General features: G+C 40.3%; 2 protein-coding genes across 3 annotated transcripts; one reads left to right on the top strand and one right to left on the bottom strand.

Moving 5' to 3' along the window:
- The first annotated feature begins 27,999 nt into the window (after positions 1-27,999).
- Positions 28,000-52,911, top strand: CFAP100 (cilia and flagella associated protein 100). Of its 2 annotated transcripts, XM_087954673.1 has the most exons (18): positions 28,000-28,420; positions 30,049-30,154; positions 30,684-30,751; positions 31,322-31,474; positions 32,697-32,780; positions 34,077-34,183; positions 35,075-35,267; positions 36,351-36,418; positions 37,169-37,332; positions 39,259-39,339; positions 40,630-40,799; positions 43,741-43,942; positions 45,218-45,284; positions 46,058-46,209; positions 48,525-48,660; positions 49,282-49,484; positions 50,287-50,380; positions 50,969-52,911. In XM_087954673.1, exons 4-18 carry the CDS (start codon positions 31,408-31,410, stop codon positions 51,080-51,082), a joined length of 1,902 nt encoding a protein of 633 aa, XP_087810799.1. In that variant the 5' UTR covers positions 28,000-28,420; positions 30,049-30,154; positions 30,684-30,751; positions 31,322-31,407; the 3' UTR covers positions 51,083-52,911. The 2 variants fall into 2 exon arrangements, with proteins under 2 accessions (XP_087810799.1, XP_087810800.1); XM_087954674.1 differs by lacking the exons at positions 28,000-28,420; positions 30,049-30,154; positions 30,684-30,751; positions 34,077-34,183 and having other exon boundaries at positions 31,349-31,474.
- On the bottom strand, positions 51,466-71,061 carry ZXDC (ZXD family zinc finger C). The gene is made up of 10 exons (XM_026678232.2): positions 68,882-71,061; positions 66,596-66,748; positions 66,259-66,337; positions 65,824-65,954; positions 64,874-65,044; positions 60,438-61,123; positions 59,227-59,311; positions 56,113-56,267; positions 54,280-54,381; positions 51,466-53,954 (listed from the first exon to the last, which is right to left on the bottom strand). The coding sequence occupies exons 1-10, from the start codon at positions 70,056-70,058 to the stop codon at positions 53,868-53,870; spliced, it is 2,826 nt and encodes a 941-aa protein (XP_026534017.1). The 5' UTR covers positions 70,059-71,061; the 3' UTR covers positions 51,466-53,867.
- Positions 71,062-72,089: the final 1,028 nt, after the last annotated feature.

Genomic DNA, 72,089 nt, shown 5'->3' with positions numbered 1-72,089 from the left:
CACATGGAGTTTGAGAAGATTGAGGGAGCAAATGGTAGCACTTCTCAAATATCTGAAAAGTTGTTACACGAGAGGTCAAGACTTACTTTCTTGTCTTTGGAATGCACAACATGGAGTAAAGGATTTAAATAGGAGAAATTCCAACTAAACGATAGGGGGAAAAAACTTTTGAGAGTGGAACCCAGAGAGATGATAACTTCTCTGTAGGTATTCAGCAGAGATTAGGCTGCCCTCTGTTGGGGATGCTTTAATCTCAAAAGCCAGCATCACATCTAGACATAGTTTAAAACTAGACAAGTGTTCAAAATATTAACACTTAAAAGAGTCTGAGAATTGGATTGGGAAATGTGGAGACTGTTCCATCAGTCTCTTCCTGAATGCTAGGGTTGTAAGCTACAAACGCAACACTCAGGCTATCCTCAACAACTGGATATTTGCAGGGGTGGGATGATATGGAAGCCCAGGCATTGTCTTTGAATGTTACCGAAACTTGCCTAATTGTGATAAGATCAAATATAGACTGATTATTTGTAATATTTGGGAGAGGAGGAAGGCAACTTTATTTTATTATCCTCACTACAGATTTTATCATGTCTTTATGAACCTGGCCAGCAGATGTTCATAAATACGAAAACATAGGTGGGCATACTGAGGTAATATGCATTATGTGGATAAATTTCAACCACAGACAATTGTGTCATTCCAGATTTTTCTATTTTTTTTTATAAAGAAAGAGATACTTTTATTATTAGAATAATGAAATGCAAAGGAAAAGCAAAGCCTACATTGACTAATAACTGACTAGCACACAAAAAACCCTACTGTACTACTGAGCATGAAGAAAACATACATAAAAACATTATGGAAATATCGAGCATAAAAAAAATGAAAACATTATAGAAATATTTTTAGCAATATGTTCTCCCTTTCCTTTCCATTTCTTCCCCAACTGCTGACTGCAAACTATCTCCCTCCCTCCCTCTCCCTCTCTCTGTATTAAAGAACATATAGAAATTAACAGAAACTAATGCAAAATAAAAAGAACAAAGACAGAAAAAGTGCCAAAAGAAAGAAGCATCTCTTTCCTTTGTAGCAAATACAAGTATGATTACAGTTATATCCTTCTCTTATGCTTATTAAAAACCCACACTTTATCACCACACATCATAAGTGCATTTCCCCCCATTTAATACAAAATATCTGCAAGGGATTCCCAGTCAGCCATAAACGTACATATTGTCTTTTCTCTAATGAAATCAGTTAATTTAGCCATCTATGCAAGTTCCATCATCTTCAACACCATTCCTCCATTGTGGGTAGTATCCAATCTTTTGAGCATACAATAATGTTGTGTAGCTGACGGATACAAGACAAAGCTCCACAACTTTTTTCAAGCCATTTTAGCAACTGGTTTCACTTGTATTTTAAACTTTAAAATCTTCTGAATTAACGCATTTGTATCAAATTTTAAAATCCTTTTTACAGGTCCATTAAGCATCACCTCTTACTTTTCAATCTCACAAAATTTTAAACCGTACTCTCTCGTTTTTTTTTTTTCACTATTCCGTATGAACCTTTTTGCTGTTCTTTGTCAGTCATACAAGGTTTTGCCTTAGATTACAATCAGTGCCACTTCAAATAAAACACTCAACTTGGGTAGGGTTTTAATTTTTACTATCATGATTAAGTGCTAGTCATGAATACTTTTAAGTTTTTTCACTTATTTTTTTTTAATCTTCAGATGTCCCTTTTCTAAAGTCCTAGCTGGGGTCAGTCTCCCAGCGTGCCATTTCCTCTCAGCAAAGGTAAAGCTGTGCCTGTGTGCTGCCTTGATAGACAGCAATGTCTTGAACTCCTCTTTCTTCCTGGTATAAACCACCAATCAGAAGCATGTTTAATATTAAGGACTACTTACCAGTGGCTAATCTGTACTTCCAACATACCAGTATACTGATATACAAGAGTTTAGGCAATTAACCTCGCAGAAGTGGGAGAGTCTCTCTGTAAAAGGAAGCATGTTGGCTCACCCTACGATGCTTAAAATATACTGCTTTTCTGAGGAATCTTCTGCCTTCTTGAGACTTCCTCAAGAAAGATTAGCCAATCCAGATAAAATATAGTAACTTGCATACGCTGCAGACCCAACACAGGAAATTAGGTCCAATGATTCACTTGTGAATCTCTCATGTCATAAAAAGGGTAAAACCTTAAAGTCACAAGCTGTACCATGATGTTGATATCATGGTAATATTTTGGTGCTCTCTAATTTAGTATTAATTTGATTCTGACTTTGGTTTGCTGATTAAGGAAGTGCATTCCTAAAAGATTTTTTTATTCTTTTTTTTTTTTTTTAAGGAAAAGCAGCTTCAAAGGCAATTGATTCATTGATCTATTTATTCATTTATTTTCTAAGTCATCCAATAATTGAAATCCATGGGGAGATGAGAACATACTTCAAATATTAAAATGTTCTAAAAATAACATAAAAAGCAGATAATGCCAAATATATAAATCCATGTTTGATTGTGTGCTGTATGCTCCCATATTGAGTGCACCAGAAAGAAAACATCAAGGCAAGATAGATGTACTGGCTATAAACTTAAACAAATCCTGCCTTCTATATGTTGTGGCTTGGTCTCTCACATCCTGTGCCAAGCACATCAGGGCTAGAAGCATATCCATTGTTCTAGGTCCACAGCTACAGTCTCTGCATCTTTCCATTTAGGTTGATGTTTTTTCAGATCTTCCTGAAATGTTTGGTGCCAGATTTTCTATGGCCTTCCTCTTTTTTTCTGACCATCTAGTGGTATCCAATTGATTGTAGTCTGTGCTAGAGGTTGCTCACTCATGTGGAACACCTGTCTAGCAAAGCACATTTATTTTATTTATTTATTTATTTATTTATTTGATTTGCCAATTGTTTACAAGATAATAAGTATAAGTGTATACATAGTTGTGAATACATGAAATGGGTACATATAAGAAAAATAAAAGAAGAATAAGAGAAACAATAGGACAGGGACGGTAGGCACGTTGGTGCGCTTATGCACGCTCCCTACAGACCTCTTAGGAAAGGGGTGAGGTCAATAGTAGACAGTCTAAGGTTAAAGTTTTTGGGGTTTGGGGAAGAGACTACAGAGTCGGGTAGAGTATTCCAGACATTGACCACTCTGTTGCTGAAGTTGTATTTTCTGCAATCAAGTTTGGTGCGGTTTACTTTGAGTTTGTATCTATTGTGTGCTCTTGTGTTGTTATGGTTGAAGCTGAAGTATTCATTGACAGGTAGGACATTGCAATGTATGATTTTATATACCATACTTAAATCAGACCGAAGACGGCGTAATTCAACATTCAAACATTCTTTGTTCTGCCACTCTGAGACAGTTCTTGAATGACTCCTCTGTAGAATTTCCTCATTTGTGACATGGTCCCGACATGAGATATTAAAATATGTGGGTTGGTGCTGCTGAAAATTTTACTGTTAAAGTTAAACGTATCTTTGAATTGAAGCCTGATTTAGATTTAGAGTAAAAATTAGGAATCTTAGCCCTCCTTGCCCCATGAAGGCACAGTTTTATTCAAATAAATATCTTTCTGGGTGACCATCAGAGATCCTGACCTATGAGTGTTTTTTGGATCAAAAGTGCTAAAACGGCAGATGAGAATTACATCCTAATACTCTAGAGCAGTGTTTCTTAACTATGACATTTTAAAGAAGTGTGGACTTGACTTCTAGAATTGATGCTGGCTGGGGAATTCTGGGAGTTGAAGTTCAGATATCTTAAAATTGCCACAGTTCAGCAACACTGCTTGGGAAGGGAGTAAAGGAAGAAGAGTACTTTCCTTACTCCCATGTTTATCTCTACCACTCTTAAGGTAATGGAATTGTTTTTTCACTTTTTTTTGGTCCAATGATCCAATGAATTGGACTGTGCTGGAAAACTGGAAAAACTGAACACAACTTGAATGAACAGTATCAGTCTGTTTAATAATTCTAACACTGAAATGTAATTTGGATATGAACCATCCAGTGACACGGGCAATTCTCTCATACACACCCTCCTGAGAATGGGTCCTGCACTTGCTCTTTCAGTATACTGTATTTAATGAGCATTATAAGAGCCAGAATAAATTCCCTCCAGGAAAGAAGGAAGGTACATTGTTACTAATGTGTTTCCCTGAAAATAAGACTCGGTCTTATATTAATTTTTGCTCCAAAAGATTCATTAGGGCTTATTTTCCAGTTAGGTCTTATTTATGGGGAAACATGGTAATAATTACTATACAGAACCAAATATTCAAGCATCTTATGCCTGAATATTATTTCAAGGATAGCAAGGTTCCTCTCTGCTTTTAAGCAGGAAAAATCTAATTGCTCTAATTAAAGGTCATTTATTTATTTAATGAATTTATAGGTCATTTATCCAATGAAAATCCAGGTAGCAAAGCAAACAGAATAAAAACAAATGCATTCCACAAAATCCAACAAAAGAAAAACAAACACTACCTAATATGCTAGAGCTCCCATAACCAACATCCCAGCCCCAGTACCTGGGATAAAACCAAAAAAAAGCCTCCAAAAAAACAGTAGGGCTATCTTTGGGGAGGGGGAGGATGTTTTATAGGGCAGGTGCAATGGTGGTGGTGTAGCTCATTAGCAACATAAGTACTGAAATCCATTCTAAGGGAAGAACACTGTTCAGCTTCAGTTTGAAAGTGCCACTTAGTTTTAGAACATTATAAACAAATAGATGACAACCACGAGAAGAGAACTAACTTCTCTAGAAATATTCCCAATCGAGCAATTCAGTTAATGTTCCTGGTTTCTCTTTTGGGGTAGTGGGGGCAGGAAAGAGGATTACATTCCCAGGTTGATTTTGAATGTCAAGATTCTTTTGGTAATGTTGTTGGTTTCAATGTCTTGCTTTGAAGCAGGGGGGTGAATTACCAATCTCATTTTGTGGCTATGACTTGTTACAAGAGGCTAGGTGAAAAAGGGATTGGGAAGTCAGAACTCACATGAGTTTCAATGACTCTTGTAATGATCCCATGACAGTCAGAGCCATATGTTGGCAAGGGGTAGATAAAGGTCAACATTGGCTCATGTGAGATGCTTTAAAAAAGAAAAATCAGCCTTGCAACAGTGTTCAAACTCTAGATCTTGCCTCTTTAATGCTACACAGTACCTCACCCTCAGTTACCTCACCATATGGGCTATGATGAGGTAAAATGATGAAGTAAGAGCTACCAGCAAAATCCTTTTCAGCTAAAAGCATGTATGCTTTTTATATTATTTTCCTTTTATTTAGCAAGAATGCACAGTGCTTCAAAGCCATAAGCTTGGGCTATTAATGAAAGTGTTTGGATCCCATTTCTACATAGGCCGCTGGGCTGTTTTGTTAATTTGCAGTCCTTGAACATTACCAGATAAGAACTCCAAGTCCTCTTAATACTACAGGAGTATTGGCACAAAGAACATGTTTATCCTCTACTGCTATATTGCAATAGAAGGTAGAAGCAGTGATAGCAAACCAAGAGTTCGTCATTAATTGCTGAGAATATTTTTCAAAGGCATTCAGCCAACATGGCTGTGATGTTCTCAATTTTCATCAGTTTTGTAATTACAGATTACTGGCTCATGGTAAAATGTACTGAGTAAAAGTCTAAAATTCTATGTTAAAGATAACAGATATATTATCATTTCTTAAAAGTAACTGAAAAAGTGGGTTTTTGGTGCTTTTCTAAAGAGAGACAAGAATGGAGCCAGTCAACTTTTCTGGAGGGATGGGTATTCCAGAAGATGGGAGCCGTGAAAGAGAAGGCCCAGCTCTGGATGTCTGTTTAATTGGTGAATTCTAGATCATGCCTACCCTCCCTAATCTTACATGATGGCAGAAATAATTAGACAAAGGTTATCCTATAATTAACAGACTTATGATACCATACTACATGTTAATTTATGACTTAACCCAGCAGCTTCATCTAGATCGGAGGTGTCAAACTTACATCGTCATGGCGGTGTCACGTGTCGCATTGGGACTCCCTCCCCCCTTTGCTAAACTGGTTGTGCGCATGGCCAGCACGTGATGCATTTGGCCCATGGACCAGGAGTTTGACAGCCCTGATCTAGATGTTAAATAAGAGTGGGGTGTCAAGCTCAAAATAACACAGACAAATCCAATTAAGTCCAATCCTTTATTGTTTACACTTAATGGACAAAATCTTGCCAAACTAAGGCTATAATTGTCTAACTAGATCTATCCTGAGAAATGCTGGGATGTAGCTACCCTGAACATCTTTCTTCTCTTCTCCCATCCAGCCTGGGACTGTGAGGTATCTTAATCTAGGCTTCTCTTTGATGAGATTTCCTGCCTCCTCCATAGAAAAACACTTTGATATCAAAATTCCTCTCAACTGATTCTCTATCACCAGGGAAAGAGTAGATCTCTGAGTCATTCCTCACTACAAAGCAGGGCTCCATACCCACCCCAGCCCCAACTAATTGAAATCAGCTCCAGAAAAATGGGAACCATTGTAGTGTGTGCCTCCCACTCCCAATCTCCTACATCAACCCTCATCTCAAGCCTGCCAAACTGTCCAGAATGATCAATACTTTTCTTGGTACTATGACCAGGTCTGAGTTCTGAATGGAAGGGGTCCAAATAATCTACTTCTGGAGCTATAGGCAAATCATCTTCTCAATACTCTTTCTAAAAAGAATTGGCTGGAATCAGGATCCTCGTCAACTGACTTCTCCTGAACCCAGGATTGATTGCTAGCTGAGTCAGTACTTACCAAATTCTAAGGTTGATAATCTGCTGAATCAGTTTCATGTGATCCTTGATACTATCTCTTCAACTTTATGTCTAAGTGAGAGGGAGAAGAAATCGAAAGATAGACTTTTTTTATGGAAAGTAAATCAGCCACTGTAATGGTTCACAATGGAAATTCACTCATAATAATTCATATAGAAATAAAATTTGACACAACCCCAATCTCAATCAAAACCAAATGACACTCCTATTTCCAATCTGGCATCAAAACAGGCTAGCTGCAGCAGTGATTGGTTGGCTACTGAGATAGTCAGGAAGTTTTTCCTTCTTTGCAGTGGTTTTCCAAATAAATCAACTAAACATGCAAAACCCACAGCTTCAAAACAAGAACAGAAGGCAACTTGAAGCATGAAGAGCAGAATACTATCAAAAATATTTGTATCACTTCTAGGGAAATAGGAAGGTCATATGTGATCTTATTTCTAAATAAATGTATATGCATGTTATTGCATATACATTTTTAACTGACTGTAGTTCAAAAAAGCAGCTACTGTGTGTTCTGGTCCCTCTATTGGTTGAGCCTAAGGCATTGTAACAAATGAAGATAATTATTTCTTATGTTTGGTTGCAATTTCCTTGTACTTATTCATTGCTCTCCATCACAAACCCTTTGGGTTCCCATTCGTCACAGCCCTAAGGTGCAGAGTTTATTCAAAAAGAAGAAAACAATCCAGTTGCACCAATCATGAGTCTTCCCCAACTTGACTTCCTTGTCATTGGTAGATTCATAAATGTCCTTCTCAGCTAGCAGAGCCAAAAGGTGGGAAAGCTTGGGGCTGATATCCTCTCTTTTCTAAATATGATAGTTCTATTGGTTCTGTTCCTGCCCAGCTAATCACTCTTTCAACGGGCACTCTCTTCCCCTGCTTTCCATGTCTCCACTGATATTAGGATAAGAGTCACTGATATGATAGTAGTCATGGTGGCACATTGGTTAGAGTGCAGTATTGTGTACTAACTCTGCCCACAGTCTGGAGTTTGATCCTGGTGGGGCTCAAGGTTGACTAAACCTTCAACCCTTCTGAGGTCGGTAAACTGAGGACCCAGATGGTTAGGGGGAATGTGCAAATAATGCCTACATTGTAAACTTCCCAGAGAGTGCTGTAAAGCACTACGGGGTGGTATATAAGTCTAAGTCAGTGGTGGGGTTCAAAAATTTTTTACTATTGGTTCTGTGGGCATGGCTTGATGGACGTGGTGTGGCTTGATGGACGTGGTGTGGCTTGATGGACGTGGTGTGGCTTGATGGACGTGGTGTGGCTTGGTGGGCGTGGTGTGGCTTGGTGGACATGGCAGGGGAAGGATACTGTAAAAGCTCCATTCCCACCCCACTCCTGGGGGAAGGGTACTGCAAAACCCCATTCCCTCCCCACCCCACCAACCTGCTTTCCAGCTCCATTCTCCTGTGCAGGGCAACCAAAGGAGACCCAGCCGATCAGCTGGGACTCGGGAGGCAGAGAATAGATGGGGGTGGGGCCAGTCAGAGGTGGTATTTGCCGGTTCTCCGAACTATTCAAAATTTCTGCTACCAGTTCTCCAGAACTGGTCAGAACCTGCTGAATACCACCTCTCATCTAAGTGCTATTACTTTCACCCACACGCATCAAACTCTTGACTGCCAGATTTATTTACTTGCAGTTCTAACCCCTTCTATCCTCATTTCCCAAGCATGTAATGGCCTAGCTTTTCTATACTTTTGACACATCTCTTCCTGTCACTTTTACTGATTTTGATCCATATGTTCTGTTAATTACATAGTGGGAAATTAAAATGGAAGTGTCAAGGTGTCCAGCTCTGAGCATACTAGCACTCCAAAACCAATGGAAGACAGTGCAGTATCAGCAGGTACTGGACCAAGAACAGAACAGGTTCAGGTAAAACAATTCTTCCAGGAGATCTTCATTTGTTCGAGGATGGTAAATAAGGATTTTATATACTAAGCTCTGAAATAAACAGGTAGCCAATGCAGGTTGTTTCAAGGCTGGTTAATAGGGGTTTCAAAAACTCAAGAATTGCCTTCTTTCTCTACAAAATATTGAGGCTATGTACAGTATATGCTACTCTTTGCAACTGGTCCAAAATGGTAACTCTGTAGGAAACCCAAGCAGCTGAAAGAAGGTGATACATAGAGTAAACTTTTTATTATTATTTTAAGACACTACTATTTATTGCAGTTGGCTGAGAGAGCCAAGAGGCTGGGCTGGAAGAATCTTACCCTTCAACAATAACAATGCATTGTAGTATTGCATTCCTGGAAATTATATACACCCAGTATGAAATTGTCCTGGATCCTGGACAAGACGGATAATGCCTATGAGTCAGTATTTTCCAGACTTGTGCCAGAACATAGGGGAATGCTGCAAAAGACTTGATAGTCTGCAACAAACCATAATGAACACATAATTAGAAGAGCAAGCTCACCACCCCATCAAAAGCACTGCAAGCTATGCTGCAAGGCAATTCTATTTGTTCTTGCTCCAGCTTGCCTGAAAGGATGGTTCATTCTGCCACTCTTTTCATCTAGAAGGCTGAGCCTTCCAGCCTTCCTTTTTCTCCTTGATAATGAAAACTGGCAGTAGAACATTTATGAATACTACTTTGTACAAGAGTTGGATTCAAGCTTTACCCTTAGCAAAGGCAAACCGATCAGTTACCAAGGAGGTGCTAAACAGATGCAGGTAAAGGCTGGGCAACTAGGGGTGGGATTCTACCACTTTGGACTGGTTCTATAGAACCAATTGTTACGATTCTGTGCAGTTCAGAGAACTGGCCAATCGTGCCCCTGGCTGGTCCTGCCCCTCTCTGCCCACCCCTCCTCTCCCCTCAGTCAGTCCTTATCGCACATGCCTGACATCGTGTGCATGCCCGACATCACTGACTGCATTCTCCCCTGCCCAGTCACTCCTTAAGATATTTCTTTTTTTTTTTTTCCTCCCAACGATCAGCTGTGCCGGTATCCCCCTCACTTCTTACTGCTTCGCCCAGGAGGCTTCCCTGAGGCCCAGGAGGCAAAAGGGGCACATGGGGGTGTGTGCTGTTCCCCCCCCAGTCCATTGTTTGCCTTCCTGGGCCTCAAGGATGCCTCCTGGGAGCAAAAAATGCCCCCAGGAGGCTTCCCTGAGACCCAGGAGGCAAAATAAATGGAGCATGGGGGGTGCTACTAAAAGAAGCCACACCCACCCAGTCACATGGCCATGTCCACCTAGCCACTCTCACCTAGCCATGCCCACAGAATGCTAAAAAATTTGAATCCCACCCCGGCTGGGCAACTATATGAGAGATGCATTGGGTTTCTGTATTCGGCAAAGGATTGAAGGTTGAACTAGTCTCAAGTTCCCTAGAGGGAATCTATGGAATCTCTACCCAGCCAATATATCCTAAAATTTTGTCACTCCAAGTAATCCTCCTTCTCCACTATCACCTTATTTAGTGATAATAATATTAAGGAGAGCTTCTTGCTGTGTTACTTAGATATTTGATTAAGCTCTGGTATTATGAGCCCTAAACTCAACGATACACAACTATATCTTTTTCCTACATCTTGTTTTCCTTCTATCTTCCTCCCTGAAACAAAGAACAGAATTAAAAATATTATCATTAAAGCATATTGTATTTCTAATAGTTTTCTACCATCCCGAAAATGTTACATACTATTTGTTAAAGTTTCTAGGCGCTTAATTTAAATTTGCTTTTGATGCCCACCTATTTTAATTTACTATTATGAATCATGTATATATCATGTAGAATGACTGAGTCATTCATTTTAAGCATCCATCTCAAGCACCATCAAAACCTATATTTTATTTTTCAGGATAATGTTGTATTATTCAGGAGAATCAAAAAGGACACTCTTAAATAGTTGGAGTGTGCACCGGTTTCTATTTTTTTTAGAGACACTATGCAATTTTCTATTCACTAGAGAAATTTCTGACTTCTATTGCCAAAGGAGAGGAGGCAGCAATACAAGCTTTGGTAAATCTCTCTCACTCGTACATGTTTCCTTTTGGTAACCCATTAACCAGGATGTGTGGAGATCAAACTCTCCTAATGTGATTTGGGTCATTCGGTGACAGTAGCTGCAATCTCACCTGGAAATTACCATTGCTGGTGTTGAAATGATATACAGGGAGGAGATTGCAGGCTTTGACATCATTCAAACAGCATGAAACTCAGCTGTTTGCCCAAAATGGGATTGCAAGTAGATTGCTTGAAAAACAGAATGGTTGCACAACAACAGAAGACTAGATCAGGCATAAAATGATTTTAGAACTTAGAAGAACTTTATTGTCATTGTACAAGTACAACGAATACAGCTATGGCAACTTCAATAAAGGAGATGTAACATGATGAATGACATATTGCATTGCTGGCCAAAGATATTCAGAAATATTACCAATTCTCAGAATGAAACATTTTGTACCTTGGAAAAAGTCAGGTTCGTTTTAGGTTTAGTTTTTTTCCTGGTGGATCTGAGTGAGACTTATCTTTAAGTGGATATGTATAGGATTGTACAACTTATAGGAAAATGTAATGGTTGGTATTCAAAAGCTGAGTTTGCAAGTGGCCTAAATGTTCAGGGCTTAATTCCTAATGCAGCTGCTAATTGGGCCAAGAGGGGGGAAAAGAGGACCCAACATACTAATAATTATAAGCTAATCTGCAGAAATAAGTAGCCAAAGATTTTTAAGGGGCCATGCAAGTGTTGTCATCAATAAGTTATTGGATATTGCAATCATAGGCACAATCAGGAGAGCTAAAGCCAAGTAGGAATTTTGTTTCAAGGTGTGTTTGAATCTAAGTGTCAGTAAAGGAGGGCAGAATGAAAGATAACTAGGGATAACAAGCACAAATATAAAAACCAGCCCATGGATGTATAGATCCAAAATATAACCTGCCTGAAGAAACCATCTCCCTATCATATGCTATGGCCCTCCAGATGTCATTGGAATGGAGCCCCCATTACCTTTCCCTTTTTACTATGCTAGCTAGATATGCTAGGAAATGACATTTAGCAATATACTGAGAACCCAACATTGCATCTAACTCTGATTCAAAGTCTGATCACTGCCACTATTTCGTTAAGATATCAGCTCAGTGAGGTGGCAGAGTTTGGGTGTCCAATAAGCTATGGTCAAAGAGATTCCCCAGAGCAACAAAACACAGCAGGGATCATTCCTTCCACCAAGAAGTCCCATGTTGGGACCTTGTTGAAGAATGCTAAATTAAACAGGTGAAACTAGAGGGACCATTCCTTTAGGCTAGGAATCTTTAAGAATCTGCCTCCCTTCAGCAAAGCCATCAGCTCCACAGTAGCTTATTTCCATCAGTACAGCTGCAAGACAAGAACAGCTGCAGCAGCCCTTCTATTTATAGCCTGATCAGGTGTCAGCTAAAATGTTTGTGTTCTCTATGGATTGTAAAATACAACAAGGGGTGGAGCAAATTAGTGCAGCTTAATGAAGCAGTATCCTCCTAACTGAATACACCTGGGAAAGAACACCTTCTGGCTCTGTGCCCAGAGGTTTCTGCCTAGTTCTCAGGAAGCCAAGCAGATTGTTGAGCAAATGCCATTAGAGATCAAGGAACATTTCAGATAGTTGATTATTGCCATTTAAAAATAGGGCTACTATATTAGGCAACGTACCCAGGGGACAGTGAAACAGATCTTCCTTTACGTCTGTATTTTGTTTAACCATTTCTGTTGTGGCCATGTGCCGTTCTTGCTGCATCTGGTTTAACCAAACAGAGAAACTGACCATTAAGTAATAATTGCATCTTACTTTCCTGCTATTCATGCAGTTTGTATCTCTGGACTCCCCAAAACTTCATCTGAGCCGCTTCTTTTCTAAAGAAAGAATGAATTGACTAGACTGGAGAATGGGGTCTTGTATATACTTTTAATGTTTTGACAGCAGCATTGGCTCCAGTTCAAAAATGCCCTGGACTCAGCCAAATTATGGATCCCATATCTGAGTAGAGCAATAAGGAACACATTTTCATTTCCCATAGGCAGATAGATCAGAATCAGAAGAGAGCTGGAAGGGACCTTTGAGGTCTTCTAGTCCACCCCCTTGCTCAAGCAGGTGATCCTATACCATTTCAGACAAGTGACTGCCCAGTCTCTTAAAAACTTCCAGTGATGAAGCACTTCTCAAGGCAAGCTGTCCCACTGGTTAATTGTCCTCACTGTTAGGAAGTTTCATCCTTAGTTCCAGTTTGCTTCTTTCCTTGATTAGAGTCTGTCCATTGTTTCTTGTCCTGCCTACAGGTGCTTTGGAAAATAAGTTGATCCCGGTCCTCTTTGTGGCAGCCCATCAAATAGTGGAATACTGCTATCATGTCCCCCAAGTCCTCCTTTTCTCTAGACTAGCCAAACCCAAATCCTGCAACTGGAGGAGACTAAAATATGTTTTAGTCTGCAGGCCTTTAATCATCTTAGTTGCTCTTCTTTGCAACTAAGCACTTTTTCATTCTGGGCCTCCACAAATCTCCAGTCTTGATATCTTCATCTGGAGCTTTAGTTTACTGCAAAAAAAAAAAAAAAGCAGCCTATAGTAGCTTTAGGAATTGCAGGAGAAATCATCATTTTACGTGACAGAGAAAGGTAAAAGGAGAAGACCTGCCTTTAAACAGTCAGGTCAGTATTAGTGCTTTCATGGGAGAGATAAAGCAGAGAGGTGAGAACCTCCTAACTTTATAATTTGGTCCATGAGTTTTTGTTTTATTTTTCCCCTATACATGCCCAGGTTGGTTATGTGATTACCTACCCTCAAATATGCTTTAGTTGATTTGTGGTTTATTTCATATCAAAACCATGAAATTTCCCTCTGATATGTCTTTTTTGATCAAAGCAACTGTTTCCCCACCCATTCATTCAGGAAGAAGTATCTTCTTCCTTTTTTACAAATAGGATTTCCCTGCTCAAACCTTTCTTTAAGCAAGCAACCTAAAATGTGTCACAGGCCTTCCCCATGATAGAAACTATTATTGCTGGTCTTTTTTTTTTTTTTTCAGGAGGGTACAACTCTTTTTTTTTTTAAGTAAAGGACTGTACTGTCGCTCAAAACCTCTGCACCAGTTTTAATGAAATTTAACATAACCCATCCCCACCCATTATAGAAATCCGGCATGCAATTTCATCTCTAAAAAAACATTATAGCTGTTTCGTGTTTGCAACATATGGGAGAAAACTGATCTCTTTTTACAAACCTCATGCTTGGTCTGGACACAGAGCTCAGTTGTAGGGGTTCTGCAGTGCTTCAGATTCAAAGGCAAACATGTGTTTGGAAGTGAGCAATGAATGTGAACACTTGCTACGGTCGAGATGGAGATGGTGTTAGACTTCTGGAAGAAGAGAGAGGAACCTGCCCCCCTTTACATCAAGGGGGCCTGTGTGGAGAGAGTTTCCTCCTTTAAATTCCAGGGAATCTACCTCAGTGAAGTGTTGGAAAATCAGCACAACCCAGTTGGCCAGATAGGCCCAACAGAGACTCCATTTCCTTAGGGGCTTGCGAAAGAATAAAGTAGAACAACTACTGATGACCTCCTTTTATCGGTCCACAATAGAAAGCATCCTCATACATTATGCTGGCTTGACAGCCGTGGATGGAAAGACATTATTAGAGGGTGGTGAGTATAGCACAAAACATAGTGGGCTGTTCCCTGATACCACTAGATGACATCGCTAGGGCTCACTGCCTTAGAAGAGTGAGGAAAATTCTCACATCCCAGTCAGCAGTTCTTCACTCTCCTACCATCGGGTAGGAGACATAGAAGCATAGACAGCTGCACCAGCAGGCTGAAGAACAGTTTCTACCTGTGGGCTGTCAGACTTCTGAACGGAAAATAACTTCATGTCAACATAGTATGATAGACTTGCAGGGCTGGCGTGTTGTGCAACAAGGTCACGTAGTGTAATAAGATTGGGATTGGATTAGGGACTTCTGTCCTCACTGTGAGTTGTGTTGGTGGGGGGGTGCATGAAGGGAGGCTTAGCCAATCTCATTGTACACATGCTGTACTCTGACAATAAAGGTAATAATAACCCCAGCATACTCCAAAGCCCTTGAATCTGAAGCACTGAACAGCCCTGTAAATTGCACTGCTTCTGGAGTTATCCACACAGGTTTGTGTTTTCTTTCCTCCCAGCACTGGACATGAATTGTGAACCAGTCTGGATAACCTTTGCATACCTCTACAAGGTGGGTGGACTCAGTTACAGCATGCAAAAATGGAAGAGCTGAAGGACCAGGCTGTGGACAGATTGTTCTGGAGAAAATCTACGTGGCTGCTAAGAACTGACATTAATTTGATGATTCAATATAAAAATCAAGTGTCAACAAATTCAGAACTATCCACTACTGAATCTCTGTGTTATTCCACAGATTACAGAATAATCCTAATTGCTTTTTTTTTTTTTTTAATTCTTGTATGTCCTGGCTATTCTGGGTGACCATTTGTAGGGAAAGAAAGAATAGAAAACTTATCATCCATTTCGGGTCAGGATAGCAATAGCACTTAGCACTTAGACTTATATACCGCTCCACAGTGCGGTATATCCTCATGTTACTGACCTAGGAAGGATGGAAAGCTGAGTCAACCTTGTGCCTGGTGTGGTTCGAACTTCAGCCAGCCAGAAGTAGCCTGCAGTACTGCATTCTAACCACTGTGCCACCACAGTTCATAGGATGACTGTATTCAATTAACTGGGATGACATTTGAGGGCTTTAAAAATTAAATAGACACATTTGTGGAGAATAAGATGTCCAATAGCTATGGATCAAATATTATATGGACCCTCTCAAATACAATCAGTATGGAGAAAAATACAGTATTATTGCCCTCATGTCTGGCTATGGAGGTTCCATTGGCATTTTATTGGTTGCTATAGGAAATAAGGAGCTGGAGTAAGGTAAGCTTTTTTCTGATCCAGGTAAATCCTTGTCTGATATAAAAAAGGTGGGATGATAACAACACAAAGTATGATTTGTAATTCTATTTGGCCATGCTCAAGGCTGAATCTGAACCTTAGGAGAGACATTATTCAACTATGTTTTACACACACACACACACACACACACAAACCTAAGGTCTCATAAGCCCTAACTTGACAAAGGGGAACAAAGATTTGTTTCAAAACATCTTTCTGGCAAAAAAAGACAAAAGAAAAACCATTCCCGCAAACTGAATGGGGTTAATTTAGGACCTTTCTAGAATTGGAAGAAGGAAAAGCACATGCCCTCTGTGTGATCACCCCATATATTAAAGAGGTCGTCCCTAATAACAATCTTATCACTATGCAGGGCATTGACCTGTGGTACAAAAAGGTGGATGGGAAAACTTAGGGAAAGCAATTAGATGCAATATTGACATAAGTGGCCTTTTAACTGCAAAACAGCCTCCAGGATCTGCTGACATCCTGGTTCACGGAATTTTGTGAAGGTGTGCCCTTGGAGAGATAAAGTGATTGATCGATGAGCTGGATCCTTGCAGTTTGAGTGTTGATTGGAATCAAACCAAAGAGCTTAGAACTTCCAGAGAAAGAAAGCCTGGTCTGATCAGGTTCTAGGTCTCTTAACAGCTACTTGATTTGTAAAAATTAGCAGCATGCTGCATCAATATGCAAATATGTTATTATCTGCCGATACTTGAACATCCAGGGCTGAATAATTGTAACTGGGAGTGTTCCTGAAAAATAATAATTCTCAGCTATTTTTAACCTTGTCCTCCCTAAATGGCCATTTTGAAATGGAACTCTGCAGCACCACTTACTACATGGCTACAGGACATACAGCATGCGTATACGTAGTCTAATGAATAGAAGGACTAGGGGAGACATGATAGCAGTGTTCCAATATCTCAGGGGCAGCCACAAAGAAGAGGGAGTCAAGCTCTTCTCCAAAGCACCTGAGGGCAGGACAAGAAGCAGTGGGTGGAAACTAATCAAGGGAGAAGCAACCTAGAACTAAGGAGAAATTTCCTGGCAGTTAAAACAATCAGTGGAATAACTTGCTTCCAGAATGTTATGGGTGAATGCTCAAACACAGGAGGTTTTTAAGCAAATATTGGCAATCATTTGTCTGAAATAGTATAGGGTTTCCTGCCTGAGAAGGGGATTGGACTACAAGACCTCCAAGGTCCTTTCCATTATTCTATCTATTATTCTATCTTTTGCTTGATACTTAACACATAGGAATTACATACAACACATTTCACACAGGAAAAATCTAGCGGTTGCACTGGCACAAAATATTAGGATTAGTTATGGTGTTTGTGATTTGCATGTATGAACATAGCATGTTATGATGTGGCATGGAATCTTATCCCTACCCATGTGGTTGCTGTAGGCCAAAGGTTTTCAGACTTGGCAAGTTTGAGACTTGTGGACTTCAGCTCCCAGAATTCCTGAACTAACATGACTGGAGGAGGATTTCTAGGAGTTGAAGTCCACAAGTCTTAAAGCTGTCAAGTTTGAAGACCCCTGCTGTAGGCTTTAAAGTATTGAATGAGCTTGGAAGATGGATTAATTTAACAATCAAGATTTATATCAGCACAGCCAGCGTGTAGCCTTTATTTCTACTTTTTAGGAATTAGTCATATGTCAACACATTGGAAGATTATATTCCTTTCTTCCCAGCATTGACACCACCCAAAAATCTGGATTCTCACCTTGAGATGCTCTGCTCTGAAGTGTGCTTGCTGCTTTACTGCTGGTCTTGGGCAGTTAATCTTGAATTAATGCCCTTTAGGGCCAGAAGCAATAAAGTCAGAAGCAAATGTTCTGAAACCTGATTGGTCCATTAAAGTAGCAAATGCAAAATTATCAACCATTCCTTCTGCCCAGAAGCAATGGGCTCTCAGCCTGTTACACTTCACAGGCAAGAGAAGAGATATGAAAAGCCTGACAATCATCATCTCATCCTATCAATTCAAATAGGAATCTCACTTTGTTATAAGAGCATTTATGTCCATAGAGAGGCCTCAATGCTTTAAACCTAAAATTCTGGCAAGCCATTTGCAGCTTAATTGAATTCATTAGGGTTTTTAAGTTAATTTTCTGTGTGTGTGTGTGGAGAACAATTTAGATTGGCTCAGCATAGCATGTGCTAGGGGAAAGGTGGGGATGCCAAATGAGAAAAGCTATAATGTACCATCTTGACCCATATTATGATACTCCATGCAGATATGGAAGGGCTGAACTTACATTGTGATTCCAGGATCAATAAAGGAGAGTATTTGTAGCTCAAGGTTGAAATGAGTGGTTTTGGTGCTCTCTGAGCTCGATTGTTTTCATTGCCCAAACTAGGTAACATCCTCAGTGCTAGTAAGGAGTGGGGTTTGCTCTCAGTTTATATTCTAGCGCAGCGGTCCCCAACCTTTGCGGCTTGGTGCCTGGTGGGGGGAAAGAGGGGAACTGGGTCATGTGAGCAGTGGGCTGGTGCATGCAGTTCAACTTGAACAAGTGGCGGGCCAGCATGCACGCACGTGCACACCTAGCTCAACGTGCGCAAGTTGAACTGCAAGCACGCTACCCTGCGACTCGTGGAAGTTAAGCTGCGCATGCACATGTGCCCTGCCACTCACACAGCCCGGTTATGAATAGACCATGGTCCAGTAGTGGGTTTGAGGCTCCCTGTTCTAGTGGCTTGGATGGTCTTAGAAGTTCTTGGTTGGACTGTTTACTGTTGACTTGTTTGGCAGTTCCTTGATTGGGGTATTGATTACTTGTTAGTTTGATAATCTTGGGGTTTATCTATACTAATCTGGGGGCTGATTTCTGGTGGGGAGGTGTTTGGGCATTTTTTGTCCCTTTCTGGCTGGTTGATTATCTCTTTTGCATAGTATATAGATATTGTTTACATCTGGGTTTCTATCATGGCTAGGTTGTCAGAGTCAGAGTTCCAGGCTTCTAGAAACTCCCTAGTGTTTTTGGACTTGGTTTGGTCTAGGATGGTCACAGTTTCCCAATTGAAACTATGGTTATGTCTGTCCATAGGTAATGAAATTAAAGAGTTTTCATCATGTCTTCTGACTGCTAGTTGCTGTTCATGGACCCGTTCTGCCAGTTTTCTGCCTGTTTGTCTTACATAGTAGCTGTTGCAATCATTACACTGTATGTTGTAGATGACTTCTGTCTTTTTCTCATGGGGCTGCTGGGTCTTATAGCAGAACTGGTCTTGCCATGTGCAACCTAGAGAGAAAATAGCAAGAGCAGCTGTGTTCCAAACCAGCCTGTGGGCCAATCTGTAGCCTTCCAATGCATTGAGTCCTACTGAGACAGATGTCCAGAACTCACTTGAAAATTTACACTCTTAGTACATGGCTCTGACCAGCCTATATCTACTGCTCTGTCTAAAAGGAAGGAACTTTTTACAGCAGTAAATAAAAGTGCCATGGCACTCAGTGGCAGAGTTGCCCGTACAGGTATGCACTTTTCAATAAATTAGCTTATAGCTCAAATTAGCTTGACCTAGCTTGAACCTCATAGGAATGAAAGAACTCCAAGTAACCTCCAGAGTGGACACCTAAGTTTAGATGAGCACAGTTGGTAGCCTTTTCATAGTTGGTAGTTTGCTCCCTGCTTATTTTAACTCCCAAGGAATATGGCTGGAAAAATAAACTTTCGAAGGTTCACTTGTACAGTTTAATAATGGTCGTTTTCAGCTGAAAATGCCATTGAAAAAGAAAGAAAGAAAGAAAGAAAGAATAAGAGCTAAAAAAAAAAAAGGTAAAATAGTTATATAGTAGATAGGACTTCAACAATTGAATACCCTCCAGATCAGTAGTGGGATTCAATTTTTTTTACTACCAGTTCCGTGGGCGTGGCTTGGTGGGCATAGCTTGGCTTGGTGGGCATGGCAGGGGGAGATTATTGCAAAATCGCCATTCCCTCCCCACTCCAGGGGAAGGTTACTGCAAAATCCCCATTCCTTCCCCATCCCACTAACTTGCTTTCCAGCTCCGTTCTCCTGTGCAGGGCAACCAAAGAAGACCCAGCTGATCAGCTGGGACTCAATGGGAGGCAGAGAAGAGATGGGGGTGGAGCCAGTCAGAGGCGGGATTTGCCAGTTCTCGGAACCACTCAAAATTTCCGCTTCCGATTCTCCAGAACTGGTCAGGACATGCTGAATACCACCTCTGCTCCAGATCTGTTTGGTGGTGCAATTTTCAAATTTCTCAGACATGTGGCCTTTGGCTGCAGTTTTATTTTAATGGATAGCCAAGGACCATAATTGACAAAGTAGTGAGGTCACCAAAGTAGGCAGAGTTGGAGTGGGTTCAGATTTGTTTTGGAAGGGGGAGGGGTGAGATTCAAATTTTTTAACAACTGGTTCTGTGGGTGTGGCTTAGTTGGTGGACATGGCTTGGTGGTCATGTTACTGGCTGGGCATGGCCAACTCAACATCACTCACATCAAGGCATGCATCTCCTCGCCTGGCCTCTCATGACTGTGGGGATGCTGCAATAGTTGTAAGTATGAAAAACGGTCATAAGTCACTTTTTTCAGTGCCATTGTAACTTTGAATGGTCACTCCACACAAGCAAAGTACCAGCAAAGGAGGGAAAAATAAGTCCAGAGACGTTCCTGAGACAGGAAGTCTAGTCCTGCCAAGAATGTAATAAGGGTTAACACAGAGGCAATTTCTGTAAGCAACACCAGAATGTTTCCTTCCTGCCTTCCTTACAGGCCAGGAATTTCTTCTAACAACCGGTTCTCTGAACTGCTTAGAATGTTAACAACCGGTTCTAGCAAATAGGTGCGAACTGGTAGAATCCCACCCCTGGAAGGGGGTATTCTCAGCATAATCAAAGGGCTTCCTGTCTGTTGTTATTAATCTATCTTTCCTTCTTTCTTTCCTTCCTTTCCTCCCTACCTCCTTCCTTCCTTCTTTCTTTCTTTCCTTCCACCCTTTCTTTCCTCTTTACCCCTTCCTTCCTTTCTTTCCACTTTGTAATGTGTCAGGATGGAAGGAATCCAGTTTCTTTAAAATCAGTATTCCTTGAAGGTCAGAACTCTGACAATTGGAGGTGCCTTGGGTAATTCAAAGTGCTGAGAATGAACAATTTAGAAACAGTCATACCTGAATGGAACATCATGTGCAAGTGCTATTTAACTCTTCTAATATTTTTATCTCAGTTCATTAGCTCAAAAGGGGAACTCTTTTGTCATATGCACTTACCGAGATCTCACCATTTTTAAGTCCCATTAATTTCAATGGATCTATTCAATATACGGTCGAATCTGAAACCATCCAATTTATTTACCCGACCTTATATATTTACTGAACATACAACAGAGGCTTAAAACCCAATTTTGCTTACAAAGACAAATGTGTGTTTTCCATTTGTTAACAGAAGAATTGTTTCTGGTTTTATAAGATCGCACCAGCACAAGAGAAAAGCAATTTTTACCATTTCTCCCTTCTTCCATATAGTCCCATGATTGAGCCAGCAGGGTCTTATTACCTTTGAACTATATTTTAGGAAGACACAAGCTGAAAAGGGAAGAGGGGAGCAACTAAAATTACCCACTAGGACCACTGGTGGGAGCATCCTGTGAGTTGGATTCTGGTCAAAGGGAACTTAGAGTAGTAAGAGAGAGCAAACTTGGGAGGCTTCTATAAAGCAACAGAGCAGGAAGTAGAGGAAATTGTAGGCTGTAAAATAGCTTCTCACTTTCCTTGTACATGCATAATTGAAAAGATATCTAAGAATCCTAGCCATAAATTCTGTGCCATGCATGCACACAAGGAAAAAAAAAAAACCCAAGGGTTAAAATGTTTTATCTCTTTTGGTTCATGAAAGAAAATAAATCCCAATGAGGAACGACACCCTGTGGCAGATCTGGGTAATGCATGTCTTAAGGGTGGAAAATTTTCTCTGAAACCATTACTAGACTTTTTCATAACAAAACAGTTGCAATGAGAAGCCCTTCTTGCATCATGCTGCTGCTGACATTTTAAGGATATAGAATGAAAACAACACCAGCCAACCAAAAGCATGGCTTTTGACCTGAGGTCTTGACTAGAGGATCAGATGCCAGGGCAAAAATGATACGGTAACACATTTTCTGAGCCTTTTTTTTTGGACACAATAGAACTTCTCATAATCACAGCTGATTTTCCTGATTTTATAAAATGGCCATTTTCTTGCTTCTTGCTTTACACTGCATAATTCCTATCTATATAATTTGGGGGGAAATTTAATTAATTATATATATGTGTGTGTGTGTGTGTATATGTATATGTATATGTATATTATATGTATATGTATATATATGTATATGTATATATATATATGTGTATATATATATATATATATATATATATATATATATATATATATATATATATATATATATATATATATATATATATATACATATACATATAGCCTTCAGCTTTGTTCGGGTATTTAAGCTGAAGGCCATACATGTAAGTACCCGCATTCTTTGACTGAATTGCCACAGGCCCTTTTATAAATAGAAGCAAAAATGGTTTTGGTTTTTTTAAAAAAGGATAATGGGACCTCCATGCTGATCTTTAAAGAGAGGCATGCACTCACTTTCATAAAAATAATAGCTAAAATCAATGAATTCAGTGCCATGTCTAAGATTCCAATCATAGGCAAGGTCATTCAGTCAAATATACCTACATTTCCTTTTCAAATTGCCATCTTACATCTACTGTGATCTTTGCAATCAGACACATACGTAAGAATGTGCACCCATGTCTGTATGAAACTATAGCATTAAGGCAACTATGTCTAATGGTTGCAGCTGTAGATACAAAATAAGGTAGGATGAACAACATGGGATACATTGCTGTAGTTCTGACCCAGGCTTCGTCAAACGTAATTAAACACAACTTGTTTTAAAAGCAAAACCTATTTTATTGCAAGGCTGGGAATTACTTTCATTCCCAGCCAGAACTAATTATAAACAGTTCTCCAAGATAAGCACATGCCTTTCAGTGCTGTGGAATGGTGCCAAAAACAGAAGTCTCCAATTATAACAGAAACCCACCAAAGTACCAGAAAAAACTAACCAGAGCTTCAAGAAGGACTCAGAATCTATCGAACTACTTTGCTTCCTGCAAAGCTTTCATCATTGAGGTCTGACTTTTATCCCTTATGGGAGGGGCAATCACCTCCCAGCCTTACTCCCAAGTCTCTCTTTCTGCTTCAGCTGCTCTCGCCTTCTAGCAGCTCTGCGCACACATGCACTGGGAACAGCCTCCCCTAGGTCCTCTGCTTCGCTGCTGCCAAACTCCGAAGGCTCTAGTGGCAGCACCCCACTCCCAGATGATCCTGGCCCCATCCCTGCATCGGTGCAGGACCCTCGTCCAAGTCCTCTCCAAACTCCCTGTCTGGTTCCCTTTCGTCCTCACTGTCCGATTCCATTGCCGTCTGCACCGGCTGCTGCTGAACCACAACAGCTGTGCTGTTGATCACTTAGACCAGGTCAAACTTACAGCATCATGTTGTCATCACGTGACATATCACAACTTTCCCCCCTTTGCTAAACTGGGATGGGCGTGGCCAGAATGTGATGCATCCAGCCAGCGGGCCGTGAGTTTGACACCCCTGATTTAGACTGACCTGTGAAGAAATGTCAGTTTGGAATAATTATGAAGTTAAATCAGACATGATATTCTTCCAATTAAAATCGGAATTCCGATTTTTGGGAATCGCCCCCCTTCCCCCCCTTCTTCTCCTCCTTCCCCTCCCCTCGGAGGCCCCGAGTCAGGAGTTGCTACCGCTGGTGCGGCTCTGCATGGCTCCAGTCCGCGTTGCCTCAGGAAGGGAAAGGCAAAAGGAAGAGCCGTGGCGGCGCTTTGCAACGGCAGCAGTGGCTCCTGGTTTTGCCTTTCCCTTCCCGAGGCAACGCGGGACTGGAGCCGCGTGGAGCTGCGCCGGCGGTAGCAACTCCTGACAGCCCCAGCCGGATACCTGAGCGGAGCCCGGGCGGGCAGGCGGTGCGAGCGGAGCCCGGGCGGTGCGGCGGGCCCGGGCGGGGGGTGGGCGGGCGGTGCGAGCGGAGTCCGGGCGGGCGGAAAAGGGAAAGGAAAAGGGAGCTGGGCAGCGATTTCTTGGCGCGCGGTGGGGGGGTCTCTTTTGGCCGGCCCCGTGTTTTTTTTCAGAGGGGAATATCATGCCTGTTAAATGTTGACTTGCTTTCTCCCAAAACCGAGAGGTCAAATAGGTCAAAAATGATTAAGGGTTTGGGCAAGATTCATATGTAATACTGGATTTTGTGCTTTTTAATTACTTTATGTGTCAGAATAATTACAGGGATGATCAGTTGTTCACTTCTGTTTGTGTAAACAGGTTGTTCATTTTAAAAAAAAGCAGTCCTAAATGGAAGGCAGAAAATCTGTGGTTTTCATGGCTTGTGAGCAGGGACATTCAGATTAGGGATCCTTGCAAAGAATGGGGCATCTTCCCATTCAGTCTTTGGCAGGACGAACAGGTACCGACCTTAGAAAGGCAGGTGGGAATTTAGACCAGCCCTGCCAAAGGCACCTGTCATGCCTTATAAATGTAGTACATAGCTTGTAATTAAGGTCTGTCATGTGAGCTGATGAACCTATTAGCTTCTGTCAAATGAATTTTGTTTAACTATGCTGTGGAAAATTAACTTAACAGCTCTAAGAACTAAGCAAGACAAGGGACTCTGCACCCTTACCTAGGCAGCCAGGTGACTGCCTAATTTAAATACATATTTTGTTAGCAAAGTAGGTGGGGGGGATCTGATCCAAACAGCATTTAAGGTGACATGATATCCAAAATTCATCTGAGATAGCAACTAACTAAGTCATTATCAAGTGGAAGGAACAGCTGTGGACATACTGCACACCATCAAGGCCAAGCTGTCACCTGAAATAGGGAAATCAAGAGGCCTGGCAACGCTAAGAGTTACCTGTTCACTTTCACACCTTTCTCCCTGGTAGGTTTCTTGCAGTTGTCCCAAAGGTGCCTCTTGAAAAAAGCACCTTTGGGAATGTGATGACCCAGGGTGTGGCACAAAGGCAACACAGTCAGATAAGCAATAAGAGTCCCTTTATTATTTCCAACTTTGCCCCTAATGTCCAAGTTACCTTCTGGCTGGAGAAAAACTCTCCCAGGAACAGCCTTTGACTGCAGAAAATTAAGTCCAATACATGAGCAACACAAATTGTAAGTTACTGTAAGAAAAGTCCAAACAAACCAAGCTGAAATAATTAGTTTGGCAGGGCAAGAGCAAGAATTTCAGACTTGAAGGCATGGCAAAACTCACACGGTTAGGAAGACGCCAGGAACACAGATAAGCTACAACAACACAGGATAAAGTCACATTTGCTCCCAGCAGCCTGCTGCATGCAGCCTGCCTCTCTTATCAACCGTCTTCCCAGCTGTGACTAATGAAGGGAATCAGGGCCCTCTCCTCCCTCGTAAGCCACGCAACTCATGTTGCTCTCTTCTCCGTTCCTCCCTGCGTGCCCTAGGATGAAGAGGGGGTGGGCCTGGTTCTTCCTCTGAACTTCCTCTCCCTTGTTCTATCTCCCTGCTCTGCTCAGCCAGACTTTGCCCTTCCCCAGTCTCCTCCACAGCCAACAGAGTCACACTCCCACTCTCTGTCTGGCTTCCTCCTCTGATTCAGACTCTGACAGAGGCATGACAGGGACAACCATGACCTGGAATACTGAGAACCTCCATAGACATTTCTGTCAGTTATGTACTTCTATAGCTCTTCACATTCATTTCTCCTGCTCTGCATGATACATCAAAAGTATGGAAACGCTCTGCTAATGTTTTTCTCGCTCTGTTATTAGAGCCATGTTTCTCAACCTTGGCAACTTTAAAATGTGTAGAATTCATATCCCAGAATTCCCTGCTCAGCAATTATGTTTGTTTGCAGTTAACTTTACTGGAATTTTGTTGTCATTCCTTATGACTGCCTATTGCCTGTAATTAGGTTTATTGTATGAGCTGGTAAACTTATTTGCATCTGTCAAATGAATTTCATTTAACTATGTAGCAAAAAGCAGACTTTTGTTATTCTTAAGTTCTGGATGGGAAAAGTGACGCTTATACCATGTTCAACATCTGTGTCTCCTATATGTATATAATTTGAACTTCTGCTCTGGAAATTCTATTTTATGACAAAAAATATACGCTTGGAAGAATCTATTTATCTCTTCTTGATGAACACTGTGGGGTTTTCTCCAGCCAAACAGATGTTTGGCATGTTACTGTTTATTTTTTTTCCTCTGACACTTTCATTCTTTCTTGCTTTGCTTCATTAAGTGCTTCTTACTGACTCCAACACTGAAATGATTGGCACAATGGGAAAAGAGTGTTTCTGGACACATAAATAAATAAATAATGTGTGTGTGTGTGTGTGTGTGTAAGCATAATCAAGCATTATAAATAATGCCTAATCTCAATGTTGAAATAAATCATCTAATAAATACAGATAGTCCTTGATTACAATAGTTTGTTTAGTGACCAAAGTTACAATGGCATTGAAAAATGTGACTTATGATCATTTTTCACAGTTACGACCTTTGCTGCATCCCCAAAAACAAAATTCAGATGTTTGGCAACCAGTTCATACTTATGACCGTTGCTGTGTCCCAGAGTCCTGTGATCCCCTTTTGCGACCTTTTGACAAACAAAGTCAATGGGGAAGCCAGATTCACTTAACAACCAGGTTACTAACTTATCAATTGCAGTGATTCACTTAATTACTGTGGCAAGCAAGGTCATAAAATGGGGCAAAACTCACTTAACTGTCTCACTTAGCAACAGAAATTTTGAGGTCAATTATGGTTGTAAGTTGAGGATTACCTGTATTACAAACACCTGCTTTCTATGAGAGGGTACTCAGTGCTATTCCAACACTGCTGATGGCTACAGATTGAAGAACTGTTCAGGACATAATGGCAAGCAAAGTAATTTTAGATTCTGAATTTAACTGTTAAATGTCCCACTTATGGTATTGGTATTGGTGCGGTGGGAACTCTTTAGGCCTGTAATGCAGGCCTTCAAAATGTGGTAAGGACGGCTTGATTAATGTGGATGGGTTTTGCTGAATGGCAGCCTGCCTTGTGCCTCAAACTGATCCCCTTCACTGTCTCTGGACATTGACATCTGTTAGAATAGAATAGAATAGAATAGAATAGAATAGAATAGAGTAGAGTAGAGTAGAGTAGAGTAGAGTAGAGTAGAGTAGAGTAGAGTAGAGTAGAGTAGAATAGAATAGAATAGAATAGAATAGAATAGAATAGAATAGAATAGAATAGAATAGAATAGAATAGAATAGAATAGAATAGATTCTTTATTGGCCAAGTATGATTGGACACACAAGGAATTTGTCTGGTGCATAAGCTCTCAGTGCACATAAAGAAAAAATAAAATACATTCATCAAGAATCATAAGATACAACACTTAGTGTTAGTCATAGTTTACTAATAAGCAATCGAATCATACTAGGGAACAAATAAAACATATAAATTGTAAAGACACAAGCAACACAGTTATAGTTGTAAGTTGGAATTGATAGGTAATAGGAAGGATGAGAATAATAGCAATACAGTCTTACTAAAGAGCTTGACAGTATTATGGGAATTAGTTGTTTAGCAGAATGGTCACATTGGGAGAAAAACTGTCCTTGTGTCTAGTTGTTCTGGTGTGCAGTGCCCTATATAGGAAATATCAAATTATTTCCCACAAAACAACAGTATCCAAACGGCTGGCCCTCTCTATCTCCTGCAGCAATTAACGTTTTCCGTAATTAAGAATATAATTGTCTTGCTTTTTACAGTATTCTCCACTGACTGATCATGCATTTTTCTGTGACGAGCTTGTTTCATTTAGTTTCCAGATTTGTTAGAACTTGTGGGTGCTTCATCAGTGAAGGTTTTGAAGAAGAGACTGAGCAGTCACTTGTCTGAAAGGGTATAGGTGCTCCTGCTTGAGGAGGGGGGGGGGGTTGGACTAGAAGACCTCCAAGGTCCCTTCCAGCTCGATTCCGATTCCGATTCCGATTCTGATTTGGACGTAAGGCGCTCGATTCCAGTTCCCCGCAATCTCTATGTCCCCGCCGCATCCCCCCAGCGCTTCCCCCTCCATTATGACGTCAGCACCTCCTGGCAACAGGAGAAAATGGTTTCCTCAGCAACGTAAACAAGAACGGAGAACAATGGAAGAGGCGGAATGCCGAGAACGCTGGAACCTGCCTCTTGTCCGAAAGCGCTGTGGCTCTTGAGTTAAATTGGCCAAACGGACTCGCAAAACCTCCGGGCTCGCCGAGCAGAAGCAATTAAAAGAGCAACGTGAGACCGGAAAATAACTTAAGCCACTTGATAGTGCTTTCCTTCTATAAAGAGCCATATTTTTTTTTCTTTTTTAAATTTCCAATCGGGAGAGAATTCAGGTTGAGCGCGATATGCTTTCTTGAACTTCCAGCGTTGATGAAAAGGCTACGCCTGAGTCGTCGAAAAGCAGGAAAAATCTACAGGGGGAAAAAAAAAAATCTCAATATTGAAATTAAGCATCTCTGTCTCTGGAGTGAACCTACCCAGCAAACATATTTACCGTCTGCGGTAATTCATCTTATATTTCTATCAGGAGGTTTAAAAACTATTTTTTTTACTACATTTTCCTTTCTCTCTCTCTCTCTCTCTCTCTCCCTTTCTCCCCAGTTGATTTATATAGTTGTGCTTTCAAATGCAATGTTCTCATCCAAGCACTCTTTTAGTACTTTGGTTTTCCCATATGTAACCTTTCTGGGAAAAAGAAAGAGAATGGGAGCCTGAGGTTGTGTTCTAACATCAGCAGAATAATATTAAAGAGGCTGTTAAACAGTAATCCTGCTCCAGCTTTGCAATGATGGCAGGCTTCAAGTGAAAAAGTGTTTCAGTCATCAGCTTCAAATGGAATTGAAAATGGAGTTAGGGTTGTTTCCTCCCCCACTCTCCTTTCAAAAGCAGCTGTCAGCTTTCTGTCACGACGATGAGATGCTTTGAACCTTTTCTTGGTAAAATGCAAGTAGTGCTTGACATATGGTCACAACAGGGGGAAGAATTTCCATTGCTAAAGAAAGCAGTTGTTAAATGAATCGTGTCTGATTTTATGATTGGTTTTTTTGGCCGTGATTGTTAAGTGAATCGTGCAGTTCTTAAGAGAATCAGGTGGTGGTTAAGCAAACCTGGCTTATCCCATTGACTTTTACTTGTTGGAAGTCCCTTGTGAAGGTTGCAAACTGTGATCATGTTACAGTGGTGGGATTCAAAATGTTTTACTACCAGTTCTGTGGGTGTGGCTTGGTGGGCATGACATGACTTGGTGGGCATGGCAAGGGAAGGATACTGCAAAATCCCATTCCCTCCCCACCCCACTAACCTGCTTTCTAGCTCCGTTCTCCTGTGCAGGCAACAAAAGAAGACCCAGCCAATCAGCTGGGATTTGGGAGGCAGAGAATAGATGGGGACGGGGGCAGTCAGAGGTGGTATTTGCCAGTTCTCAAAACTACTCAAAATTTCCGCTACCAGTTCTCCAGAACTGGTCAGAACCTGCTGAATACCACCTCAGATCATGTAATCCCAGCACATTGCAACCAAAGCAGCAGTAGCAATAGCATTTAAGCTTATATACCACCCCATAACGATTTACCTCACACTCTGGTGGTTTACGATATAAGCATGATTTGCATATTTCCCCCAACAATCTGGGTCCTCATTTTACCGACCTCGGGAAGGAGGGAAAGCTGGGTCAACCTTGAGCTCCCTCAGAATCGAACTCCCGGCTGTGGACAGAATCTGCCAACGACACTGCACTTTAAACCACTGCAGCACCAGAGTTCAAGGATAAATACACGTTTGTTTCCAAGTGCCCAAATTTTGATCACATGGCCATGGGAATGTTTTAATAGTCATTAGTGCAAGAACCGGTCATAAGTCCCTTTTTTCAATAGAGTTGTAACTTTGAACAGTTGCTAAATGAATGGCTGTAAGACAAGGGCTACCTGTAGTTTAAATAATTCTGTAGTTTAGATGACACCTGCTACTCCTAAATGACTGAATACAGTAGGGAGGCTTTAGGGCTTCAAAAACCATTTCACCAAGCAGAGTTTTCTAAATACTTATACCAAAGTCAAGCCTTTGAATCAAGGTGACATAGACATGTAGCCATGCAATTCAGCATGGAATTGTTTGCCAATTTTTTCTTGCAGGATCTTTTTTCTCAACTTCCCTGTCTAGCCTACAGCCCTAGATTTTCCTGGTGGTTTCTTCTCCAAGTATCAGACAAGCAGAACCCTGCTTAACTTCTAGGCTGAGGTAAGGTTGGTCAAGGGATACTATCTCTACAGGAAAAAGGTAAAGATTTCTCTGTCTGGTTCTGTCCTACTTTTGGATACGGTGCTCGTTGTCCGAAGACATTTTCCATGGTCATGTTGTCAACGTGGCTATACACCAAAGGTGCATAGAACACTGTTACCTTCCCACTGAAGTGGTACCTATTTATCTACTCGCGTTTGCATGCTTTCAAATGTTAGGTGGGCAGAAGCTGGGGCAGGAAGGGGAACTCTACCCATTGCATGGTAGAGGTCTCAAACCTGGGCTGTCAGTTTTTCAGCTGACCAACTCAGTGTCTTTTAAGCACTGAGCCATCACAGCCGCTCATCTAATTATGTACTTTACAGTACATCAAGTTAATTTGTTAGAAGATACTGAAATTAGTATGCATGAGGTGAGGTCATTTTCCTGAAAATAACTGCTTCAACGTGAACCACTGATGTAGCACTGAGAAAGCATCTCATAGAATTGGTAGCCATTAATGTTATAGTGATCCTTCCCTCTATTACAGGTCATAGCTGAATGAGTGTTAACAATTGGGAAACGATTTCCAGCTGCAGATTTCCAGACCCCTTTAAAGCAAGCAAGTCATTTAAAATTATGGTGATGATGATGATTTCTACAAATCTTTTGTTCGGATTAGCACCATTTTATTTGACCCCATGCCTATTTTATGTGCATGATTCCCTTTCTTTCATTTTGTTTTTGCTTAAAAATAGAGAAAGAACAGGCCATTCTTTCTGTGAGAAAAATTCTTTGGATGGTAATAGTGATACAAAGATTGGGAGCAATTCAGGTTTTTCTGTGGTGAAAAAAAAAACTGAACCTGCACAAAATTCCTTTCTTCTTCATGTCATGAAATTGTAGAATGTTAATGTTGGAAGGGGAATTACAAATCATTCAACCCAACCCCTTTCTCAAGAACAAAATGGATGTCCAGTGAATCAAAGCCCACCATCATTTGCAAGTGCTTGCCCCAGTCTTAATTTTAGTTATTAGGAGGGTCCTTCAAAATCTTTTTCATTACCATTTTAATTTCTGGCCCCAAATGTTAGCAGATGTAAATTAGTTTCTATGTTGTTAAGGTTTAGCTGATTAATGAATAAAACCACATTTAACAAAGGATTCCTTATACATATCTCTTCATAGGCCAAGATTCAGTGTTGCATCTCGAGACATCTGTTCACCAGGTAGAAAATTGTCAGCCTTCTTGTTAAAATTAGAACATCCTCAAGATGTCTGGAACCCTGTTTGCCCCTTCAAGTACATCTACAGGCTCAGTGGACTCTGAAGAAATTTACAGTAAGACTCTTTTGTTTTATTTCCTAGAATTTAGTGCTTCCTTCTTTTCACAGTTTTAAAACTCAGGTCAGAGTTTGGGCAGCTCCTGAAGTAGAACACAGATCTATCCGTTTTTGTATATGTACTGTAGATTGTTCCTTTTGAAACAGTCAACTTCATTGCTGCTTGGTTTCTTTGGAGTTTAATACCTGGAGCATAAACTTCTCCTAGGTTGAGAGAGATGTATTGTCAGGATGGTATTAATGAATGTGACTCTGTTCCCAATCATCATCATCTTCATTTAACGAACCTATAATCCGTTGCAGGTGGAGTCTGGGCAACTGAATGGAGCTAGCTTGTTTAATGGCTGGATGCCCTTCCTGTCACCAATGCAGAGTTTTGTACAGCAGATATATTCTCAGTGTGCCCAGTGTAGGCAGTTAGCACCCACCCCTCGCCTAGAAAAATGAAATATCCTAGGAAATATTAAAAAGGCAGAATATTTCCCCTAAAAGGAGTAGAAACTCAGAAGCAGAAACTCACCGCAAAAGCAGAAGCTCACCCCCCACCTTTGTTAATGGGTGGGCCATTAAGGCCTGGGCCAGAATACTTTACATAACAAAGATCTCCAAGCTATAGCAATTGCCAAAAGCCCTTTTCAGTGCATCATCATCCAGCAAGGCTCAACCAAGCCTGAAACTCAGGACAGCCTATAGAGTTGCCCCTGCATGGCCCCATGGGAGTCTAACAACCAATTAGAAACAAGTTTCAATTCAAATCCCAACAAAGGTTATAAAACCCAGGCACTCTCAGCATATCAGCCCTTTCTTCTCTTTTCCTTCACCTTGGATCATCCTTCTTTGGAGCTTCAAGCCATGTGGTCCTGCTGTCCACCATTAAACCTTCCAAACAGCCTCCATGTTTCCAGTGTCTTTTTCCCCACTTGGAACTGAACCCAGAAGGATATTTCTTCCAACACCAGAGAGAGAAATGTCTGCTTCTACCTAGAATTGAACTCACAGCCTCCTGATTGTGAGGCGAAAGCTCCACCTCTAGGCCACCGCACCACTCTTGACTCTGTTCCCAATGATATATACAAAGTGCCCCATATAAATTGATCTTCAATCTTCAAACATTGAAGTATGGAAAGTCCTATGATGCTGACACCTACATCTTAGCAACATTCCCTATAATATAACATATTTCTGGATAACTAAGTGAAGTTTGTTGTTTATTGGATCAGGGACACGGCTGTTATCTCAGCAAACCGGAGATGTGTTTACAATACCCTCTGCTAAGTCCAGCTCTAGACCAACCACCAAGTCACGTAAGTCTCTCTTTTCAATTGTTTACTGTCAGCTCCCAAATTCCATTATGCAAGCAATCATCAGTAGATCATTGAGCAATTTTAACACAATAGATCAGTTTTTAGAATTGTGGCACAGCAGAGGAAGCCATGGTCATTTTAGCAACTTTGAGCAGATCAGTTACCATTCTTGCATTATTGTTTCTAAACTTCCTTGACAATAGGATCTTTCAGGATCAGAGAATCTTCCAAATCATATAGAACTAATGTACTTTGATTTTCTCTTGGGTCTGAAATCCAATTATATGTTTTCATGAACATAAAAACCTTCCCTCTGCAATCCTCCACTACCTTTGAAATTCTTTTCAAAGCATCTTGAAATCACAGAGAATAAAGGAAAGAAGAGGAGATAAAAAGAAAGTTATTTTCAAAACCAATGTTTATAATGTGGCAAATAATAAATTGTCTTGATTTTAAAGAAGGCTAACTCTAGAGCTATTCCTAATTTGGAAATCATTTGGACTAAATGCTTGAGATTCTATTAAACATGTGAACACAGTAGTACTGTGTCCAAATTTCTTTTCTAGTATGATATGTTGCAGGGTTTCCAAAAAATCTTTTAACATGAAATCGGATAACTCGCCACAACCAACTTGCCATGGCCAACTCACTGCAGGACAATTCAACGCTTTATTAATCATTTCAACCAGTTACTTTTATTATTGGTGACCACATTTCTTTGAAATGATTGTTGCTCTTGTATTTCTGGTTTGATTTTATTTTATTATTATTGGCTACAGTTCTGTCGAAATTAATTTAACTTTTGTATTTGTTGAATTGTCCTGCAGTGAGTTGGCCATGGCAATCTGGCCAGTCAATTATATTTGTTCAAATGATCATTCATTGGTGATGAAGTTCACCAACATTCTTTCATCTTTGCCCAGTTGGACACATATTGGTTATTCTTATTTATTTTCTTGTTATATTTGGAAGAGCCGCAGTGGCTCAGCGGTTAGAATGCAGTACTGCAGGCTACTTATTCTGGCTGCCTGCAATTTGGCATTTCGAATCTCACCAGACTCAAGGTTGACTCAGCTTCCATCCTTCCAAGATTGTAAAATGAGGACCCAAATTGTTGATGGCAATATGCTGACTCTGTAAACCACTTAGAGAGGACTGTAAAGCACTGTGAAGCATTATATAAGTCTAAGTGCTATTGCTTTTGCTATATAATGCTGTTCTGCTATTTCTTAATGTTCTATTATTATTATTATTATTATTATTATTATTATTATTATTATTATTATTATTTTGCAGTTCCTTCTCAAAATATAGACAGGCTGTTGGAACAAAATCCATTCAAAATCCCTGCAGATGTTGATATTTTTTTGCTGAGAGATAAACAGAAAGAAAAGGCCAGGATGGTATGTAGAAAATACAGGACGTTTCCAAAAAAAATTCTTCCCAGTGATGGCTAATCAGAATGATGACTGTGTGATGTGCCCTCTTCCCACTGAACTGGTGTACTGTCTCATTGCATTAAGAGATTTCATAGCATAAATAATGTCATTATTCATGCAATATTATTTTGCCTGGGTTAAGGAGAATCTCTGAGACTTTTAGAAAAACTTTGTGTATTAAATAATAAGATACACCAACGGTTCTGTGAAAGAGTCAAAAGTGTAACTGAAGCTGAAGTGGGGAGAGCTTTTTTTTTTTTTTTAAAGACTACAGATGATAAGAGAGGATTGAATGTTCTGACTGCATGGGTAGAGAGAATCTTCTTTCTTGTAAGACTGGAATCCAGCACCATCCACTGAAAATGATTGGCTATGCTAGCTGGAGATTATGGTATCTGGAACTCAATCCAACTGGAAGGCAGCTGGTTAAGGAAGCCTGATCTTTGGGTTTTTTTTGTGCATGTATATAGTCTTGCTCGGCACTAGATTAAATAAATGTGGAATAGCAGCATCAAAGCTAATTTCATAGTCAGTTCTGAGAGAAGGATGCTAGGCCCCATTTTTTTAGAGAGTTCCAAGTGTGTGGTGCAGTATAGGGTCTCCTGCTTGAGTTGGAGGTTGGAGGCCTTCCAACTCTGTTATTCTGTATTCTGTATATTTCATACACAGTATAACTGATCTCACAGAGTGAATAATTAGCTCCAATGTTACAAAATACAATTCCATTTTGACCTCCTGAGCAGCTGCATTTTCTTATAGGGTCCTTTATGCTGGAGATACACTTTTGCTGGGGCAGCCATCTTGTGAGGCCTCTGATAACCAAGAGAGCATTTAATCAACTCATTCTTCCTTTAGGAGCGAGAGCGACGGAAGACTTTGAAAGTCCACGAGAAGATGACTTGCTCCACTCTGCAGAGTTCCAAACAGTCAGGATTCAAGAGAGCGATCCAAATGGAAGAAGAAGCTGAGGACAAGGAGTTAGCAGCAGAAGCCGAACGACTCAAAATGCTCAGAGAAAGCATCTCCTGGAAGATAGCAGTTACTAAAGGTAGTTGAGGAAAGCATTCTGATTCTAGGCTGCAATTTAGCAGGATAATTACTTGGTATCAGAACATACATTGTATAAAGCTTCCAGCTTCAGATTCTCATTTTTTCACATTCAGACTGAAATAATTTTAGACATTGTTTCCCAAAAATCTGATCTAGGTGAGGATACAAACTTGCTTTAGGTAAACTAGTCTCTTCCTGTCTCTGGTTAGCATTGTCATTCAAAAGTAAAACACATTTGGAGTTATTTGTTCCAAGCTTTTAAGAGAAAAACAGTTGGGAAGGTAGGATTATTTTGAATAGGGAAATAGCCAAAGCAGCAGGCCTCTGCTTATTAATGTTTATATAATCTTTCATTTGTTGATTGGGATTTTTTTTAAAAAAATAAGTCATTAAGGAAACATCTATGCAAATAATTTTGGGAAAGATCTTACCATAAAGGGGAAAGTATGGACTCTTCTTTTTATAGGCTCAGCTTAAAATTTGCTTAACATCTTGACCATAAGTTGGAGTATAAGATGAATAAAATTTTCTTAAGTGTCTTCAAAATGTTTCTAAAACACTCTGCAATATAAATGAGATTCACCAGAGTTTGGAAGTTTCTGATGGGCTCTTATCATAGAGTCATTAGCATATGAAAGAGTTTTTTATGGGCATCAAATTCTACAAAAGCCTGCTGCCTCTGGAAATGATATCTGATGCTGTAATGCACACTAGTCAGATGCATATCTAAAAAGTCCCTGATAAAAAGATCCAACTGTTAGTTACAAGCGCTCAGAAAAGAAGATTAAATGAAATGAATAGAATAAAGATGAATAGAAGAGACAAGAAGCAGTTTCACATAGAAGCAGAACACTTTTAGTCATGGAACAGAGCAGTTTCTAAACTATGGAGGTGATAAAATCATTGCCTGCAAATACCTCTCAACCAACTCAGTCAAAGAGATTTTGAAAGCTCTGCTAAAGGCATTGTCTCTCACTTCACTGTGTCAGGCTGCATTTGGATGTTGTGACTTGCGCAGCTGCCCCTCCTTTTTTCCTTCCCTCCTTCCTTCCTTTCTTTCTTTTCTTTCTTTTTCCCCCAGACCAGGTTGTAGAGAGAGAGACCATGCATGATTACATCAATCAGAAACGGCAGATGTTCTTGCTGCAGGTATTTCCTTTTGTTCTAGCGGTGTTGCCTGTGTGTCAGTTTGCAACTGGGGTCAAGTCTTTTTTTTTTTGGTCATCAAATTCACTGGAAGGCCTTGGGGGAAACTCTTTCCAATCAAAATATTGCGAGGATTATTACAAGGATAACATGGGATGAACCAGCACCAGTCTGATTCTGAACACTTTGCAAAGGGAAGGGCTGATTACCAATGCCAGGAGTAAATGAAGTTGCTTCATTGCAATTCAGTGGTAGCTTTTAACATGAGGAATCATTTCAGTAAATTGCCTAGTGGAAAATGCTAAATGGCTTATGCCATGGGCTTCTCTGCATACATAGAGTAAGTTCTATACATGGTCATATCATATTCTATTTATAGCCACAGCATATTTTCCCATGTCTAGAAAAAGGTGGGTTTGTGTGCACAAATTGTATATCTGTATAGATAAACACAGATATAGGTACATCTTACCATGTCTGTTTATGAAATTCTTCACCACCCATCTCCCGTAAGTGGCTGTTATCTGTTATCTGTTTATAACAGTGTAGCTGTTAAAAAGAGAAAGATAGAAATCATTGGACAGTTTGAGGGTAATAGCAAAGATGGGGAGAAGAGGAGTTTCACATCGAAGCAGAACTCTTTTACTAATAGAACAGCCAGTTTCTAAACTACGGAGGTGATAAATTGTCCATTAACTGAAAAGAGACGTTACTGGGCCTTCCTTTCTCAATCACTTTTGACTTACATTTCAGTACGCTGTAACTGTGAAAAAAGATGAAATTCAGAAGCTGGAAAATCTGGCAGTGGAAGAAGAAGCAAGGCTGGAAAAAGCTGAGGAAGACTTGGAAAAGGACGCTGCCATGTTTGATGAGTTCCTGAAAGAGAATGACAGAAACTCTGCCCTGGCTCTGAAAATGTAACACTGAACTACAGGATCTGTGCTGTAGAGTTCATAGACATCTCAAGTCCTGGGGAAGTTCTGCAGTTTTCAGTAGGAGACATAAAATCTGGCACTAAGTGTTGCAGGAGCTTCCTTACAAGCATCTCTGCAATCATATTGGACAAAAGGGGCACTTGATCGTTTTGGGGGAGAAATCTCCCAGGAATACAGAGGGCATGGTGGGGTATGATATCAGAGGGGGAGGAATTACAATGTTGGCTTTGGGTCGTTGTCCCCCCCAATACTTTTTGTAGAATTAACATATTGAAGAAAATATAATCATAGGCACACACAGGCAGGCAAAGGTTGAAATATCTGACACATCATTTTCATAACCGGTCTGAAAAGGGTGGTCAGAGATGCTTGCTGAACTAAAGGAGTGACTTAAGTGATGCTCACCTTCTCCCTTAAGACTGGAGAACACATTATTTCAGAAAAGACATCCTGAATTTCTAGTTTCAACAAAACACAGCAGCTTATATCCCGAGAGAGAGGGAGAGGTCTGTGCAACTTCAGCATACTGTGGACAGTCAAATCATATCTTTGAGCATTCTGCCTCTAATGCTTTCATTGGGGGATGAACCTGCTAGAGCACGGGTATCAAACTCACCATGTCACGTTGCTGTCACACGATGTATCGCGACTTTTTTTTCCCTTCATGGAGCTGGGGTTGGTGTGGCCTGCGTGTGACGTATCCAGCCTGCAGGCCGCCAGTTTGACACCCCTGTGCTAGACTTTCACATGCTTTGAGAATGATTCAGAAGTGACACCATATATCCCTGTAGCAAAGTGAGTTTGTGTCAAAAAGAGAAACACCGTGATCTCATCAGACAAACATCACCCTTGTATTATTGCATCCCAATGTCTGATACAAATATGCATGTCAGGGGTTTTGCATCATGTCTCAGAGTTATTCACCTTGACTCTCCTGTAGATAGATCCTTGTGCTTCAGATCTCATCAAATGCAGCCTCTCTCAGCTACCCCTTAAAGAATGAAAAGGCTACTCAAACTTCTGCCTAGGCCCTGGGGAAAAAAAAAACCACTGCTGCTTTAAGAAACCTATTCAGAGTTAATGAAATTCTTCATGGAATTCATAATAGGGACTTGATTTATTTGTCAAATCTTTTCTACTGGGATTCAGATGCCAAATAATTCATGAGTCAATTTATTTCTATACTATTCTTTCTTTTTGTTTAACAAACACAAGAAAACCCACCTACTGATATTTTAAAGAGTTACAAATCTGCTAGGTAATCTAACAGCAAGCAGTTAAGTTTCCTGAAGCTAGTTAGCTAGATGTCTTCCACTTCCCACCCAGGCTAGCAGAACTTTTTCCGTGATTAAAAAAAAGAGAGAGAGCTCATATTGAAGATCTAGAATTGAATCTATGCTGACAGTTTAGGAGAGCTGCCTTTCTGTTCTCTAGCTAACATGTAGGCTGTGCACCCCACCCCCCACCCCACCTTAAAGAGAGTGTTTACCAGACAAGTTGATTAAAAGATCCAACAGAAATTCACAGGTAGATGAAAGTTGCAATAAAGCACTATGGAGCACTCTATGAGTAAGTGCTATTGTTATATGATCCCTCCACAGTTGACCATGGAAAAGTGGGTCACCCCATTCTTGTGTCATCTAGTTGTCAAACTAACTTGACCGAGAATCATTACATTCTACATATTCTTCAGCCAAATTCTCAACCAATATATGGGTAGAGACAAGAAGGAAAGGACTGGGGGAAGGAGAGAAATGGAACATCACCAGGATGAAATTTATATTGCCCTAATCATTGCCTCTGGCTTTTCATGATGGCCTAAAACTTTGAGGTCTTCCTTGATTGTGATATTTCTTATCTCTGGTCATGCTTTGCAGGTAATTTCTGCCTTTATTTCTTCTTTCTTAGTGCTGAAAAAGAAACCAAAGCAAAACTGGAGAAAATAATTGAGATCCGAGAATTGACAGCGCAAATGATGAACATCCAAAGGTAGCAGTTACAGAAGATATAATCCAGGGTATATTTTCCTTCCTCCCTGTTTCCCTTTCCTGGATGTTCCAATACAGTTAAAAGTACACTAGTTCTATAGATCTTTATGACATGCTAAATGTTTGTGCTTGAAATTATTAATTATATGCCTGAATTATGGGTAACAAGATTTTATACGTTTCCATTTGTTTCTCTCTCCAATTTTAACTCCATAGATTGGTAAAAAAAAAAAAAATCATGTCCCCAAAGATAACAATTAGTGTTGTTATTTCCATTGACCTTGTCTATGAAACATTTGAGAAGATGGAAAGAAATACTTTGGAATGCATTAAAATTAAAAATGAAAGTTGCTATTCTTCTAATTCAATATTAGAAAAAGTGAATTAGACCTGTTTCAGGAATTATTTTAAAATAAAGCACTCCCCTGAAAAACTAATGGTGTTTTTGCTCCAAGAGTTGCTGCCTGGAAATGCTCAATTATATTGGTCAATTGATCAAAATCAATTAAAATTTCATTTAAAAGATTCAGACTTCTTTGAATTAAGTTTGACCTTGGATGATTACATAGATACAAGAATGTTGTTTTCTTGGCAAGAATATGAAACAAGTTTTCCATTATGTTTTCCAGAATGGATTGCTCTGGGATTTAATGATAGCCATCTAAGAAATACATTTTCTGACCTTGATGACTTGGCAAGGTCAGCTAGGTGCTGCCACCTGCTGGGACAAATTTCATTTAGCCTTGTCTGAATCTCTTCTTTGAAAGCAGAAGAAAAGAGACAATGGAGTCACTTCAGAGGAATCAGCATTATGGTAGCAGTATGGGCCATAAAGTACCAGTAAATGGCATCAGGAAAAAGATGGGACTCTTGATAGACCAGATTCTTCTCATGACCGACCCACAAAGACAATCACACATCAGTATTGCCATATGCTTTTTATGAAGATGTCCTAACTTCAGGCAATACAAAAAGTATTGTTTATCTTCTACCAAAGCATTCAGAGTAAAATTAAGGGATATTTTAGGGATATTCATATATTCATATATTTTAAATGTTACCTTCTTGCAGTTGCACTTCCCAGCACTCTTACTGTCTCCTGGTGTCTGGTCCAGCATTCTTCATGTCTAAAACATTTATGGTTAACAATTTATTTTCCCTGGGAATATGTACTTGGGGAGAGGAGTTTTACACCTAATACCTATCCCAATTTTCTACAACAGTGTCCTTTGGAAGTGCTGCAGAGTAATCCCCATTCGCTCTTGATGCAATGACTGTTTCTTTTCTTCAGTGAGATAGCCCGATTTGAGGACACTTTGCAGGAGTATGTGGTGTTCAAGGATTTCCTCTACCAACTATCTCCCAAAGAATGGCGGGAAGAACGTGAAAGGCGGCGGATGAAAGAAAAGGCAAATAAATTCAATTCTGACAATAAAGAGGAAAAATCAGTACAGTCAAAAGGTAAGCACTTCCATAATCCCAAGACTGTGTGTGATTCTCAGATCCGCATAGAAATAATAGATCTTCAGAGACTATTGCTGAATCTCCTCCATCTTCAGAAGAAACCAATCAGAAGCAAAGCCATATGGTATAATTACAGAAAATAAAAATAATAGTATAGAGCAGGGGTCCCCAACCGCCGGTCTGCGGACGTGCACCGTCCGCGGAACAAGTCTTACCGGGCGCTGGTTGCTGCGCCGCCATCTTTTTGGTAAAAGTGCTTCCGGTGAGCTTTTCGGTAGAAAGCTCACCGAAGCACTTTCATCAAAAAGATGGCGTGCGCTTTCGTGAGCTTTTCCGGGTAGAAAGCCATTTCTACCCGAAAAAGCTCACGGAAGCGCATAAGCGCCGCCATCTTTTTGACGAAAAGTGCTTCCGTGAGGTCACCGGAAGCACTTTTCGTCAAAAAGATGGCGGTGCCCAGTTGATGCCTGCACCGGGCGCGGCGCCCAGCTGATGCCGGTGCCGGGCCGCAGCGTCAAAAAGGTTGGGGATCACTGGTATAGAGAACTTCCACATTAAACAGGTAAATTCTACTATCTTGTCAAATTAATTAGTATTAAAGGAGCTTCCATTCAGCTATCATTGTTCAGATTATACTCCATACACTCATGTTACCCCATTTTTATGTTTCTTCTTTCTTTTATATTATTAAAACAGGCTGTGGAGTCCACTTTGAGGCAAAATCAAATAGAGTTATTTTTACATTTAAAAAAAATGAAAATATTTGAGCCAACTTTTTACCATTGCAAACATTTTAGTTTTCTTAAGGTATTTCACACCAGTACTCAAATGGTACTCTGAGTATCTTTTTTCCTTCTCCTTCTGAAAGCATTTTGCTTCACATGCACATATATCCACATGGATGAAACAAAACAACCCAATTTTGAGACGACCTTTGTCCATCCTGTAAAATTATAGTATGAATATGTGTTTTCTAAAATGATTGGCTTATCCATTTATTCTGTGAATTGACCCCTCAGACTAAGAGAAGAAAATTACTGGTTATTTACTATCATTTTTCTATGCAGTTTTTCCAGAAGGTGATGAATAAAGTCATTTGCCAAAGAACATGGGGAAATCAATGTACCTATTTTTTAATATCTCATTATGATCTAACAGCTAATGAATATCTTTTTGCTTGATGTGTTTGATGTAGGCACTTGTGAGTGTTACTATCTGCCTTTGTTTAGTCACAAGTGCCTTGGCTTGATATAACTGAGTAGGACAGTTTTAACCTTGACAGGATATATCAAGTTATGGTAAAATACGTCTTGTTTCAGACATACTTATAACATGGGGAATAATAGAACGAGAAAGTGAGCAAAATGCTATTATTAAAGTATTTAAAATGCTTCAGATAGTGGTATTTCTCATCATGTTTATTTTATTATTATTTATGTTGCTCTAATTCAGGGCTATCAAACTCGCGTCATCACAGCATCATCATGTGACTTATCACATGCTGCAAGTTTGACACCCCTGCTCTAATTTCTATTTTCCTTGTATTTGCTTATATTTAAAGGGTAACTAATGAGACTCATAAATTTATTTATTTATTTATTTATTTATTTATTTGATTTGCCAATTGTTTACAAGATAATAAGTATAAGCGTATACATAGTTGTGAATACATGAAATGGGTACATATAAGAAAAATAAAAGAATAAGAGAAACAATAGGACAGGGATGGTAGGCACGTTGGTGCGCTTATGCACGCCCCAATTACAATTACAAGACTTTGGTCTTCTTTTTCAGTCTTCAGTGTTAGGAAAGATAAGTTTATTCTGCAGTTGCTTACTGTCAAAAACAACGAGCAACATTGAGGAAAATGTATGGCCGACACAGATTTTCATCATATGACTTTTCTTTCTCAGTACTAGATCTGTGTACAGTTTCATTGGCACTAACAGAAAAAAGGCCCCCTTCCCTTCCCTTGATTATAAGCATTTCTTTTTGGAAGAATGAAAAATAGAAATGATATCAATATTAATACTAATGATTAGCATTTTATAGAGAGTTTTAATTATTTAATTATTTAATTGATTTATTAAATGTATATGCCACCCATTTCACTGTCAAGCAACTCGTATTTCTTAAAATGATATAATAAACCTAGTTCTATAGATTTAATTAATTAAAAATAATGAATTTCAAATGTTATCATTGTAAATCCTTTATTTAGTACTAATATTTTATTCTTAGTGCACTATGGCTTTTCCCATTTATTTTTATTGTATGTAGTTATCTGGTTCTTCAATTGTTTGAAACAAATACGTTATTGATAATGTTAAAAATTATATCTAGAGCATGTACTCATGACAAAATTCACACTTTTCATATCTTAACTCACAATCCCAAATGTGCACAAAAATACATATTAAAGAATATGTCAGGGCCAAAACCAGGAATGGCCTGTGATGATTCATCCAAGCTGAGTTCTTTATTGTTTCATAAAACCATACCATACCGAGCACTATACTGTCTGTATTTACAATATACTCTGTGAACTATTACGGAAGAGCTGTCTTCACCCTCTTTCTCTCACACATAATATGTGAGCTGAGTTGCCTCTTTCTCCTTTGGAATGCACCCCTCCCTCCTCAGAATCAACCTCCTCACCACATTCCATCACAGATTTACATTTAAAATCTATATTTCAGAGGACATCTTCACAGAGGTGTAAATGGAGAGGTAGGTGTTCTCTTTTCTTTTGGCTGCATTCATAAACTGATGTAGAATCAAAACTTTTAGTCATTAAAATGAACAAAACTGACAAATGTACCCATGCCTCTTTCTGTCATGGCTTACCAGTAATAGTCTCCCCCCCCCTTTCCCCCCCCTCTCTAAATAGTAACACTTAAATGGGGATCACACAATTAATGGGCTTTTCTGTATTCAGGTTCAGGAAAGGATGTTCAAGAATCTCAAGACAAGGGCCGACGTCGAATAGCAAGCACAACAAAACATTCTAGTTTTGACATCAGTAATGTAGAACCTTCCACTTCTAGAACGCCAAGCCAAATTTTGTCTAGAAAGGAATCTTTCAAATTAAGCCGAGTATCTTCTAGGCAGACTCTAAAGTCCCAACAAAGCAGAAAGCCGTAAGTATGTCAGGGAAGTGAATTGGGAGAGAGACAGAGAGGAATCAAAGTCACCAGTATTGGTTATTGGATCTCACAGGAAAATATCATAGTATACTATCTTACAGCAGCACATCTTTCAAATTATGCCTTTGTTTTGCCCTCTCAAATGAGAACAAATGCAAAGATGTAAGATGTGTGGAGCACTATATATAAATGCCTGTGGCTTATGCAAGTCAAGCTTTGTATATATTGCCAATTTACATGGTGTCAGGTTTTTTTCTCCATGTCAGAAGCAGGAAGTGCTTCTGTAGTGAAAGGATTTGCTGGTGACATCATCATTGCCTGGAAGATGCCAAGTTGAGGGCTTCTTTCAGGTCCTTGTGAAATTGCCCACTGAAGTGGTACCCATAAATCTACTTACAGTTGCCCGCTTTCGAACTGCTAGGTTGGCAGGAACTGGAGCATGTGACAGGAGCTCAGCTTCACCACGGGAGCAGTGGGTCTTGAACGTAGGCGTGCAGATTGTCAGCCCAGTGTTCTAACCTCGTGAGCCACTCCATGATGATGTCAGTTTACATCAATTTATAATTGCATCTTCAATCCTCTCTTTCCACTTCCACTCTTCAGAATTATGTATCCACTGTTGTAGAAATAGCTCTCTGGTTTTCTAATGGGACTTCCCTTCTTTTGCCTCTATATTTCCCTTTTGAAAATTTGCCGTGAAATGTTGTCACCCTTCTGGGGGGGGAATGGAAGTATGCAGGAGAGAAGGAAGTCCAACCATTAACTGAAAGGAAACAGCTAGTAGCATGTAGCTGAACTTAGCAAAAGCTAAGAAGTAAATCTTGTTAACATTTGGGAACATCAGAGAATATTCAAGTTGTTGGCTAGACATGAAAGCAGGAAAAAAAATTCCCAAAAGAAAGTAATGGCAAACTACTTTCATAACATGGCCAAGAAAATTGTCTGATTGTGTCTAGGTAGTCATCAGATGAACATAGCATAGGGGCATTTTTAAAATAATCTGTAAGAAAAGTGTGTGATTTCCTGGAAAAAAAACTACAATTCCCAGAGTTCCAGAGAAAGAGGATAAATGATTGAATCAGTTTAATATTTTTCATCTATGGATATCCTGTCATCTCTTTCAACTTTCCACAAAGTGGGAAATAGTGCCTTGTAATCCATTTCCAATTCCCGTTCAAAATGCATGTTGAGGGATCAGCAAGATAAGCTATTAAATAAATATTGCATTATAATCCCTGTAAACAACTGACTCAAGAATAACCTCTACAGGAGTGTGCAGATTGCCCCATCAGAAGAAAAAATTAGTTCAGAATTATCTGATGAAGAAGATGATGAGGTCAGTAATTCAATGTTTTTAGCATATAACTGCAGCATTGATAAGGCTCAGCAATTAATTGTACATTTTTAAGCTGGAATTCTTAAGGTGAAATAGTACAAAAAAAATTAGTTGCTTAAAAGGTACTGAAAAGCTTAAACTAAACAATGGAGGACAATCCCACCATTAAAAATTACAATTTTCATCTTGAATTTTGATAACACAGTCCTGACATTGTGGAAAATGTGGTTGGGCTCTACACAGATTATGAGTTGCCCACTCTGCCCAAGGTGGTCACATGGTTGGGATTTTTCCTTATTTAATATTTCCTTATTTACTCAATAATCTACTGAAGTAGTTTGGAAGAAGTAATAGTCGCCAGGGAACTCTATCATCAAATAGGATGTTCAGAGACCCAGTCTAACGTGTAACTTCTTTATTAGCTGAATTGGGTGTACTTATTGAAGTACATCACAAAGATATAGATGATTGACAGAGAGAGATGGTAACTAGGTAGATAGCTAAATAAAGATAGAGATTGTAGATATTTTATTTATTTACTTTTATATTAAATTTATCTGCTTCCCATCTCACAGTTGAGATAGATAATTGTTTTTCTCTCTTTCGCCATTTTCTTGCCACTAAGATTAGCTATAATTTAACTTTTTTATCAGTGCTGTGGAGAAATGATTAGCAAAGCTTACCCAGAATAAACAAAGATTAGTTTTTTCTCTCAACCTGTATATTTGATTAACAATATGGGAACTCCTTCGTGTTAATACTTTCCTTGGCAGGTACCCGAATTATACTTTACAGATCCACACCAGCTGCTGCAGCTTTTCACAGAGCTGGAAGAACAGAACTTGTCTCTGATTCAGAATTCTCAGGAGACAGAGGAAACCTTGGATGAGCTCCGGCACACTTTGGAAAACACACGCAATAAAATGTAAGCAGTTACAAATGATTGCCCATAATAATCCCTGGCAACTACAAGGATGTTCTCTGTTTCTTTCCAAACATGAGCAACTCAGCCATTATTTCTTTATCATTCAACAACAACAGTATTGTTTTTCTGCCGTACTGTTAAAAATATGTTCTCCCTCGCATCTCCCTACATCTCCTGTAGCCCCAGACGTATTTGTCGTGTCCGTCGCGAGGAATGAGACTCGGAGCCAGTGACTTGGTTCAGCTCATTTATTAGATCTCCGAGATCGGCTCGGCTCGAAAAGGGAAAAGCGGCGGCTTTTATTCTTTGGCTGCGGCGGCCGCGGCCAATGACATTGCTTTAAATCTCCCGTGATTAGTTTCCACCAATCGTGGGAGATTCGCGGCGGGCCAATCAGTGCGGCTCGCTCGACCAATCAGTTCGCCGCGCGTCTTGGCCAATCCCCGTGCGGCGTTTACGAGTATGTAAATGACTGTACAGAACACCATTAGCATCTATTGTGAGAAACAAAAAGGGAAGAGACCTTTGTAAGGTTCGCAAACAATTTCTTCCACTCCACTTTTGAGAGTAAAGGATCAGGAGATGTCAAGATACACCAGCCTCCGTTCATCTATTTCTGCCAGCTGCTGCATTACTTCCATACAGTCTTGTGTGTTTCCATAAGCTGCAAGATGTTAAATAGTTCAGATTGCCACAAATGTTAAGAGTTGCAGCTTTAGTTAAAATGTGCACATGCTAGTTTACACGATAAAACATTGCTAACAGTAATTATTATGATTTAAATATGAGTATAAAGCATCTTAGCCTAGAGAGCCAGTTTGGTCTGGTGGTTGAGGTACTGGCCTAGAAACCAGGAGACTGTAAATTCTAGTCCTGCCTTAGGCATGAAAGCCAGCTGGGTGACCTTGGACCAGTCACTCAGCCCAAATCATTTTAAGGGGTGGTTGTTGTGGAGAACATAGGAGAAGGAGCATTAGGTATGTTTGCTGCCTTTAAGCTACTTATAAAACAATAAAAGCAGGATAAAAATCTAGTAAATAAATAGTAAGGAAGATGATGATCAGATTAAGTTTACCCAGAATTTTTTTTCAAGTGTTAACTGGTTCGGCAATCTCAAAGACACTTGTGCTCCCTCCTGAAAAGGACCCCCAACCAACTTTATACACTTTATATCAGGAGCAGTATCCTGCAGCCACTATTCTACTGTTGTACCCAGTTCTCCCATGGAGCCAACCAGCATTTGTGTCAAGAGAAAAGTACAAAAAGCTAATCATGTGGAACAAATGGAGGAATGCTGGCAAAACATCACAAAACTTTGTCAATAGTACAGGTAATCCTGGGGTTACAAGTGATCCCTCAGCAAATGTTTGAAGTTACCAATAAGCGCACCTTAGCATTTATGAACAAGTCCCGAATCTATGAATCTTGCAGCACCGCGGCAGTTGGTCGCCCTTAATGAACAACCGCAGAGGCTCTGCAACATTCATCCTGTACTTTGCTGGCCAAAATAGAGGTTCAGAGGAGTGGGCCTGCCCTCTGATGCTCCGTTTAGGCCTGTGCAGGCCTCATCCGGCACGTTGCCGGTCAAAATGGGAGGTTCGCAGGAGCGGATCCACCCTCCAATGCTCCGTTTGGGCCTCCGGAGGCATCACCCAGCACGTTGCAGGTCAAAATGGAGCTCCAGAGCTCCATTTTGGCCTGCAACGTGCCAGATGAGGCCTGTGCAGGGATAAACAGAACTGCAGAGGGGTTCACATGGCTGAGAGGCTGGAAAGGACACAGCTTGGTAGATTCACACAGTAAGTGACCTGGCATGGCAGGTTGGGTGGGAGGGAAAGCAATGAGATATTTCAGTGGGTCGGCCTTGGGTGGTCTTAGGCAGGTGGCCTGTTTCATCAGTAGGCCCCCCCCATCGCCTTCCCCACCCTGAAATATCTCATGTGCACTTAACGACCCTCACATTCGATTAGCAAATGAGTGGGCAAAAGGAGGAAGTGATCTTGTTCAAAGTACGAGATTCACTCCCATGAATCTTTGGCTTATGAATGGAATGGGCAGGCTCCATTACATTTATAATTTGAGGACTACCTGTATAGAGGGGCTGGGAAAATTCAGGATCTGGGAGTTGAAAAAAGATGATCTTGCCAGTGGAAAGCTTCTCACTTACAGCTCCAAAGAAAATGCTTGAAAATCTGTTTGAACCGAGTAAGAACTGAGCAGATATTGAATTAGCTCATCTTTCCAAGTAATTGCATGGTATAAAATTACTCATGTCAAACTCGTTCAAAAAATGACTTCATTCTTTTCTGGATTAGGGATCGTGAAATAGAACAACTGAAAATGCTTGCTGTCACTCTGCAAGCCAACATCGTTAAAGAGGAGGAGACAGCAGCAGACCTGGAACTTAAAGCACGCGTCTTTTCTTTTGGGGAGTACAAAGCCGATGTTCAGGTATGTATAAACATCAAGCCAATTGATAAAGCTTGAACCTGAAGATCATAAGGTACATGTAGTGCCACTGAATGGTGCAAACGGGAAATGGCTACTTTTCCTCCAAGGGGAAAGATCGTAAGACCATGCTCCACAGTCCACAAGATAACTTGGATTCTCTATTCTGATGTCAGAAACAGTGCTGTGATCTTGTACAGGGTAAACGGATAGTGGAAATCTCCATTTCACGCTATTTCCCTGACATTCTTTACCCAGATCCCAAGAAAAATTAAAAAAAAAAACACGGTGGAGATTTAGGTGGCATGCTGTTGAAGTCACCACCTCGTTGAAGAAAACTGAGATCAGATGTGAGCTCATCTAAGCATTTGCGTGTGCATGTATATACAATGCTTCATGATGCTTTACCTTCTGTAGTTCTCCACATCTGGAGATTCAAATTCTTTCTGTATGTTTTTGGTTCTCTCCTGCTATCAAGACCCCATGTCACAGCTGGGTTTCTTAAAAGGCACTTCAGATGGGAGCACTTTTGAATTATTAATATAATTCAAAAAGCTGATGTTAAGAGTCCCAATATCTAGATTTCTGAGGCCTGAAAGTTCACTATTGGTATTTAATTTTCAGGACAAAATGTTGGTGAGCTTGCATCGAAAGGTATTGGAAGTCTATCGCCGCTGCATTGGAGAGAATGAGGCAAACCTGGGAACCTTGCAGATGCTTACTGTTATAGAACACCAGTTAGATGACTTACTAGAATGCCTTGAGAGAGTCCCTCCAGGAAAGATAGAACAAGCTGAGAAAGCCAAAGAGAAAGAGCGAAGAATGAGGTAAGATAAAAACCCTATTCAAAGAGATGACTCCAATATGCCTTCAACAGAACGATTACATTCCTCCTCCACCTCCTCCTTCTGTGCATCTTCTAGTTAATCTTATTGATGCTGATATTTGTTGCCATCAAAGCTACTTTGTATGCATGGTAAGAGCATGGTAAGAGCATCAAAGAGCCATGGTGGCGCAGGTGTTCACTCCAGGTGTTCGATTCTGAACGGCTCAAGGTTGATTCATCCTTCCACCCTACTGAGGTCAGTAAAATGACGTCCCAGATGTTTGGGGGCAATATACTAAGAGTGCTTTAAAGCACTGTGATGCGGTGTATAAGTCCAAGTGCTATTGTTAATGCTATCAAATGAACTGGAATAGTATGACATGGATGAATCTTGTTCTCTGACATTACAGGCATAGAAATATCTGGCCTTACAAGCATCATCTGGGTTTGCTTACTGAATCATACAGGTTTAATAAGGATGCAGGAAACTGAGTTTGAACTTCAGAACCTTTCAATAAAGGTTCTGAAAAGCTCTGTTTTGCAGAGTACATGCTATGGATAGTTTATCAATATACGATACCAATCCCAGAACCAGCTAAGATAATGAATCAGATAGCATTTAAGCACTTTGGAGCCAGTTCTTTTATCCCTGAAGAGGCTTTCAACATAGCATTATGTGAAGAGCAAAGTTCTTAGTGGATCCAACGCTGTCTATGACACAAACCAGTAGAATTCTCCCAAGACAATTTTGGGCTTATGTGACTTGCAATTGTAACTTTTAACCTGCCCTTTTATTTGGCCAGGATGAGAGAAGAAAAGATCAGGCAGCAGAGACAATTGCAGGAAGAGAGGCTGCAGCGGGCCCTGGCAAGAGCACAAGCTGATGTTAAGAAGAAGGTATGTTTATCTCCTGAGCATCTGCTGTTGCATCCTTTTGTGATTTCAGTAGTTCGGACCGTTTTATCAATTCTCCCATCCAAAGCCTTTTGTAACTCCAGTTCAGAACTGTCTGTACATGAGATACCAATAGAAGAGAATATTTGTACTTCCAAGGTTGAAATGAGGGGTCCTTGGGGCTCTCTGAGCTTGCTTGTTTTCTTGCAGACGTTTCATTACCCAAACTAGATCAAATCACCTAAATCAGGTATTTGAATGAAGGGGTTGAATGAAGCAACTGCAATTATTTTTATTGTGTCAGGAGTTATCTTCTGTCAGGAAGGACAGGTAAAAGCACTTAGAATTAACTACTGAATACTCCTTGCTGGAAAAAGCAATGTTTCTATTATACTCATATTGCATGAAATAATGACAGAAGAGAAGAAGCAGTTAGAAACTTATTTGTGGAAGAAATAAAACTGCTCAGAAGAAAAGGCGGTCAGGAGAAGATGGCCCTGATGTACGCTTAGTGTAAAATGAATTTATTTGCATTATTTCAGTATAAAATGGGTAGAGTTGTTCTTAAGTGTCCCTCTGATCATATTTTAGACTGGCAGAAGATTAATTTTTCGTTCTGAGCCTCCCGCTTTCAAGGAGAAAGAAGATGAGGATCAGGGGCTGATCGATAAAGAAAAAGAAGAGCTGCTCTATTACTTTACTTAGCCGTCGAAAGTTGCAAGACATTATGAAGCATACAGCAAATGACAAACTAACAAGAGAATATTCCAACAATACTCTGTAAATTTGGGGAGAAAGCTAGTCTATCCTAAGTATAGTGATATACAGTAGATCAAAATATGGATGACATCTTTTCATAGTTGTAAAATCATTTTTGGGGGTCAGTAAATTAACTTAGTGATAGAAAACATCTACCAGTGATCAAAGATCACAGACTAACCTAAAGTCTTGCAGCTAGGAAAATAGATAGAGCAGTGACAAGTACAAATTTCTTTTTAAAAAATTCAATCTTCAAGATCAGATTCATTTTTTTTTGTAATTAAGCAGGTTGTATGGATATAACAAAAATAAAGTTGAAATGAAGAAACTGAACATTAATTAATTTTATTAGTCTTTTTAACTCAGTGATTATAAATATCCATTGCCAGCAATGGACTTTGCCAGAATAAATCTAATGCTTGCTCTCAAGCAATTAGGAATTTACAATGAGTTAAAACTGAGTATATAAACTTCATAAAAGAACACATTTGTCTGTCCACAGAAGCAATTACTTATTCTTCAATAAGCAAGACTCTGTAAAGCAGAAGCACCACAACAAATGGATACAATTCACATTCTTACCAAGTTAGGGATCCTCTTTGGGTTAAAAAGAACAGTGGTCTGCCTTATACATGCTTTGACAAAAATGTAGGTCACACCTACTGTGGAAACCACAAAATGTTTTTTTGACTCAAAGAAAAGGTATGAGGAATGAACAGGCTTCTTATGGTCCACCTATTTAATCTAAATCTACCTGTGTCTTTATGACAGACAGATGTGCTTGCAATCCAGTTTATAGAGGATCACTATCACAGTAAGTGTGTGAACTATTCCACTGAGTTTTTGAGGTGAGAATTGTTTAGGGCAAAATGCCCCCAATTTCTCTTTAAAACTGAACCTTGGTGATGTTTAAAAATAAGCAATTTCTTCACTTTTTCACTGAGAGGTTTTATATCAGAAATAAAAACAATTTCTTTTGATAATGTGAATGAATACTAATAGGTCACGCTAGTCAGGTAAACATTTTACAAGTCAATGAAAAATACCCACTTAAGATTTTTTTTTCTACAAAACATCCACAAATGAAATTCTGAATTAATGTAATCTGTATAAAATGCTTCTAAACTACATTCTTCTGAAAATGAAGTTCAAAAGGCACAGGCTTCAATTAGTATATTTCTATTTATGGGTAAACCTTCTTAATTTGGAATAACCTATTATGAATAATCCAAGATAGAAATTATCCATGGTTTAATAAACACAGTAGAAAATACTATTTCCAAAGCCATTCCAGACCTAATATCCTCCTGGTCTATAGAGTGAAGGAACACCCCAGGCCCAAGAACCTTCCTTCAGATTTCAACAGCTCCAAGGAAACATATTTCCTAAGGCTCCTGACTTCCAAAGCATAGATGCCCACATGATGCACAGTAATATTTTAAGGTCCACAGAAGGCTGTTTATCAGTCTTGCTCTGCTAGAGATGTTGCAGCGGTAATAGGGCAAGGCTGGTTTTATTTAAGCATGAGTTCCAAGAATTTAGAATGTGATGGAAGAAGGGTTGATTTAGAGAAATTTGTTGCTCACTCCTTATATATTCAAAACAATTAACCTTTAATTTTTTCCTAACTGTAAATAAATTAGCAAAATTCCAAAGTTTTCCTTTGTAGGAACACTTGTATAAAAAACAATGCTCACACAACTTTTTAACTAAGTTGTACATATGTATAATTTTAATGCCATGTGGCATATCATGAATAAAATGTTTTAAGTTCCAGACTTAAAATTCTTTTGTAAAACAATGACATCTTACTTCTCTGCTTAGCTGAAATCTTAGTATTTTTTCTTAAAAGTCTGCACGAATTAATTCTAAAATACAGGTGTTTTAAAAACATATATATTTTAAAATGTTATTTTTAATTTTGGTCAAGTTGTTACTTTTATATGCTACTGATACTAGCTGGAAGCTCTTTCTTCAGCCAGATAGTTTGTAACTAAATAATAAGCAGACCATCATGTCATCATTAATTTGGGAGTAAATTCTACTGGAATCAGCAAAACCTATTTTTGACCAAAAAGCCATGATAGGTATATGTAATAAAGGTGGCTTTGTACAAATTGTCAATACTGTTTAACATTACTGTAAACATAACCAAAGTGATAAGAAATAACATATGTTAGGCAGCTTTCTCAAGTTCAGTGTAAAATGCTAAATTAGAGATAGCAAGAGCAAGAAATCATATTGCTCTACTAATTCAACCTTTACTATCCCTGAGTATGATACTATTTTAATGCTCTTATCTCTTTAAAATGTCAGTTTGCAGAAATAAATTGGTCTTCCTGCTTATTCCTTCATTTTTAACCCAAAATTTAATTAGGGATTCATTTCAAGAATAAAAGTGCTAAGCTTAATTGTTATCTACTATTTTGAGAATTATTATTCTTAATTCTTAAAATCACTGTGGGCTATTACCATTGCACTCTAATGCAGGAATCTAATTCCGCCATATGCACCTTTTCCTGACTCTAAGATAGAACATACCAAGATTTCCAATTGCCTTATCAAATAAAATGGACTGAACAAAATTTTTGTTGCATGATAACCATCAAGCATCCCAGCACTGGTGACCAAGCTTCCATTGTTCACTTTTTCCTTTAAAAGCAGGAACAGACTCTTATTTCTCAGGATGCTTCTGTGTCTGGATGTTCTAATGCTTCTATCTCAAACACAATCACTCAAGGTCTTGTAGATTAATGGTGCTTCCTGTAAACTGGGAATTATCAGAACTGGCATCTTCTTCAGCAGAATTGTGTGGCTCCTGTTTAAGGCAAGATTTCAAAGAAAGGTTCAGAATTTCACCATTTGCAATTGATTAACTTCACTCGCTAGATTACACAAACACTGCGGTCTTCAAAATCTATTAACTTTTTTTTTATAGGAATAAACTACTCATATTTTTCAACAGGTAAAACTCTCACTAAAAATCCTGCAACATGTTTCTATTATTAACCTACCAAATTTAGAAGACCCAAACCAAACATAGAAGGAACCTTATTGTAAACTTAAAGTAGTGTTTAATTTTATGATAATGAAAACAGCCAAAGCGGCATTTTATCCAATTTTGAAACTGAAAGGTTTTGTACCTGAAGAATATGAACAGGTAAATCTACTGTCAACTGAGAGTGTGAAGAGGAAGATTGAGAACTGAGCTGGAAGGGTAGATCTCCTTCTCCTGGAGAATCATCCTAGCACCAAAGGAATCAAAATTAGTTTCTAACTACAAACTGTATTCTCCCATCCCAACCACCAACTGGTCATTCTTTACAAACATGTGGATGTGCTTAAAAGCAGTTAACATATATTTATATACTTAACAAAACACTTTAATAATGTCAATTAGGAGCCCCACACACTTTCACCTCGGCAACCCAAGTTATATCATTGTCTAACACTGACTTAATAAACACATATTTATTAATACCTTCTATTACAATCAACTTCTTTCAGAAGGCATACATTGTCAGTGTTAAATATTTTGCTAAAGGAAGACCATTCCATTTTTGTTTGCAGAATAAGCATATAGCCAACTTGATTTTAGTGTTGTCCATTTGGTGATACCCATCCATGGTGCCATATCTGAGATTGCCAGAAGAAAAAAGAAACTGGAGAACCAGTTTGGCGTAACTGTGATGATTAAAGTGATGGCCTACAAACCAGAGTTCTAGACCTGCCTTAGGCATGAATACCAGCTGGGTAACTTTGGGCAAGTTACTCTCTCACAGTTTTACTCTCTCTTTGTTGTGAGCAAAATAAGAGCTGTTCCAAGTAATGCTGCCTCTATAGCATTTTTTTCTATTGCAAGTAGTGCTCAATTGAGACCAGTAACTTTGTATCACTAAGTGACACGGTTATTAAGCAAAACATCACATGACTGTGACTTGTGATTTTGCTATTGGCTTCTCCATTGATTTCACTTCTCAAAAGCTGGTCGTGAAGCAACCTGAACGTATGACCGGGAGGGGTGCTGGCCGTAAGTGCAAGGACCTGTCATAAAGTTACTTTTTCAGTACTTTTGTAACTTCGGACATCACTAAACAGAGCAGTTGTTAAGCAAGGACAACCCGTATTCCAAATGTTATCTTAATTTCAACTTTAGCATTCTAGGTAGTTCCTATATCTATATGACATTATTTGGTGGCATGTTAGTAAGGCGCTACAACTGATTGGCTTGGCTTGATTTTGAATGTATGTCATTCTACTGTTTGGGAACTTTATGAGCCCTTTGACATCCATCTATTCAGCAATGCTGGTGCTCAATTTCATCTATGATTTTTCTTCTCTGAAGTAGAAAATCTGATTCTTCTCTGATGCAAAGCGACTCATTCTATCTCAATATTTAAGTTTGCCGGTTCCTATAATGTAAACACTGAATCTCAATACTTCTAATCTGACATGAAGTATGTCCCAGTTCATGGTTCTGACATTCCATGTACCAGGAGTACATTTATTACTGCAGCAGTGTACCAGGGAAATTTTTAGTAGCACATCTCTTTTTTTCAGATTGAGAAATCCTATAGCCACTTAGTGGAGGAGCACAAAATTGCACCTGAATTTATTTTTCCCCTTTATCAACTGCCAAAATTTATCTTTTTGCACTTCTATGTTATTTATTGCCAGCATCCTTCAAAGAAATAATAATTGCAAATATTTATTTCTGAAGCAAAAGGATGGTAAAAATTATTTGGTTAAAAAATCAAGATGGAAATTTTAGACATGTGATTTAAGAAAAAAGCATTGTTAACTTAAACTTTGCAATTATTTCCTAAGCAGAACTTGGGTTTACTACACCAAATCATAACATACTTGCTCTATCTAGCTATCTCCACCAACATATTGTATCACATATCCCAGTTACATGTTCCTGAAAAAAAAAAAAAAAAAGATTATTTTCCGTGAGTTAAATTGCCAATTGTTACCTGAAGCAATTGAATTTGAACAAACTGTGTGCCAACCGAAGGATCTCTTACTGTTAGATTTCCATTAGGCAAAATACTGTTGCATAACCGATTTCCGTGACTAAAACAATTAACTTTATCATTTTTGCTTTTTCTTATAGCAGAATCAGTTGAGCCTGAAATAAAAAGGTGGCATTTGTAAATATAAAGCTGCATTCTGAAGTAAATTTTATCATATGTCTGGAAATAGTTCTCCTAAACAACTTTGAATGCAAGGTCTTACAGGTCTGAAGGTCTGAATGCAGATTATTTAAGCACTGTTGTTAAGCATATTAATAGTTGAGAGAAAGGGCAATTTCCACACCTATTCATTCTATGGTTACTTTCATCTTCTAAAAATTTATTCCTAAGAATTGGGAAGTCTTCAGGATAGGAGGAAAGATTATATATACTCTTATATATTCACTTGACTTGGAAAGGAAGAATTATAAAAATTTACCTAATATAAAAATGTAAACAGTGCTGTTTCTGTCCTGTATCAAGGCCTGAAATCTGACTAAAAAGGGTCCAGATAATCAATTTCAACCAACATCCTCTGGAATTGAAACTTTACCATCTTCTAAACCAAAGATTGGATGAAAATTGTCCACAACGGTGGTCCCCAGTAGTGGCTTCTAGTGGACAGGGTACATTAGTGCCTCTTTAAAAGCTATATCCCCTCCCATCAAGGATGAATTCATCATTGATTGAGCCGCCCACGTGGGCAGCTAGGAGGGACATGGATCCTAGCTCACAGATGATGGTATTTACAGTCCAAAGGAAGGATCCTGCCCACTTCCTCAGGTCCAATAGAATAAAACTGCCCCAGATAATGGGTTAAGCCTATTCCATAGGACTTGAACCATACTTGGCATTCACCTGATCCAGATCCAGCCAATTTTATGTATCAGTTGCACATGAAGTTCCTCTGCATGGCTCTGATTGTCAGAGCTGCCCCAGTCTGATCCCTTAGAGAAGTAAAACTCTCAACTCCATTTGAAGTGAAAAGGCACTTTTACTAAGAGGTGCTTGATTGCAGAAGAGTCAAGGGGAATCTAAAATTCCCATGCACAAATGGAGAACTAAAAGCCCTGATTTCCCCTAGCCTCCCCACAGGGATAGGCGAGGCATAGCCAATCCAGCACTGCCATCATGTTTTGAGGTGCTTAGGCTGGTGAAATTCCACACACAGTGCAAACAGCCTTGAAGAGCCAATATGCCCTGCACTAACCGGATTCCAAACTGCTCTGTTCTTCCTCAACTATCAATCCCCACTACTTCCCACAATAAAGGTATACAGCTTTATTGCCTATCTGTTCCCCCTTCCTTCCCCAACTGATGACAGAATGCCAACAAGACACCAAGCCTAAGCTCCTTTTCAGCTCCCTCAAGTCCACAGGGAGCAACAGGCCAAGAGAGTTCGAATGGGCACCATCCTGTCCAAGGCTCTGGCTACCTCCCTACTGAAGTAGCTGCCAGAGCATCCATAGGATTATGCAGGTCATCAAGTATTATCCCCAGCTCCCTTGTAATTGCCATAAAGAAGACTGGAAGTGCTCTTTAACTTTCTTTTTCCTTTGCTCATCTGTACTGTTTCTATCATTTTTTCTACTTTATATACTTTTTCTCGTTTTTTTTAAAAAATTATGTAAAAACTCTTGATAAAATTATACACACACACACACATATAGAGAGAGAGAATATGAGTTGTTCTGAGCAAGAATTTTAAATACTGTAGCCTACAGCAACCCAAATAATCCCTCAATACCGTAGCCTACTCCCAACCCAAATAATCCCTCTGTAAATAGTAGTTCAATATGTATTTCAGCAAGCAGTTTGTTTGCGTGGATGTGTTCAATTGTGTTTTTCAGAGGTCTGGTGAGTAAGGTGCCTATAGGTAATGGTGTGCTTGACTGTTTCAACTTCAAGGATCTAGAATATATTTATATTCTGCAGACGAAATGCATCTCACAAAACTAAAAAATGTCCTGTACAGTCAAGATAATTATTCCAATAGGAGCTTCAAAATTGGAGTAGCTGTGAGCCATCTGAAGGCTTGCCATTTTTTAATGCAATGTGCTCTACAAGGGGCTGCCCTTGAAGAGCATCTGGAAGCTCCAGTTGGTGCAAAATGCAGCGGCCCACATGGTTTTGTGCAGACCCCAGTGTGCACATGTATCACCTCTCCTGTGGGAGCTGCACTGCTTGCTGATTTGCTTCCGAGTGCAATTCAAGGTGCTGGTTGTCACCTTTAAAGCCCTTCATGGCTTGGGATCAGGTTATCTGAGGGACCGTCTCTTGCCGGTTACATCTACCTGACCCACCAGAGCAGGGAGGCAAGGAACGTTGTGGGTCTCATCCCCGGGGAAGATACACCTGGTGGGGCCCAGAAGGGCCTTCTCCATGGCAGCTCCCTTTCTGGAACATCATTCCCCCAGATATTAGAATGGCCCCCACTCTAACACTCTTCCAGAAGGCGCTGAAGAGCTTGGTTCTGCCAGCGGGCCTGGGGAACACAGAATGGGATGGAGCTCATTAAATGGCTCGTGTGATGTGTTATCGCTGGGGCAGGGGTTATTGTATATTATTATATTAATTTATTATATGATTCTCTCTTTTATTAGTTTTATTGTTTTTTATATGAGGTTTTTATATTCTTGTAAGCTGCCTTGAGTAGCCATGTGCGAATAAGCAGCAATATAAATTTCCTAAAATAAATAAATAAATATAGATTTGGATCATATTGCAAATTTTAAGTTGTAATTGCCACTCTATTTAACCGGGGGGTGTTGGTGTTGAATCCTAGCAACAGCCTGGATAAGTTCCTGCCGTTTTCTTGGCAAGATCTTTTTGAAGTGGTTTGCCCTTGCCTCCTTTTAGGGCTGAGAAAGAGTGACTGGCACAAGGTCACCCAGCTGGCTTTGTGCTAAGGCAGAACTAGAACTCATGGTCTCCTGGTTTTTAGTCTGATGCCTTCACCACTATACCAAACTGACTCTCTATTCAACTTAGTATCATTGCTAAATTTACAATCCTATCTTTAGATCCAGTTTGGTGTATACACACAATATACTGTACTAAATAATTAATACTCACCTATGTCACTCCCATTTCCCTTTTGTTTTCTTTTTTTGGCAAGCTGAATAGCTCGATAATCTGTTCTTGCAGACCCACCACTCTCCTGACGAGATAAAAGGGTTTGTTCACATCACTAAATCCAGGTTAGATACGCAGCTTTTCATTATGAATTCCATTTTCCCCCTAACAACATGTATTAATCCCTAACAGCTTCCTTGTTTATATTGAATTCTGTGTAGCATCCTTCTGGTTAAGTCCATAGGAAAGGAGTCCCTGTTTATTTTACTCTGCTAGATGTTTCTGGCTACAAGGGTGGTGTTCATCTTCGTTTCAAGGCCGTTGATTCAGTACTATCCGAAAATGTTTCTGCAGTCATGTGGCCAGCATGATGTCACGGAGCACTGTTTCCTCCCCATCAAAGTGGTAACTATTTATCTACTTGCATTTGCATGCTTTTGAACTACTAGGTGGGCAGGAGCTAGGCAAAGATGGGCACTTGTCCTGTTGCACGATGCTCAGGTTTCAAACTCTGGTTGTTGGCTTTTCAGCCAACAAGCCCAGCATATTAACCACTGAATCACTGCAATGCCTCACTTATGGTTAAGTCCATAGACAAAAGAAATTTCCCTTACTTTTATAAAACACCAACATTTGCTGATATAAAACCCCACACAACAGATTATTTTTCAGAGGGGTCTGCAGAAAAAAAGAGACATTCTATGCGCATGCTATCTTTGCATGCAGTACTGTATATATGTCAGTATATATTTTAATAAGATAAGTCATGCAATCAAAGGCATATTTCAATAGTATGAGGGAGAAAACAACGTCTAAACAAGGGCAAAACTTTCAGAAACGTCTTTTTCTGTAAGTGTGGAATATGGTATACTTTTTCATCACTCAATCCCAAAGCGCTACCTAGTTTTAAATATTTACAATTATTTACAACGAGAAGGAAGTAACAAATAAAATTAAGCTTTGATCCTAAGCTTCTGCTATGAAAAAGACTACCCTCTTGCACTCAATATGATGCACAACATGTAACAGCACTGATTCCCTTTCACAGGCAGAAATAATTTATGCCACTTACATTATACAAAATATATGGTGACTTCACTCAGGGCAGACACTCCATAAACTTTTTTGATCTGGCAGAGTGCGACTCACAATGACAATATCCTCAAAACCAAGATACTAATAAAAACTAGTTATTTAGAGTTATTGCATACCGGAATAGAGCTGCCAGTCACCGTGCTTAGATCAGTTTCTTTTTGTGCACTGTAACTTCCGGAAGGATTGGAGAACACATACTGAGTGACCACTTTGCTGCCTTCTTGTTGCTCCACAACATCCAGGCTAGGAAGCAAAGTTTGCTCTGCTTTATTTGGAGCTAATAATTCAGCTGTATTGTTTCCACCAAGACTGCTGGAAGGGGATAAAGTGGCTGTGTCTACTGACAAGTTATTGCTAGAAGTCAAACCATGCAAGTCTTGACTGGAACTTCTCGCTGACAAAGAGGCTAAGGAGCCTAAGGCTTCTGCATTCACCGTCTGTACTTCATCCAAATTTAAAGTGCTTTGCTGTAAAACGGTGGTGGTGGTTCCCAATAAAAGAGAGCTATCCAGGCTGTGGGGAATGTCACTACTAGCCACCAAAATCAGTGGGTCAACTGTCTGAGCAAGGGAATTGCTATTGACAGACATACTGCCTCCAAGCGTAGAGCCTACCGAAGCAACATCTATAGTAAGAATTCCAGAGTTTATTACAGCCATATCAGCTGAAATTCCAGAGGAGTTCCCAGATACACTAGAAAAAAGGGAAACCAGATCTACATTGTTGAGGTCACTTTGTCCTGAATTGGCAAGTTCATTGCTAGGAGTGAGGGAACCAATGGTTTCCATCTGATTTAATAGATCTGAAACAAAACAAAACATGTTTATAAGATTACCTAGTTAGTGTAATAGGTACCCTACAGATCTTGCCTCCTTCCTCTCGCTCCAATTTGGCTACATATCCTCATTCCAAGAATCTATATCTTGCTTTTTCCGATCAAAGCAGCCAACTCATGAAATTTAGAAGAAAACAGTACAGGTAGTCCTCAATTTATGACCACAATTGAGCCCAACATTTATGTTGTTAAGTGAGAAATTTGTTAAGTGAATCACTGCAGTTCTTAAACTAGTAACACAGTTATTAAGTGAATCTGATTTCCCCAATGACATTGCTAGTCAGAAGGTTGCAAAAGGGGATCGCATGACTCCAGGACACTGCAACCATCATAAATGTGAGTCAGTTGTCAAGAATCCAAATGTAAATCATGTGACTATGAGGATGCTGCAACAGTGTGAAAAATGGTCATAAGTCACTTTTTTCTGTGTCGAGGACTACATGTAGTGCCAGAACTCAATATGCCATGGTAATGTAATTTTGTTAGGATTTCAGATAATCTCTACTTCCTGCTAGCACATATTCAGACCTCAATAATATGATATGCATCCCTAGCAAAATGGATGGTGCTAAAAGTGATTTTCACACAGCTAGCAGTAAGTGCCAGCAGTATTTACAGAAGGTGTGAAGGAAGGCATTGTTGTGTTAGCACTAACTTTAAGTATGAGTGTTATGGTATCTCAGTACATAAAAAGGGCAGATCTTTGCAGCATTATGGCACAAGTCCCACCTCTCCTGTATGCTTATTTTGCTATTATGTAGGAAAGGCAGAACTTAGGGCAAAATGCAACAGTGCTTCTGTCATTCTCAGCTTGCTAATCTTTGTTGAACCAAACAGAAAAGCAAGTCACACAGAATACTAGAATTTTGACATGGATATTTAGAAGACATTTTCAATAATAAAGAAGATATGTGTACTAGTATCAACTGAGAAAACCTTTGAGCAATACCCAAAACAAATGATTGTTTCACTGCCCACACTTAAGTGACCCATTTATTTTGCATTCAATTTTTGTTTCTCCTAATATATCCACTTCTTGCTGCCATTGAACAAAGTGACATAATCACCTTTGTCCAAATATGCTTTTTTAAGAGGCAACTGGATTTTCTTGTTTTTCTTTGACATTTCGCTTCTCATCAAAGAAGCTCTTCAGCTCTGACTGGATGATGGGGGATGGAAGGATATATATTCCTTGCAGATAGCTGGTCCATCTGCAAGGAATATACACTGCTCAAAAAAATAAAGGGAACACTTAAACAACACAATGTAACTCCGAGTCAATCACACTACTGTGAAATAAAACTGTCCACTTAGGTAGCAACACTGATTGACAATCAATTTCACATGCTGTTGTGCAAATGGAATAGACAACAGGTGGAAAGCATAGGCAGTTAGCAAGACATCCCCAATAAAGGAGTGGTTCTGCAGGTGGTGACCACAGACCACTTCTCAGTTCTTATGCTTTCTGGAAGATGGTTTGGTCACTTTTGAATGCTGGCGGTGCTTTCATTCTAGTGGTAGCATGAGACGGAGTCTACAACCCACACAAGTGGCTCAGGTAATGCAGCTCATCCAGGATGGCACATCAATGCGAGCTGTGGCAAGAAGGTTTGCTTTGTCTGTCAGTGTAGTGTCCAGAGCATGGAGGCGCTATCAGGAGACAGGCCAGTACATCAGGAGATGTGGAGGAGGCCGTAGGAGGGCAACAACCCAGCATCACGACTGCTACCTCCACCTTTGTGCAAGGAAGGACAGGAAGAGCACTGCCAGAGCCCTGCAAAATGACCTCCAGTGGGCCACAAATGTGGCTGCTCAAACGGTCAGAAACAGACTCCATGAGGGTGGTTTGAGGGTCCGACGTCCACAGGTGGGGGTTGTCCTTACAGCCCAACACCGTGCAGGATGTTTGGCATTTGCCAGAAAACACCAAGATTGGCAAATTCGCCACTGGCGCCCTGTGCTCTTCACAGATGAAAGCAGGTTCACACTGAGCACATGTGACAGACGTGACAGGGTCTGGAGATGCCATGGAGAATGTTCTGCTGCCTGCAACATCCTCCAGCATGACCGGTTTGGCAGTGGGTCAGTAATAGTGTGGGGTGGCATTTCTTTAGGGGGCCGCACAGCCCTCCATGTGCTCGCCAGAGGTAGCCTGACAGCCATTTGGTACCGAGATGAGATCCTCAGACCCCTTGTGAGACCATATGCTGGTGCGGTTGGCCCTGGGCTCCTCCTAATTCAAGACAATGCTAGACCTCATGTGGCTGGAGTGTGTCAGCAGTTCCTGCAAGACGAAGGGATTTATGGTATGGACTGGCCCGCCCGTTCCCCAAACCTGAATCCAATTGAGCACATCTGGGACATCATGTCTCGCTCCATCCACCAACACCATTTTGCACCACAGACTGTCTAGGAGTTGGGGGATGCTTTAGTCCAGGTGTGGGAGGAGATCCCTCAGGAGACCATCCGCCACTTCATCAGGAGCATGCCCAGGCATTGTAGGGAGGTCATACAGGCACGTGGAGGCCACACACACTACTGAGCTTCATTTTGACTTGTTTTCAGGACATTACATCAAAGTTGGATCAGCCTGTAGTGTTTTTTTCCACTTTAATTTTGAGTGTAACTCCAAAAACAGACCTCCATGGGTTGCTAAATTTGATAATTTTTGTGTGATTTTGTTGTCAGCACATTCAACTATGTAATGAACAAAGTATTTAATAAGAATATTTCATTCATTCAGATCTAGGATGTCTTATTTTTGTGTTCCCTTTATTTTTTTGAGCAGTGTATATATATAAATCCTTCCATTCTCCACCATCCAGTCAGAGCTGAAGAAGCTTTTTGGATGAGAAGCGAAATATCTTCAAAGAAAAACAAGAAAATGCAGTTGCCTATTGAAAAAGCATCTTTGGGGCAACCATGACCTGGATGACTGAGAATCTTCATAGACATAATCATCTTTGCCTCTTTTGATAGGCATTCATTATTTGAAAGAGATTGCTTAAAACCCAACACTCATATTCCTATCTTTCATAAACATTTTATCAACATTCTTTTACTTGCTGTTATTCTTGCCATCTGTGTAAAGCCTGCCAATCATTCACTCATTTTCTTTGTTAAATATAACTACTTTGGCCTTTGATACATTAATTTTCAGAGCCACAATCCTGGTTATCATAAAATTGCCACTTACTACTGTCTACCTATGAAAATACATACATAATATTTTAGCAAACAATACCTCCTGTAATTACAATATTTTCTTTATTCATTTATCTTTAAATAATCAAGGAGGATCATTCACTCATCCTTGGGTAACTCACTCAATTCTGAACAATCTAATAAGTATTCTAGTTTTCATTACTTATTACATTTAGCAAATAATCAACATTATGTTGATATAAAATGTCTTATACCTCAAAATCATTTTATTATATGCTTTCTGTAAAAATCAATAGTAAATGTTTTTAATGTTTATACATATATAGTTTAGTTTAGTTTATTTTATTGTCATTGCACCTCGCACAACGAAATCAAACTCCATCTTCAGTGCTAGATATAAAGTATCTACGAAATATCAAAACAGTTATATGGACCCAAATAATTAGCGTCAGTGAAATGAAGACATTTTTTGCAAGATCTTTTGATAAAACATATTCTATACATTATTCAAATCTCCAGATAACTCAAGTCTTCTAATATAGCAGATCATACCTGCATTAAAGTTGTGTTGCTTGACCATATGTGTTTTCATACTATGCTTTGAATTGAATAACTTGCTACAGCTGGATACTGGGCAACGCATCTTCAATGAGTCCACATCCTGAAGGTGTTTTTTGGAGTGAATATATAGACTACTGCGTGCTGAGAACTTTGCACAACAACCTGAAATATACAACAACTGGATCACATGAATATAATATATACTTATCGATTTAAACCGTATTATAAAAGTTTCCTATGAGATTGCAGTCAGCACAATTTCTCACAATTCCTTATTTCTAGGCCTCACTGTTTTGATTCCCCAGATTTTTCTCTTTCAATTTTTAATGATTTATAGATTAAGCCTCAAATAAGTGACAAAGCTAAGACACTGCTAAGCAGTCTGAATTGGTTGTAAGCATTGTATTCAGTGTATCACACTCCTAAAGAAGAGCAAGAAAGACATAGCTAAGCAAAGAGCTATAGACTGACAGCAAAAATTACCTTTGAAAGGTGATCTTACAAATTTTAGAACAAAAGCTATGTGATACCAGCTTCAAAAGCTTGTGAGAACCCTGCGTGCAATTCAGAGCCAGATTAACTAAAACAACTGCACTATTCAACTATGGTTGCATTTATCAAGGCAGTGGAAGCTTTAAATATAATACAGAATTTAAATCTTCATTCTGCCCCCCACTCTAATTTTATTTTATTTTTTTACTGGAGGATGTCTATAATCCCTAAAAATGAAAAAGAAGTCTTGAAATTAAATAATTTTTGAAAGACCAGCATGCCTTTGGAAGAAAGATTTACTTAGCTCCTTCTTCGCAATTATGTTGAACTTTGAAAGTATTTTCTTTCCTGTCATGGGATTCAGTAGCAATCCTTTTGTCTACATAATGTCCAGTTTGGTCTTGTATGCATATCATCAATCTACGCAGAAACAGAATCAATCGTAATACCTTCCACGGGGCATTCAAATGGTTTTGTACCAAGATGAGTTATACTATGGCCTTTCAAATGTTCTGCTCTGGTAAAAGATTTTCCACAACCTTCTACAGAGCATGTGAATCTCCTGTCATCTTCATGTTTCCTAGGAGAGTAATTAAATTGACGTTAACATCAACCACTTCATACACAGAACTGAGAAAATCATACATTAATAGATTGAAGTCTGATAAGTTTGTAAAGCCTATTAATAGACTTAACTCCAAAATGTTTAGCTAAGCAGACTGCTTAATTTAAAACGAAGTCTATTTATATTAAGAGCATTTATTCAAGTTCATTTTCCATTACTGAACTTATAACTCCATAAACTTAAACTGCAGATTCTTTAAAGATTTGTATACAATATGTGTATGGCAATGATTTTCAGATCAATCATTTAGAACATTTACCTTTTATGTCTTAATAGCTTAGACATACTGGTAAAGGACCAGCCACAGCCTTCAAAGTCACAAATGAAAGGTCTTTCTCCTGGGGGAAAAAATGGGATAAAAAAATTGTGAATACAAAAACTAACACATTTGTTTTCAAAAAATCCTAATCTTATTAGCATTTATATTCATTAACTTCTTTACATTGATGATTTTACCAATCAAATTCTTTACAAGATATAATTAAATCCTTGCCTATAAATAGATGATCAGTTTTTCAAGGATAGCATCCATCCAATCAACGTAATTGTTCTTTAAGCCAACCAAATGCAAACTTTAACAGTACCCTAGTTCACACCTGTGTGACTTCTCATGTGGATTTTCAGCCGGCAAGCTTTGTCATATTGCTTGTTACAGCCTGGGAAGGAGCAGGAAAACAATTCTTGTTCCCTGAAGTGGACTCGATTATGAGAAAATAATGCACTCACTGTTATGAAGGTCCTCTCACAACCTGAAGAAAAAAGTAACAGTTAACCATGTTCCCCAGGATAGCAGAAACAAACAAAACAAGCGGCTTCAATAGCTCAAAACAATATGTTACAAATAAATAAAACCACAATTTTCAAAAACAGATTATTGCCAGGCACCATATGCTGCTAAAAGCCAATAAAGGAATGTTTTCATGTTCAATTTCTACATCTTCCAGCTAAATGTTTTTGAAAATAGAATACCAGCAGATGTATTCTGCTCAATGCACCTAAGTTATAACATAAGAATCTATCATCTGACTTCCATTCTACCATAATATGGCCACCAAGGTATCTAGAAATTATAAAAGCTGAGATCCAGCATTTGCAGAGGACTACAATGGGAAAGGATGCTTTCCCATTAGATGTTCCTTTTGATAACCTATATAATATTAAACTAAACTTGCAACAAAAATTCCAAAGAATAATAAATTCACATATCATCTTAAAATCAGTGTACCACAATGGGAGATATATTACATTGAGATTAAGGAGATCTGAGTTCAAATAAGAAAAAATATGGTAAGTATGTAGAGAGGTAATATATTTCTGAATATTCCCACTTACAATCAGAACAGGCATACCACATTTCACAAAATTGCCTTTTCCCCTAAATGGTACTCTTATTATGAATTCAGCTATGGTAGTCCACAAAGCTTTTTAAAAACTTTCTGTAATAAATCATGTAATTAATTTAAACAGAGTATATTTTATTTAAAATTGTACTGAATGAAAAGGGATTATTTTCCATGTGAACATATATAGGATTGCAAATCTGTCAGCCACTCCAGAAATTCAGAAAGATATTAGTTCATACCAAAGGTCACAGAAAGATTCATGGGTATTTTTTCTGATAACATGTTCAACATATAAACATACAAAAAACACACAAAATAATAATACAATGGAGATGTTAATACTGGGAATTAGTTTAAGGTTGAAGCTATTATCATATAATAATACTTCGATGTGAGTTTGTGAATTGCAGGATTTTTTTTTTTTTACTTTGTACGAGTAGACCTCAGCATATGTCCTTTTTTTCAGTGACCATTCAAATTTATAGTGACTTATGACTAATTCTCAAAGCTCCAGCCACTGCAGTGTTCCCGCAGTTATGAGATCACAATCCAGATGTTCTGGTGCTTGGCTTGCGATTATGACATTGCAGCAAGCTTTATTATGTGATCAACATTTATGACCTTTCAATATGGAAGCTGGCAAGGAAGATTGCAAATTGCCCTAGAGCAGGGGTGTCAAACTGGGCCAGATGTGTCACGCACAGGCCACATTCACCCCAGCTCTGCAAATGGGGAAAACATTGTTAAATCTCACTTGACAACAACATGACATGGCGAGTTTGCCACCAGTGCCCTAGAGAGTTGCTCCAACTGCCTTTTCTCCTTGAGGAGCCAGCTATGGAATCCAAGAACCCTGGGACACTCTGCAGCACCTCACCCACACTTTAGTGCATGCCTGCCCACAGCACCCTGCCCTCTGGCCTCTGCCACCCCTTCTATGCCTCCAATGGCTCTCCCATAGCCCCTGCCAATTTAGCATGACATCTATGCACCCTCTCTACACTCCTGAGTTGGGGTTCCCATCTCTTCCTATTAAGCACTTGCAGGTCCTTGAGTTACAATTGCAACCAGAACTGCTGGTCGCTAAGCAATGCAATCACATGACATCTTTTAGCAATGTTCCCAACTGCAGTCTTAACCCAAAGACTTCCTGCAGTCAACTATGGATTAAAAGTTAAATAATTTTATGCTTCTAACACTTTCAGGGATTTGTTTTTTTCACCTTTCTCTCTTTATTTTCAATTCTTTAAAAAACTCTAAATAATAAAATGTTAAATGTGTGCATTGATTGTATTGTCGCCTTGAAATCTGCATAGAAATAATACAACGATCTTGATTTGCTATTTTACAATGAAGTATCGTATCAAGGAGTATTTCTGTTTCCGACATTAACACGTTTTGCAAAACTGAAAATCCGTAAGTAACTACACTACACACCCTCGACTTAAAATAGCCCTCCTTTTTCCCCCCAGTTCGTGTCAGAAACGCTACACGCGAGCAGTTCGCCCAAACCAACCAGGTCCGGGTCGACCAGATTACCTGGATACTCGCAGCGGTAAGGCCGGTCTGGCTCCAGGTGGCTCCGCCGCTGATGCGCCCCGAGCCGGGCGGCGCTGGGAAAGCGCTGTCCGCAAGCCTCGCACTTGAGCCTCGCCTCTTCCTCGTGAGCCCTGCCGTGAGCCCGAAGGTTGTAGATGGTGGTGAAGCGCTTCGTGCAGCCCGGTGCGGAGCAGGCGAAGGGCCGCAGCTTGTCGTGGGAATGCAGGTGGCGCCGCAGCTTGTAGGCCGTGGCGAAAGCCCAGGAGCAGCCGGGAACCGGGCAGCTGAAGGGACGCGCCGCCCGGCCGGCGCCTGCCGAGGGAGCCGCAGCTGCTGCGGCCTCTCCGCCCTCCTGCCCAGCGCCGGTTGGGTTCCCGCCCCGCGCCGACAGTTGATGCAGCCGCAGAAGCTGCTTGCGAGAAAAGGTCTCGGAGTCCGGCCGAGGATATGACGCCGGAGCCTTCGAAGAGGCAGCCGGGGGCTGGACGTCGTCGCTCGGCTGAGCCGGAGCAGGCGGAGGAGCTGCCGGCCCGCCGAAGCTAAGCGTCCCATTTTCGAAGCGCACCAGCAGGCTCTGGTTGTTGATGGTCAGCGTGCCCGAAAAGGAGGAATTCCCCTGGCCGCATCCGCCGCCGCCGCCGCCGCCGCCCTCCTCTTGCGGCCCGCCGCCCTCGGAGAGCGGCGCCGAGGCCTGCCCTTCTCCGCCCGCCTTGCCCTCCCGCGGCCGCTGCGCCGGCGGGGAATCCTGAGAGGAGCCACGCGAGGGGCTCCCGGAGGCTCCGCCCCGCACCAAGTTAAGCACCAGCAGCAAAGCGTCGCTTTCCGGCGGCTGCCCGGGGCCTCCGGCTGGCGGGGACGAGGCGGCGGAGGCGGGCGTGGAGCCCGAGCTAGCAGGTCCCGGCGGAGGAGGCGGCGGCAGCGGCAACTGCTGAGGCGGCGGCGGCGGCGGCAACTGCTGAGGCTCCGGCAGCTTCCCTTCGAGGAGCAGCAGCACCGGGAAAGTCACGTCCAGGCCCCAGGCCCCCGCTGCCGCCGCCCCCGCAGAGTCACGAGGCTGAGGAGGTCGGCAAACAGGCCCTGAGGGGGGAGCCGCGGCGGCCGCACCGGCGCCATGTTGTTGGGTGGCGGGCTCGGGCTGGGCCGCCTCCGCGGCGGCAGGCAGCCCCTGCGTTTCCATCTTGGGGGTCCCTGTAGCAGCGGCTGAAACCGGAGCCCGCGGGGCGGAGCCGGCCGAGAGAGCGGAGAAACCCGGAGCGCGGAGCACAGGAGTGGAGTCGATCCTGCGCGGCCGAGTGTAAAACCAGGAAGTGGTGTAGTCGGGGAGGAGATCCTGAAAGATTCAAAGCATAACTGAAACGGAAGGGGGGAAATGCCCCTTTGCATGGGGTTTTATGCTCCTTGGTAAATGGTGATCTCGTCATCATTTATTACCATATAGATAGATTAGCAGAGTTAAAAGAGGCCTTGTAGGTCATCTAGTCCAGGGGTCGCCAACCTTTTGGACTTCAGGGACCACCAAACTCAATTTTAAATCCCATGGACCAAAGACCCTGGAGAAATAAATAAAAAAGTCTGCAGGGCAATTCCTACCGATCGATCATTTTTTATTTGGGATCCCAGGATACCGACCCCAGCTCCGTTCTATGGGAGGGGGGGGGGAGAGAGAGAGACTTTTGGCTTCATGCAAGGAAAGCAGCAGAAGTCTTTCTTTCTCTCCCCCAAGCTCTGCCAGAAATGAATCTTTGTGAGACTTGTTGCACCAGCACAGCCTTTTGGAGCAGGATGCCTTGCAGGGTCCCAAAGACTTATTTCTGGCGGAGTTTGTGGGACAGAAAGATTTTTGCTGCTTTCCTTGCGTGCAGCCAAAAGCAGAAGAAGAAAGAAGCACCCCGGTGGCCAGGCCTGTGGAGCAAGTGGGACAACTTCTCCCCCTCCACCCTTTCCCCCCTCCCCTCACTATCTTGTGTTGTTCACAATGCAAGTGACGCAAGCCTTGTGTTTCCGCAGACCATGTGGGCGGCGCAGCCTTGTGTTCCCGCGTAGCCTGGATTAATTGCTTTGGGGGGTGCTTTGGGGGTAACATTTCTCTACGGACCACCAGTGGTCCCCAGCCCACGGGTTGGCGACCACTGATCTAGTCCAACCCACTGCCAAGCAGGAGATCATAACCATTAAGATATTAGAGCAGGGGTTGCCAGATCGCAGTTTGGCTCTGCGGCCAAACTCAAGTCAAAATTCGGCCAAATTATTTTTTGCTCATGGTGACACGCATGCGCGAGGGAAGGAGAGCTCGGGATGGGTGGGGAAGCCGAGGGGCGTGGCGTTGGAACGAGCCGTAATAGGAATGGGTGTGGTGTTGATGGAGGAGGAGCTGCCCCTGCTCGGGTCACAGGCGGGAAGGGGGCGTGGTCGGGCACCAAGGTCCCGAAGGGGTGTGTGATGGGAGTTGAGAGGAAGCGGGCGTGTCGGAGAACTCAGAGGACGCGCTTGTCCTCCTTTTGCTCATGGTGACGCGCATGCGCGAGGGAAGGAGAGCAGCTGGGTTGCCATCTGGCTGATTTCACGGCCAAGCAACTTTCGTACGGCCAAATTTCCATTTGGCCGGAGACATCATTTTTTTCACGGCGAAGCAGATAGAAATACGGCCAGATTTCTCAAATTTGGCCGGAAAAACGGCCAGATGGCAACCCTGTATTAGAGCAATGATTAACACGTAACTTATGTTAGATTCACTGGGCGCCCACTCAAAACTGTATCTCCAAACACTGCTAACAATGGGCCTCGTAAATAAAATTTTGATTTGTGTAAAAGGTGTTTTCCCTTTATTCCACTTCTGCCAGGACTGTAGAGCTTTCATCAGACCTTTGCCTGGTAGGTAAACTGGCTGGGATTGCGGAATAATGTCAGAGAGCTCAGTTCTTGGTCCCTTGCCTTCAGATGTTTCATTATTACTGAAATTTCCATTTAAAAATACCTTTCCAAATTTAATCTCCTATAAAGTGACTTTCCTTCACAGCCTTAATGCACCCTGCCCTTAAATGTTTCCAAACCAATTGTTACGACTTTCCAAAAGATTTGTGCTTGCCATTGTTTGCTTTGCTGCCAACAAAGCAGCTACCTGTGTGTCAAAATAATGCCTTTTATTCTGAAGTAAATAATGTTGCTGGGCTGTTTTAAGCTTAATGCAAATAATGACTATTTTTTCTGT

Source organism: Notechis scutatus, chromosome 2 (genome assembly GCF_049901735.1).
Source record: "Notechis scutatus isolate UNSWTSFEM ecotype Mainland chromosome 2, rNotScu1.2, whole genome shotgun sequence".
Taxonomy (NCBI): Eukaryota; Metazoa; Chordata; class Lepidosauria; order Squamata; family Elapidae; genus Notechis; species Notechis scutatus.
Note: the sequence above shows the minus strand (reverse complement) of the source record. Positions and strands in the feature narration are given on the sequence as shown.

Coding starts and splice junctions, on each gene's coding strand:
- CFAP100 (XM_087954673.1), top strand. CDS start 31,408: ATGTCTGGAACCCTGTTTGCCCCTTCAAGTACATCTACAGGCTCAGTG. Junction 31,475..32,696: donor GGACTCTGAAGAAATTTACA/GTAAGACTCTTT, acceptor TTATTGGATCAG/GGACACGGCTGTTATCTCAG. Junction 32,781..34,076: donor TAGACCAACCACCAAGTCAC/GTAAGTCTCTCT, acceptor ATTATTTTGCAG/TTCCTTCTCAAAATATAGAC.
- ZXDC (XM_026678232.2), bottom strand. CDS start 70,058: ATGGAAACGCAGGGGCTGCCTGCCGCCGCGGAGGCGGCCCAGCCCGAG. Junction 61,124..64,873: donor GCAACACAACTTTAATGCAG/GTATGATCTGCT, acceptor GTTTTGTTTCAG/ATCTATTAAATCAGATGGAA. Junction 59,312..60,437: donor TGACTGGCAGCTCTATTCCG/GTATGCAATAAC, acceptor TTATCTCGTCAG/GAGAGTGGTGGGTCTGCAAG.